Source organism: Thermobia domestica, chromosome 16, assembly GCF_964235325.1.
Source record: "Thermobia domestica chromosome 16, izTheDome1.hap1.1, whole genome shotgun sequence".
In the NCBI taxonomy this organism is placed as follows: domain Eukaryota; kingdom Metazoa; phylum Arthropoda; class Insecta; order Zygentoma; family Lepismatidae; genus Thermobia; species Thermobia domestica.
The window spans coordinates 115,904,634-115,976,722 of record NC_137469.1 but is presented as its reverse complement, the minus strand read 5'-3'; the positions used below and the strand labels follow the sequence as shown (position 1 = coordinate 115,976,722).

The window sequence follows — 72,089 nt, the reverse complement described above, 5'->3', positions numbered from 1 at the left end:
ATTTGAAATAGAGATTTATTCCGTAATTTTCATTTCCATAGAACAAATATATTCTGAGATAATCAGAAAAACGTAAATGCCTGAAAACAAAATGGCCGAACAACAGAAATGAGGGAAAGGTTGGAGTGTGAAGTATGTTGCTGCAAAACTACTAACATGACATCTAAAATTTTAATGTTGTAAAAAAATAGTTTTAAAATAAGTACCGGTAACTAAAATTACTGGAGTTTAAATTTGAGGAAGTTAAATATTAGGTATTCAAACCCTTGTGTTAGAAAAGTGAAAAATAATGTGTGTCAAATTTCTTTGAAGAAATATTGAGAATAGAAAAATACACATGTGCAAAATATATTCTTTTTACCGTTAATAATAGTCTACTCTTAAATAGTCACATTCTTGGCTGCAACATTGTGATAAGTGATTGACAAATATAAGATGAAAGTTGGAACATTTCGGGGTAGAATATAGGTATATTTTCAGTTTAACCACAAGTCTGGTTTCTCTTCGTAGACTATTGATAATGTGTAACTTCGGCAGACGTTTCTACATAATTAGTAAGTTGTATGACAAACCAGAATTGTTCACTTTTTTGTATTTTTATTTTAGTGTTACTCCTCATGCAAATACAGTATATACTTTGGCTTTCATATTAATTTTCACGGTAGAGTACAGTACATTTAAGATATCCATTGCAAAGTCTGAAACCAAATAGAAGATTCACATGACCATGCGGAGGCAATGTTGTCCTCAAATGAAGAGGGAGTTTGCTCTTCAAAGGGTTTTTTCAGTTTGGGAGGAGGTGAATTCCTTAACCAACGAAGCTACAACTGCATTTCTGCAAAGCTAAAACTGTATTTTTGTAAAATTATTAATAAAAGCAAAGAAAGGTGGTCATTTTGTTTTCAGGCGTTTATGTTTTCCTGAATATCTCGGCATATATTTGTTCTATCTAAATGAAAATTGCAGAATAAATCTCTATTTCGAATTTCTTTTAGAAATAAGAAGCTACTGAGTCAAGATGTTATAGGCACCACTTTTACTCTTCTCATAGAAATAAACCCCAGACCCCCAAGCGTTACAGGACCAAATATCATTTGGACGAAATGTGCTTTGAACCAAATGTCATTTGGACCAATTATCTTTTGGACGAAATGTTATTTGGACCAATTATCTTTTGGACGAAGTGTCGCTTGGACCAATTGTGTTTTGGACGAAATGTCCTTTGGACCAATTTTCTTTCGGACGAAATGTCCCTTGGACCAATTGTCTTTTGGACTAAATATCCTTTGGACCAATTGTATTTTGGACGAAATTTCCTTTGGACCAATTGTCTTTTGGACGAAATGTCCTTTGAACCAAATGTCATTTGGACCAATTATCTTTTGGACGAAATGTTATTTGGACCAATTATCTTTTGGACGAAGTGTCCCTTGGACCAATTGTGTTTTGGACGAAATGTCCTTTTGACCAATTTTCTTTCGGACGAAATGTCCTTTGGACCAATTGTCTTTTGAACCAAATGTCCTTTGGCCCAATTGTCTTTTGGATGAAATGTCCTTTGGACCAAATGTCATTTGGACCAATTATCTTTTGGACAAAATGTTATTTGGACCAATTATGTTTTGGACGAAATGTCCTTTGAACCAATTGTCATTTAGATGAAATGTCCTTTAGACGAATTGTAATTTGGACCAAATGTCCCTGGACCAAATGTATTTGGACTAAATGTCTCTGGACGGAATGTTCTTTGGACGAAATATCTTTGGACGAAACGACCCCCAACACTTTAAATAATCTACGCAAACCTGCAATAACTCTGTTATATGATATTTATTATAAAGACAATAATAGCAATTTTAACTAAAATTGTCTTGACTTCAATACAACTAACCCTGTTTTATTGTGACAAAGGGGCGCGATAAGAGGGTGGGGGCAGGCGGAGATCTCCAGTCCAGTCAGACACTGGGCACAATGATGTGTTCAAACAGGAAAATGACGGTTTCCGAAGAACTATTCATCTCGTATGAGTTGGTGAAAAGTACTTTAACTTCCGATTAAATGGACAAATGGCTTCCTTCTTACCGCGGAAACGCACCCTACCACACCTTACTTTAGATCTGCGATATTGCACCATGCGACTTCTGGTTCTTCCCAAAAATTAAAGCAGTGTTTAAAGGAAAACGTTTGAAACTAGTCCTGACATTGAGAGAGCCACGACAGAACAACTGACGGCCCTTCCGAAAGAAGCCTTTCAAAAATGCTTCCAGTCATGGATTCAACGTTGGAATGACAACATTGCTGGCCAAGGACAGTACTTTGAAGAAGATTAAATCAAATTCCATGTAAGCTTATTACATTGTTTCTAATAAAATTATTCACCGTATTTTATGATCACACCTTGCTTAAACTCTTCTGTATACTTGACTCCTGTGAAAGCAGAGCGTTGAATGCATGTCTCATTCCCGACATATTCGGGGTAGAAGTTTCAGATGCATATCTATGTATGCATATGCAGCACAACTTGACATGCCAGCATTTTATCCGCTTAGGTGTAATAAATTTCATTTGGTGATCGTTCAGGCCGAATCTCACTATCTTCAAAGGGTTCACAGTCATTTACATCCATGAGGCGCACGCTGTCTTGGATTAGAGATGATTATTTCGCAGTCGCGGTTCCATTTGGCACAATCTGACTATCTTCAAAGGAGATCGCTTTCAGTAACCTTGAGACTTACTTTATCTCAGATTAGAGATGGCCATTTCGCACTCAAAGCATTCTTGGATCCAGTCTTACTGTCTTCAAAAGGGCTTGTGCTCATACTATCTTCCACGAGGCTGACGCTATCTCAAAGTAGGTAGTTATTAAGGAAATTAGGGCTCTATTGAGCTCAATTTTACTGTCTTCAAAGGGGCTTGTGCTCAATGAGGTTCACGCCTTTTGAGCTTGAGATTCTGTTTTACAATTCATTTGAAGCTTTAGCGTTCATGTACGCTGGCAGACAGGTCCGCACCCAGAATTTTTTGTTGGGAGGAGTCTAAGCTTTATGTGAGTCCAATACTACAAACCATTACGTATATGTAGTATTGAACTCGTATTTCTGGACCGAAAAAACAATAAGTAATTGTAAAATACTTGCAATTATATTTTCAGAAAGAAAATGATAGCACTAGATTATATATATATATATATATATATATATATATATATATATATATATATATATATATATATATATATATATATATATAAGAAAGAGTCCAGGTTAAGTGTAAGATCAAATTTTCATGCTACATTAATCATTTCTCTTTCAAACAAGCATAGTTTTATTGAGAAAATGTACAAGTGTATGTTGAGTTAAGGAGTTTTAGGGGGTTCGGACCATCGGACCCGATAAATCCTCCTCCTCGAGGGTTTGCCACTGCTGACTGACAGTTATTAAAATCCAAGCAGATTGAACTGAAAAACCGAATTCACGAGTACGGACATCGATAAGTGAGTTACATTTATTCTTTCATATTGTAAGATCCATATACCCATACGTAATGCAAACCACATGTTTTCGCTACAAACACGTGTCTTTTGTAATTATAAACAAACCGTTGCAGACGACAGAAGGAGACTATATCTCCAAAAAGAAAAGAGGATTCGAAGAACTACAAACAAAGCCGACAACCCCCCTACAGGTCCTCAGTCCAAGAGGATGGCTATAAAAAAGGACGCCGAAATCAGGAAATTGTCAGTGCCAGTACTGATCGCTCACCTCACAGAAACTTATCCATGGGCTACGGGTATTTCCTTTAATACCTACTCCCAGGGCTGCTATCAGGTACCAGATCCCGTCTACGAAAGCTGTCAACTAAAAAGAAATCCTATATTCCTGAGGCCACATCGTGTGCTGAGGGACTTCGTACTTATTCTACACTGGAAACATTTCAAGACTTAAAAGGCTTATAGAACTTGGTAAAAGTGTTATAAGACATTTTTATAATAAAAAAAAAATATGAAGAGTTAAAATTCCTGTGTACGTTAGTTATATTCTACCTACAGAACATTTCAATATTATAGTTTAGCTTACTTATCATCAGACTGTATTTTAAGCAATGATGACTACATGTTGAGATTTAAAAATGTAATTAATCCTTAAAAAACTACTATTTCTACTGTTTTAATTTACGAAAGTTTATTTTCATTTTGTAGGTTCTCTGGATAATAAAAGGGTAAATATTAATAATGTTGAAAACTTTAACTATGTTGCTTTAGTTTCTAGTTAAGAATAGAAATTCTCTTTTAACCTCAAAAAAAAAAAAAAAAAAAAAAGTAATCATTTGATCAAGTTGTCAAATGTACATCTTTTTGACTGATATATGCTGATTGCTTTTTAAATTGATAGATTCAAAGAACAAACTTTGATATTGGAAAAGTGGAGTGGAAATAAAAAAACGTATTGATTTCCCAGAATCGGTATTCATAAAAGAAAATCAAACATCCGGAATATGATCATTTTATAATAATTTTTTAACCGACGAATAGAGATGCAAGGGCTTGAAAAAAAACGGCTTGTTTGGAAAAAAGAAAACTCAATTTTTTCTGCTTCGCTTTTTTGCTTGGGAAATTTTGGGCCTTTTTCAAAATTCTACTTTAAATTGATAAACCACACTTTATTTTGCTTCTCTATAACACAAAAAGTCATTTAATTAGTGGCTGATGCCGATAATAATATAAAACCTAGAAAATAAATCATGAATTTCGAAAAGATATTTCACACAGTTTTACTTCTCAACATTTTTACATTATGAATTCCAAAGGATTAACCAATGTATATAATAAGAGTTTTTTAACCTCCTACATACAAAAGTAAGCAGGGTTGGCAAGAACCATGGTTGTTTTTGAAAATGCCAAAAACCCGTTTTTTGGGGGGAGTTTAAACTAGTTTTTGTTTGGTTTAAACCAGGTTTTTTGGGTTTAGATATTTCGCTTTATGTATTTATATTGCATATTGACAGAAATAAGTTTGTTTCGCCTTGGTGTTATTATGCAACAACGGGGCTATGCTGGAAGAGGTCACATAAGCTTAAATAAATCCGGTCAGTAAATTTCTTAAATTGGGAAACTCCCGCCCTAGCCATCGGGAAAATCCCGTCATTACTCTAAATGTAAAACAATAAGGGAAAAATCCTGTTATTGCTTTGCATGTAAAATTTAAAGGTCAACGTATCATAATCAGTACACTAAAACTGAAGTTTTAAATTACAAATTTAGTACGTACATATCATTGAAAGTCCAATCCAAGCTAATGTTGGAAGCTACGTAGGCAATCGATAAATTTTGCCAATTTCTATCAATATATTTAAGCAACCTTGGCTTCTTTATAAAAAACAACAGGCATTCAGGCATGCAGAAATATTCAATTTGGTTACGTTTGATATGTTCATCCTTACGTAATACCGAGGTTATCAAGGAGAAGACTTTTGCTTAAAGTTACATCCGAACCACTACTTTTTTTACGCATGAAAAAAGGGTTTGTGGTTCGACCAAGAATTGAACATGGGACACCTTGATTAAAAGGTGAAAAGGAAATAAAACTAATGCAGATGGTTTGATGTTGGGAAACGTCAGCATGAAGTTCACACGATTCGCATTTTTCGTTCTTTTTATTTTTTTTTTTTTTTGGTTTAAACCAGTTGTTTATTTAAAAAAAGAAAAAAACAGCTGGTGTAAACCAGCCAAGCCTAAAAGTAAATACTTCTTCTAAAAAATACACAAATAACTAGAAAAATTCTATGTAGTATTTTTCAAAATATTCCATACCCTCTTTTTGGAACAAGATAAAATTAAAATAAAACATAAGAAAAATACTTAGATTTATATGATACACTTAAAGGCTGCACATCTAGAGCTCTTGGTTTTGTATATTCTTGAAATTTTACAGTTTTATATAACCAACATCACGGTTTACTCAGTCCTCAAGGTTTCTGAATTTTTAACAAGAGTGATTCAACATATGAAGGGTGTGAGACAAGAACATGGTAACCCGCAATTTTGTTATTTTAAGACATTAGAGATTTTCTGCTGCGCAATCCATTTTGAAAGTCGGAAAGCTGATTTTTCACATAAGACTATACATGAAGGATTAAACGAAGCGGAATGCGTTGTTGTCTAACTGGTGCTGCATAACTAAGCAATTGGAAATTTGTTAGTTACCATGTTCTTGGCTCATACCCTTCATATCATTATGGAACTCTCCCCATCCCATCACCACCACAAAAAAAAAAAAAAAAAAAAAAAAAAAACTACGGAATATATTTAATGCCGTGTCTAACGTTTTCAGCTGAGATCATCGATCCCTATATAATAACATGGTGAACTTCTTTCCAAAATATTATGAAAACTATTTGCCTTATGCAATTCAAAATTTCTCCAGATGTTAGCATACCCCAATACTACATGTTCACTTTTTTATTTTTAATCTAGCTCTTATAATTCATTAATATCACTTTTTACAAATAAATATGACAGCGTTGGAAAGCATATAAGCAGGATTTCTTTTCCTGTACGTGAAGGTGCAGATACCTGATTCATTCACACCATTGTTCCTCAGTGATCTTCAAAAAGTTGGTAGGGGAGGGAAACAAGTTACGAAATGAGATAAGATCATTTATCTAAAAATGCGAAGAGTGCATATCTTCGAAGTTACGTTCGTTGGCAACCTGATCATGTGGTCGGAAGAACAAAAGGTTGCGGGAGGCAAGACTGGCTGCTGTCTGGAATGAGACAATCTTATATATGTATATATCATTTTAGTTGTATTTTGTAACAAGACTTCTTGTCAAACAGCTTGCGCTTTCCCTATTTTCCTATTTCAACTATTTTTAATGCTAAATCTTGATTTTTGCGTGGTGAAGAAAGGAGACACGTCAGAGGAATCGCAAAACTAAAAGCATTATCATCAATATTTTGCTTTCCAAAATAAGGAATAAAACTTTAAAAAATAAAACTTTAAAAGAAATATCTGCGAATACGAAAGAACAAATCATTTCATTTCATGCGTGTGCATAACAGTAATAGGCATATACAAAATAAATAAATAAATAAATAAATAATAAATATTACAATATTTCTGAGGGTCTTTATCATTTGGATCCGATCGTGGTATTCCAAAGATACGCAAGTGAAACATTTTTCACTTGATTTTGACTGAAAACTTGATTTATAGAATTATATATATATATATATATATATATATATATATATATATATATATATATATATATATATACATATATATATATATATATATATATATATATATATATATATATATATATATATATATATATATATATGTGTGTGTGTGTGTGTGTGTGTGTGAGTGAGTGAGTGAGTGTGTTGTGTTATATAGTATATTTGGACTCTTTTTTCTGATCAAAGTTACGTTACATCTTATGAATATACAATTACGTCACTTTTGAACAAAGAGATGTTTATCATTGTTTCCTCCTATGTAGTTCATAACACTTCATAATTTTAGGGAAAAATATCTGGCAATGTGTATTATTTCTACTCTCTTGATTCACTTAAAGAACCAACTACCGGTTGGTCGCAAACTAGAATTATTATTTTCAGCTGAGGAATATCAAATTTTCAATCAAATTCGGGCGATACATGACCCTTGTCGCAAATTGGAATGATCACAAATCGCACTGAATCAATAAATGTATATCCATAGAAAGCTATATTAGTCCATATATACACATTCGTGCCTAGCCTATTTCAATTTTGTAGTTGACCAACCATCAGAACAGAGTTAGTACTTGATCTTATGATGATTTGCGGGTGAAACATCTAATAAAAATCTCGCGGCCTACAATTTCGCCTGGCGAATATCTGGATAACGTGTAACTTATGTAACTGAGATACAGCACTGAAAAGTTTGCTCCATTAGTAATATTATGAAGGATAATTTACATTTACGCTCTAATAATGATAACAAATATGTTTTGGTTAGTGGCGCTTTTAAGAGGCTATTGGGCTCAAGAGCTCCCCGAAATAATTTCATTATTATTTGTTTCACATTATACGTAAAACACAAATGCTTCTTACTGGTTCTCAAGCCTCCCCCTCCGAAACAAGATTCTAAATACGCCACTGGTTATGTTAACATTTGAATCGATATTATAAGTACATCTCTACAAGCGCTTTGGCAGTTTATACTGGTTAATATTTCACTATGGCGTAAGAAAAACAAAAACTGGATATTGGTCGATATTTGTAATGTATTTAAATTTTATCAATTGGAAACGTGTGTATTTTTTATTTCTATTCACATAATGATTGGATAAACTTCTAGTTTACGCGCATACCCACCGTTACTAACGCACCTGCTCCCTACAAACGCACCCCCACGCAAGTCCAAAAGCTCGTCCCGTTCTGAACGTTTGTTGGCCACGAGACCAGAAATTCATCGATTATAATCTTGAGAACCACACGAGAAGTATCTTTTTAAATTCGAGACGGCGCAAGAAATACAAGAATTATCGTCTCGCTTTCGAGACGAGAAATTTCTCAAGTCCCGTGGGCAGCACTGATTCACCGAAATTTTTATCTCAAACACTGTTTTAATATTACATGATTCATATGTAAAAACCTACAAATTTGTAAAATGATGATACAAAAGCAATCATATTTTATAATATTTTGGAAAGAAATATGCCATGTTACTATATAGGGAAATCCCAACGCATTCCGAGGGTTCAACACAGCCTTAAGTTAAGATAAATACAACTGAACAACAAACATGACTGAGTGTAGCTTTTGCGCTTCTATCAAGAAGTCCGGGACTCAACTCAGCATTTGATCATTCTGACAAAGTTTTTCTTCATTCCATCTGTGAAGTAGAAATAGTGCGTATACTGTGAGTTGGCCGACTTCCTTCCTTATTGTTTTTTAAATCGTTATTACTAATTACTAGCAGTGACGGTTTTGCGAAGGTTAGGGGGGCGGTCTTTCGGACTGAAGCCTGTTCTCCAAAATTACGGAATGTCTAAAACAAACGAAATATCTATTAGTCATGTCTTTACTCATAAACTTTAAGCTTCCGTCAAATAAAAATTACGAATGTTTAGAAAAGCTAAACATTAGTAAGAAAAAAACTTCCAAAATACTTCCAAAATACTTCCATGACATAAATCCGCCACTGATTCTCAGTATAAAATGATCTTCAAGGTTGTATCCGGAAGATTATTGATAATATATAAACGAAACGAAATATTAGTTACGCTTGTACTCATAAACTTAAGCTCCTCCCAAATAAAATTAGGACATTTTAGAAAACGAAACAATCACAGAAACCCCTCCCAAACTACTTTTCTAAATCCGCTACTGAATATTTGTATAAATTAGTATTCAAGGTTCTATCCGGAAAATTATTGCTAAATCGTTGCACAGCTGCAGTATAACAAAAATGTGGAAGTACGGTTTGACGGATGTATTGAAAAAACGTACGCTTTGACGGATATATAGAGAAACGTAAGTTTAACTTTTGCGTTAGAAGCTAGAGTACTAAGCTCTTAGAAATGAAACAGACGACAAACCGAAATGATCCCGAGAAGAAAAAAATGTCGATAACTCAAAAGTTAAAATAAAGTTAAATAGCCTCTAAAATTGCCCTCAAATACTACATTCTTCATGTTAGCTTTAATTCGTAAAACATGTGCTCCATCCATCTTGATGGTGAATTCCAGAGCGAAATATGGCATTTATGTCATGGAATTCTTATCTAACTATAGAATATACTGTAAGAAAGCTATTTAGATAGAAAAATCATGAAAATGAAAAAAGCCAAAATTTCCAAAATTATCGTTTTTTCCCTAAAAGGCCGGCTTTTTATGTAAAAAAAAAACATCGATTCAAAAAAGCCGGCTTTTTTGCATCTCTGCCGACGAATATTCATCGATGCTAAGTGAGACGGTGATGATGAGACGAAATGAAATGAAATCTTTTAAGTTTTACGTCCCACAATTATGACGAGTAGGCTAAAGGAGACGGTGATCATGAGAAATGAAGGAAATGGTGGAATGAAGAAAGTGAGGAAGGGGGAATAGGATAACCCTGAAAAAACCCACTCATACGGTGTTTTTATGATGAGACGGTGGAATGAAGTAAAGGAAAGAACAGAAGAAGCCCGAGAAAACGTATGCGTGCTGTATTTGTCCACCACAAAGTTTACTTGCTACTTTTTTTTCTCTCCCAAGAAAGTTCTTTATGCTTATTTGGCGATATAGTGCATGTTTTCTTATCAGTACATACTATTGTTAAATTTGAATAATTTGGTATTCGAATATTTAAATAATGCATTCTTTGAATAATTTTTAGTCGAATTGAATTCTTTCCTTGAATTGGGGAACAGTTGTTCAGTGGTAGAGCCCTTACCTCTTGTGATTGGGGTCCCTGATTCAATCCCCGGCCAAGAAAGTTTGTGGTGGAAATAGGATTAGAGTACTGAATATTCAAATAATTTTATAACACTATTGATGTTATAAAACAAAGTAGGAAGACTCAATGATTTTGAAGTAAACACCATACCTCTCTAAGTTCCTGCAGATTTCAATAGATGGCAGACCATTTCAACGACATTTACGCTGCCATCTATTGTCGTCGCGGTGAATTAAATGTAAGGCTTAATGCTTTATGAGAGCTACATAGCCTATTTCATTTATTCTTACATACTTCATACACATACACGATTCTTACAATTGAATTCAATAAATAAATGATTTTTGTTTCACAACGTGAAATTACGATAGACTTCCAAACTATGAGTATTCAATTCTAAAACAAACAGAAGTAGAGCTAAAACTTTTTTTTTCTTTTGCTTTATTGAGAAATGCTTATAAATGAGATCATTTCTTCCAACGCAGATTACATCTAGGTACATTTGAAATGTTCTACACACCTCTTAAAATAAATTATTACTACAAACCAGGAGTGCACTCAGAAATTTTTGTTGGAAGCGATACAAGCTTTGGGAGGGCACCCGAAAAGACAATATATAATTGTAAAATACATCCATCTATATTTTCAGGAAAAAAAAAAGATATAACTAGATTGTTTTTGTAAGAGAAAGAGTCTAGATAAAGTGTAAGGTCAAATCTTTATGCTACATCAATCATTTTCCATTTCTACAAGTATACTTTAATTGAGAAAGTGTACAAATGTGTATTGATTTAGGAAGTTTTCGCGGAAAGATCCGGACGCAGTGGACCCCCACGGTTACTCACACATGCTATGAAGCAATATTAAAGCCAGAAGTTGGGCAAATTTATATTATTTCTGGTTTGAATTGGAGACTGAGAGTTTAAATGCCTGAAAACGAATTCGGAGCGGAAGTGATTGCCTCTTGTTACCGTTTTAGCTGAAAGAGAACGGTCAATCCATCTGAAGTGGTCCAAAGATAGGGAAAATGGTTGCTCGACTATCTCCGAAAATTATAGTAATTGGAGTGTGATGAACCTTTTGTATGAGGAGATCAATAACATCATTCACGTTGTCGTATGTACAAGTGTTCCATAATGGAGGCCATTTTTGTTGTCGGTGGAGTACCATTTTTTTGAATTAGCAAGCGTTTAGGAATACTACAGTTGCTCAGGACGTACGTATCAGACGAACTCCAAAGAAAAACGAATGTTTTTAGGGGAAACTAAGGTACGCTAAGAACATATACTCTTGCTTTTAATAAATATTCAGGGTTGCTAACCAACATATGAAATCACTACAAAAAGTGCACAAAATTACACATTTAATGGGGCTGTATTTTGGAATGGCATAAATTTGGAGGTTCATAAATTCTGTGCTGAATACTATTGCATGCAAAGAGTCTGTAGCAATATCCACACCTATGATACTACTGGCATCGTAGATTTATGGGGGTCCGAAAGTTGAAGTTTGTGATTTTGATGCCATGTTTGGGGCATAATATCTCAGGAGGGCAAAGTGCTAAAAATTGCTGCTTAGGACACAAAGTAATTCTGTATGGGAATAAACTATTACAAAAAAAAAAAATCATGATTGATATCGCATGGAGAAAAAAGTGAGGACATGGTAAAAACGCTAAAAAAGCACGCTCGTGTCGATGATCATAACCTGGAAAAATTTAAATATTTTGATATGTTTCGTGCTAGATCTAAAGAACTACGCATGGTTCAGTAATTAGGCCCGCTTTTGTTTTTGTTCAGTTGTGTCAAAGCTTGCGAGTGGCGTTTGTTCCATCTTTCAAGCTCCAGGATCATTGCCACCTGAATTTGGTAAGGGGATTAGCTTCCCCTTGCAACCATAACACCCATTGTCGAACTGGACCGCAGTACTAAGGCACTTAATGTATCAGCAAAGAATCGTTGAAATCCAATTACAGTTATAGAGGTTAATGTGTTCACAAGGTTGCGTTACACCTGGTTGCGTTATCTTGTTGAAAATGGTGTATTTGCGGGAAATATTTAAAGTTATTGTTGTTTCCATTCTCTTCTATAGCATTACGGCAATAGCTTTTGTAGCTGTAATTACAACAAGTTCTTGCAATGACACGATTTAAACATTGTTTCAAACTTCAGCATTATTTATCATATTTCCAGAACGATTTGAGATATCGAATTGTTGTAAAAGGGCAAAATAATTTACACATCAATTACAAACCATACAAGTAACTAGATATGATACTTGTCTCAGCTTTGTTTTCGAAATAAACGCTTCTTTAAAAAAATTAAATTTTCAAGCCCTGGTAACTTCGTTCCAAACAAGTCATCGTTAGCAGTGCTAAAGTGTTTCGTCTCAAATGTCCACAAGAGATAGTTTACTCTTGGTAGTATTTTTTTTTTTTTTTTTTTTTTGTAATTTATTCAGAAACTCTATAGAACATTTTAAAATCATATTTCATAAATAAATACATAATCAACAACCATGTAATGTGATATAGGATGTTTCTGCTGAAAGGATCCAAAAAATTAGTTTATTTGTGGGATAAATTTTCTTTCTGGAGCTATTTTCTCAGAAACTACTCGGGCGATTTGCTCATATATTATAAATAAACACAATGGACTTTATGCAGAGTCGTTTTGATGTACTATTAGCGTCGTACTAAAGTCCTGACTACTGAAGGAAACATATGTTAGTCGAACTCTCTAGTATGGCAGTAATTACCCGACAGAACGACTCTGCATAAGGCGGAATAAACGAATGTATTATACGGCCAGATTTTTTCTAAGAGAAGCAAGAAAGCGGCAATTGCCAATAGCCTATACACATATCTTTATATAAACGTGCACACAATTCATTTACAACAATAAATTATTTACTCAGATTACATAATTTTACGGATAACATACAGATAACACACTATGGTACTACAATATTTGTTACACGTATATTCAATTCTATAGTGTTCGAGTAATCAAATCTAATACATTTTGACATATATTTCGAATAACAGAGACAATTTCGTAAATCCAGGAGGCAATTTCCCCTATCTTACCCCCTGCTGCTGTTGGCCGTGATTGTGATATACAGTATACCATTTGAAGTGTAAAATCAATAAGGAATATTTTATTGTTTGTGCCTAGTTTTCTTCCAAGTTTTCTGAGACAGCCTATTAGAATGTTGTTGAAACTGATATAAATAAATTTTAGTAAGAATTACAGCATGACTTCATTAAATTTAATGGGCCTTATGCAGAGTCGTTCTGACACGTGATTAGTGTCATACTAAAGAGTTGGATTAGCATATGTTTCCTGCAGTAGTCAGGCCTTTAGTATGATGCTAATCATATGTCAAAATGACTCTGCATAAGGCGGAATATATCTAGCGAGAAAGTTTAGTGCAGTGGAGCGAAGCGTTCGTTTGTCCGGATACTCCTCTGAGATACCTGAACCGTTCTTCACCAAATTTGACATGTGATTCTAGAGTGCTCGCAAGGGGTAGCATGTCCCGATTGGACATAAGGTAGGGGGCCCAAATTTCGTCCACGTGCCTAATTTCGTCCCCTTCAGTTTCACGTTGTTGATGGTAGGAGCGCTGTCGGTGCAGCAACATTTGTGCAGGGGAAGGCAAGCGGGGGCAGTTGTGAGAGTGTAGTGGTCAAGGACGCGTGTGCTGTTGTTTGACGAGGAAACGTGTGATTTTTGCGAAGGTGAGTTCTTGCAGTGTTGTTCATATTATTCTATTGTATTTGTTGGAAGTATTGGTTTGGTACTGTCCACATGTCAGTAGTGTAAGTAGATGACAATAGCAATGTTTGTATGTGTTTAAGTGTCACAAGATATTTTTGTTAGGAAGGTAGGAGGAGCCATGTGAGCGTGAAAGTTGTTCCTAATTTCGTCCCCCTGTATGTTCCGAATTTCGTCCCCTTATTCCCAGGGGACGAAATTAGGAACTCACACATGCATTCCATTTGTTTCAGATGGGTCCCCGGAAACAATGGAATAAAGATGCTATGAGGACTGCGATTGCTGCAGTGCGGAAGAAAGAGTTGGAATACAAACAACCAGTAAGATGTATAATGTTCCTAGGGCGACATTGAAAGACTAAGTGAAGAAAGGTGGACATTCAAGTGGAGAAGAGTTGGTAGCGAAGACAATTGGCAGGAAACCAGTGCTGACCCCCGACTTGGAGAGACAACTTGTTGAATACTGCATGGTCATGGAGAAGCACTTTTACGGTGTAACACTGAAAGATTTACAACGCATGGCCTATCAATTGGCTATTCGGAACAATATTCCACACCCGTTTTCAGTAAAAAATGAAACAGCTGGACGTAAGTGGATGTGTCTATTCTTCAAAAGACATCCCGAAATCTCAATTCGAAAACCTCAATCTCTGTCACTTGCTCGGATTCAAGGATTCACCCCTCAAAGTGTTGAACAGTTTTTGGCTCTGTTAAAGCCAGAACTGGAAAAAGTGCAACTTAACCCGGTCAAAGTGTTCAACGTTGATGAGACGGGCATTTCGATCGTGCAACACAAAGCTGCGCGAATTGTGGCCATGAAAGGACAACGCGAGGTGCATAAAGTGTCCTCTGCTGAGCGCGGTTCGTTAATCACTGTGGTGATGTGCATGTCTGCTGCTGGGCAATTTGTGCCCCCCATGATGATTTTCCCAAGGCAACTAATGAAAAGTGAACTGATGGATGGGGCACCACCAGGAAGTATCGGAGCGGTTCACCCGTCTGGATGGATAACGGCCGATCTGTTTGAGAAGTGGTTTCAACATTTCTTGTTGATCACAAAACCTTCAAAAGAAGACCCCGTTGTGTTAATTGTAGCGGACATTATTCGCACACGCGTAACATCAATGTAATAGATGCTGCTCACGAACATGGAGTGTCAATAGTTTGCTTGCCTCCTCATTCTACATCGAAACTGCAACCGCTTGATGTGGCTTTCATGTTTCCCTTTAAGACGTATTATGGTCAAGCCATTGAAAGTTAGTTGAGTAACCATCCTGGTCGCACAGTTGGCAACCTTCAGGTAGCTGGTTTGTTCCGTGAAGCATATGAGCGTGCTGCTGTCGTACAAACAGCTGACAACGGATTTCGCAAAACGGGCATTATTCCATACAATCCGAATATTTTTAGTGAAGCGGATTTTCTTGGCCATCCACAGTCTGACACCAAACATCAGGATGGAACTAATAATCCCGATGATATGATCTGTTCTTCTGACCAAGCATCCACCAGCAAGCAGTTTCAAAACCAGCAGCCAGCAGTTACTCCTCAAAACATTAGGAACGTTCCAGTGATCCAACCATCAACATCTACGAGACGAGGTACAGCAACTGTTATCACCAGCTCGCCCCATAAGAGAAAGATTGAAGAAGCTATGGCAAAAAATCGCTCGACACATTCGAAGACACGTGTTCAACCTACTAGTGCCAAACAAAAGTGCGGGAAACCATCCTTCCGCAAGGCCAAAGAAGACACGACAAACGACAGTGACTCCAGCTTTGACATTCCATATGCCGACTCGTCTGACAGCTTTAGTGAGGATGATGCTGATGCTCAATGTACAATTTGTGGTGGGAAATATTCTACAGATAGACATGGTGAAACGTGGATCCGCTGCTCGCAATGCCTTACATGGCTTCATGAAGCTTGTTGTGATGCTGAACGCCGTGCTACATTCATTTGCCGGGATTGTTTAAATGGTTAAATCCTCATCTTATCCTGATAACCAGTTTTTCTATAATTCTATTTGCACTTGTTTTACTTGTATTTTCCTTACTAGTTCATTTGTTCGTAGTTTGCTTCGTTACACGTAAAAGTTAAAAATACATCATCATAGTCAGCTACACATGTTCACTTTTCTGCCTATTTTTTTGTAACTCGTTAAATAAAACTGCTTATTACGAAAGAAACCTTAACGTTGTACTTTCTTTTGAAATTTTAATGGGGGACGGAATTAGGGCCACGTTTTTGTTTTTGGACAGATTGCAATACTTTTGAAATCATATTGTAAAAATAAAACTAAATGCTGATACACGCAACTCATCTTGGCTACCCAATAAAGGAATAGTCACTATAGATAATGTGCAAGTTTGGCTCTCCTAACCTATATCCTGCAGCCTCAAGGTACGAAAACATGACTAGGGGACGAAATTTGGGCCCCTCCCTTACCGTTGAGGAATAATCACCGAAAAACGGAATGTCCAAGACAACTTTTGAAAAGCATTTGGTGCGTGAATTCTCATTGTAAACAACGGAAAATAGTTTTTTTTCCCTTAGAAATAGGACGAAGCCCTTTTCGTTTTTGTACGGGAACATCATTTTTCAAATTCATTAAGCCTTTCGCTGATATCCAAGTTCAACTATTTGCAAGTCGTGTTCGTTCACGAAAACAATTACTGTTCTAAAGAAAATAAGAATAATAAATAAAGGTCCATCGCTTCGCTTCAAATTTGCAATTAATGCATACCTAGTTTATTTGTGTTTTCAATTTTAGTCATAAAGTTGTATGATAATAACGGCTGAAATAAAAATTTTTAAACAGGGTGCAATATTGTCAGAGCTACTTTTACAATCAATCTTCCAGTTGGATGTGAATCTTTGCTGATCTATTAACTAGTGTGTGTGTTGCATTGACATACGGGTTAGTGTATAGAACACACTTTGCTAGAGTATAGAACACATTAAATTGTTCCGAAATCTATCTTAATGAGATCAACAATTATTATAACTTCAGTGGTAAAGAATGTTGCGGAATTTAAACAACAAACGACTAAACTTTCAATACCATTCTTTGAAAAATTAATAATGTCCTTGTGCTCTTTTAGACTCTCGGACAAACGGGATATATCGGTATCTTCTTCTTAAAGAAAATACATACACAGAAAAATATTTTGAGGCTGATTATGCAGTTTTTATCTGCTATATTTTCCTTCATTCATTGTTGAATGTGTTTCAACAACTGAAATGGATCTTATAATGTTTAAAACTTCATTCAAGAAACGGTTGGTAAATCATTTGTGAAAGGTATGATGAATCAAGAAAACGTTTTCGAATTTCGTAACTGATGATCCGTTGTTGTAGTCATATGACAGTTCTTCTATAGGGAGCAACCAGTGTGGGGAATCTATGTGGTGGGTCATACGTATTTTAGGCTAGTTGCTATGTTACAGTTCAATGTGAACTTTGAATTACTTCCCATGACTTTAAATAATAAAACAAGAAACTAACCCTAACAATGATAAACTAGAAACCCTATTCTCTTCCTAATCAGGTAGCTGATTAGGCAGAAGGATTATACACATGGTTTCCCAGATAATAATAATATTGAATACGTTTCTTTAACTAAAATTCCCGTTAAAAATTCAGTTTTCTACAAACTGAAATGTTCAATCCCTACCAAAAAGAGAAAAAAGGCACACACCACTAGTAATGTTATTAAATTGATATTTTGAGGCTCTTTTATACGCAAAAATTATTTATGGCAATATTTCACTTAAGATTCATGTACATCTTACATAATTTACATCACGTTTCGTGGCGTTACAACAATATATGAAAGTTAGTTTATAATATAGCTTTGTCTCTATGAGTAGTTTCATTATTGATACTATAGTATTTAAGGCAATGAATTCGTGCAAGAAACTCTCCAAAATTGCATGGACGGTGAGATCTAACATGAAGTAATATTTTCTCTGGCTGCTCCGAGCGGAAAGCAAAATGAAAACTTTAAATGGAACCAAATATTTCCTTTTCGTATCTTAAGAAGACCTGATGTTCCAAGTGTCATCACTATTGAAATGGATCGTCTATCAAAATGTAAGATATACATATTACAATATTGCGTAGGTAAGATTGTTTGCAGTACAAAATTTAGTAGTAGATCTGTACAAAGTAATGCATACAGTATGTGTATAAGAGCGGGGGTTGGTACAATGAGGTCTATATTTGCGCAATAGCCTATTTGTTTAACGTCAAAGAGTGTTTCTGGCTTATTGGAGGGTTTCACTAGGAAGTTTAGATTCAACTTCTTTTTAAACTTAAACTAAAGGTAAGCCAGAGTTACGAGAGGTTTTACCCCGGTGGACAAATAAGGCTAATGGTTTTGTCGATCATGATGAATATACGATTTTTGGGTACGTGAAGACGATTTGGCTATTTGGAATCTCGAAATTTGGAATTTGGAATTTAGGACTTACGATTTTGAGAAACACTTTTCTACAAAACGGAACGAATGTGCCGTTTCAAGGAAATGCGTATCTTGAACCATTGATATATATAGAACTGAACGAAACATTCGTGTTTTAAATAATAATAATAATAATAATAATAATAATAATAATAATAATAATAATAATAATAATAATAATAATAATAATAATAATAATAATAATAATAATATTTTGGTAGATAAATGCTAGTAGTGGTGTTGATATTGTAATGCAATAGAAACTTGACATAAACAATCAGGTATGTAATCATTAAAATTAGTTTCAGTTTTATGATTCTTGTTTCCGGTGAAATTGGTCGATTCTTTCTAGCACTCGCTCTCTGCTGTGAAAGAAATGGGAAAGTTTATAACTTACGGAAAGAAATGAATAATTTCGTAAAAGAAAGAAAATATAAATTGTACTGGTATGAAGAAACTACACATCGGTGAGTCCTTTCTAAATGCCTCGAAAAGGAATTTATAATACCTGGTTAATCAAAATAGTCATCTCCTACAACCATACCTTTGTCATCACTTAGCCAACGATTGGATTCCGTGGCGAAAGAAGTCTGGAGATTACAATACAAAGAAGTCCTCGACCGCATGTAGAAAACATTCCCAGTTAGTTCTTAAACGCAAAGAACTGCACACCTCCAGAGCACAATTCTTATTGGCCAATGTCAACTCTTGTGATGCTCATGATCACAATATTTTCATCTTACTTATTGCAAGGAGCTGCCAAATATGAATTGTGTCAGTGTGCTGTATACTTAACTCGTCTGCATTGAAATGGATACTTTTCCGAGCTCTGCTTCCACTGTGTAAACTCATCAGAACATGATGGTTGATGCTCAAGAGGCCCATTTTGACATACTGTGTCACGGAAGGAAATTTAACAAACCAACTTCTAATGATGTCTTCATTCGTCATCGCTACGCCACACGCGCTTTTGATTCTTTCGGCTTGTTATGTAGTATGTATCTGTTTGAGGTCGTAAAGAAAACTCACTCATAATTTTGTGTTCTCCATGGTGTTTTATCATACGGTTTTGCTTCACAAAGTACTGTCTCTTGACTCTCTACATACCCCACCGTGCTTACTGGACGTGTACAAAGTTTGTGACGTTGGACGCGTGACCTTGGTACTCCCGTGCCTTATTTCGGTGTATAAAGTTTGTGATGTTAAATGCGTGACCCTACTCCACCGTGTCTGTTTTGGTGTACAAAGTTTGTGACGTTCAACGACCTGTGACCTTATTCCACTCATGTGTTCTTTTAATGTAAACCTTTGTGACGTTAGACGTATGACCTTTGTTCTCCCATGTGTTGTTTAAGTGTGCAAAGTTTGTGACGTTTGATACGTGGTTTTAATCCTCCCCTGTGCTGTTTTGGTGTACAAAAGGGACGTTAGAGAGGTGGCCTTAATCAGCGTACGTGTTGTTTGGTTCAGGTGAGTTTCTACCAGGGGCTAAAGCGAAAGTTTCAGTCACACAAACCTAATACAGTAGGGCGTCGAAAATCCGAACTAATTGGGACCACAGGTTGTTCGGATTTTCAAAAATGACCAGGGAAATGCCATTTAGGCTTAAATATACTGTACGGCAGAGACGTACACAGGGGGTGGATCCTGGGGGTTCAGAGTCCCCGAAATGTCGGCTTTTGTGTAAATTTATTATAATTTTAGGGGCAATTTTAAGAATTTTAATATAAAATTACCTCATATTGAGATTGGACCCCTCCCGAAATAAATTCCTGCGTACGCTACTGCTGTACGGTATACTTATGGATAAAGTGGTTATACAGTGCATACAGTAATTACAATACTAAGACTATTGTAAGACTATTTACATTTAATGTTTCTGAAAACCTGCTCGTACACAAAATTACACTGTTCTTGTAACTTACACTTAAAACAACTTTTATAGGCCTAAGAGAAAATAAAAACATGTATGACAAATAATTACATATGACTGAACTTTAGTAAAAACATTGACTTCACACAAAGAAAACTCAATTAGTGTACTGTCACTAGCTTCTAGGGATCGCGTTCGGATTTTTGACGTCCGGATTATCGACGTCCTACTCTATTTCATTAAATCGAGTTTAAAAGATCGTGTTGAATAATAATAATAAGTATTATTATAATCATAGACGAATAAAGTGATATTTACTACAACTGAAATGAAATGGGTCAGTGATCTTTCGTGGACTCCTATTTCTTCCAGTTTTAGTAGACAGATAACGTGGAAATGGTATATATTCTTGGGTCACTGAATCGATTGAATACTACTGCTTTATCGCTATATATATATATATATATATATATATATATATATATATATATATATATATATATATATATATATATATATATATATATATATATATATATATATATATATATATATATATATAATATATCACTATTATTTTTTATCTACAATAATCAACGCTGAAATTGCAAGTGGTTAATTTGAACCACTTTCCGTATGAATACAGAGTCAACGAAGGAGATGTAACCTATTTTTTGGAAGCTGAATCGATTGCTTGAAACTGTTTTTCTGTATTTCTTATCGTTTTTCCTCTGATATCTGTCGACAAACGCACACAGCCATTCTATAAGTCTTTTTATCTTATGCATACTTAAGCAAACCTTAATTTCGAAATCTAAAAGATTACTGATATTGTCTTCTTTTTATTTTTTTTGCTAAGGGTTTCTGAAGTTTAGACGTATAATTCTGCTTGTGATTACCCGTATAAGTAGTTTCTTCACCGGATTAAAGTATTATTAAGTACGTGGCATGAAAAGAAAACAATGGTCACTAGCTTAGCTTATAGAATTAGATTGTTTCAGTAGCGTAGATAGGGAACCAATGAGGCTCTAACTCCCATCTTTGAAATTTTCTCCCAACGTTTTTCATTCTAGTATTTCCTTTATTATCGATCACTTTCTTTTCCTCATTGCATTTTCCGTTACATACAAGAAACCCAAACTGTGAAACGTTAAACTTAGATTTGTATAAGGTTATTATTATTTATTATTTTCATGTTTTACCAGCGGCTTAAGGAAAGTGTTCATACAAGAAATAAGTCAGATATTTACGACGTAATTTGGTTTTTAATTTTAGCTTCATTAGTTACGAGCTGAAATGCTTGTTTTTCGCACCGGAAGAATATAATCTGGAACGTATTTAAGCTTCCTTAGGATACTATTTCCATGCAATGTAATGATAAAAAAGAATGCATAATATCAACACTTCCACCCACTCACTGATGAATGTGAACATAAAAGGATTCGAGAGTGTCATTATTTATCTGAACGACGGAGAAAACTGTTGATTGGATAGTATTTTCGATTCGCTTTACAAATTGCCTCCTTCCATCACCCGGGACAATAATGTAACAAAATCCTCAGTTAAACTGTGGTGCACTGATATACCAAAAACATTTCAAATTGACGATTTTCGGCTTCAACAAAAATGATAATATGTAGCGGCAAACTGTTTTCTACAATCGATTTAAGGTGTCAAGAGAAGATACCATTAGAAGCCAAAACACTCTACAGAAACCGGAAGTGGTTGAAATTTACTACTACTTTCGGTTCTAATACTGATTTCTGTAAATAAAAACGGCGAGGGATACCGTAGTTTGTGTGAAACGAAACTCACTGGTTTATTTTAATATTAGATTCATCAATATACTGTATGGTGACTGGTAATATTAGATTCATCAATCCAAAATAATTATTCTTTGGGGCAGTCCTTTTGTTTGTGGACGTACGTTGATCATGAACGTAGATAGTTTTCCCAATGAAGCCTAAGTTGCAGTGAAACAGGGAGGGAATGTTAGGCCCACTATCAACGGTCAAGGACGTAAGAAAACTCGTATTCCTGCTATGTGAAATGAAACGAAAAGAAAATATGCAAGAAGAATCAGGAAAAGAAAGTTATACATTCATCAAAGAAGCTTCTTCCAAAATGTGTCTATAAAGAGAGAAAAGACTTTCATTGTTCAGCTTTAACATTGCAAGTTGTCCGTAGGTTCCACCAAATGTTTTACCCAACTAATAGTTCCTATGAAACGCTTAAAATTGATCAGGAAACCTTATTTTGAAGTACACTAGTAGTGAATCATCGTAACGTCAAAGAGTTAGGGGCGAACGAAAGCAAAAAAAAAAAAAATATATATTGGAATAACTATTTCTTACATTTTGTCTGTATTACAATGTTTTTTTAAAAATGAAATTGGTATGTTTTCACAATTCTATAGTGTTCGAGGCAGGGACGGCGCCAGAAACGCTTGATGGGGTGGGCGGAAAGAGGCGGACCTAGCTGCTGGGTGGGCGGACAATGAAAATGAGAACTGGGCAATGTAGAGTTTTTTTTTTTTTAACAATAATTAAGTTTGTTTTTATACTCTTTAGTTAGCTAAGGCTCAGACCGAAATAGGGGAGGAACAAGGATGTGAAAAACACCTGTCTTGGCCTATAGAAGGTACAAATCCGGCATTCGTTTGATGGGACTGAAGAAATGCAGGACTTAGGATGGGCTGCGGGAGTTCGTGGCTCTATGCTCGACCTACTGAATTCCACGCGGCAGACACACTACCTATACTTCCAGATTTTTTTTTTAAACATTAATAACGGTGTGTACTGTGTAGTCGATGAAATTCTAGACAGCTTTGCCTTCTCTCCCTCCAAGAATGCACAAGAATGCATAGAAATAAAAGAAGGTTCAAACAACAGACTAACAGATGATACTCTACCTTTCGTTAAAGCATAAAATACACAATAAGTAGGTAAAGTAAAACAAGGATACAATAGGCTAGGCTACTGCAAACATTTTTATCTTTGAATTATTTATTACAAGAAAGCAAGAGACAAAAAATATAAGTCATATTTTCTCTCATATATTCTTAATTTGTGCACATTAGATTTTTTGACGTGATCTCTATATGCAACAGCAAAGACCTATGTTACTAAAAGAATAAGAAAATTCGACAGCATGATTGATTGATCATACCTTACACAGAAATCTTTAAAACTGAAACTCTAGTTAGAAAAAAAAACTAAAACAATTATAAATTGGATAAAGAAGTAAATAGCAATTAACAAAACTTCATCATGATCCACAGAAACAACAATATATTTTAAACTATGAAGGGCTTATCACATGGTACGAACAAGCTTACAATACATGCATTTTAATGAAGTGCAATCCGTCGATTTTTATGTCCAGCGTCGAATGCGTTTACCACATCCTCTACAGCAATATTCATTACAAGTTTTCTTTCTACTCAAAGGAAACAAAGATCGCTTAGGCGACCGTTTGCCATTCGATTTCTTAGATATATTTCAACCCGTCTACGACACGAGAAAGAACGCTCACATGGTGAACTAGATAAAGGAATGGTGACAGCAATTATGGCTAATTTGTGAATTTCATGAAAAGCAATTTTGAAACGATCCATCACTTCAGTAAACTGAGAAACGGAGGTAATTTTGCATTGCTTTTCCTCCTCATAACGTTTCAAAACTTTCGGGACAAGTTTCAGATCCATCTCTACACTGTCGACATTACATCCATAATGACGTGCAAGTGGTTCAATTTTCTCAAATGAGAGGAAGTGTTCACTTTTAGGATGAAGACTGCTTATCTCACATAAAATACCTGTATTTTCTGTAAAACGCCTATTCATTTCTGCAAATATTCTGTCAAGTACAGGAAGAAAATCCTAAGTCTGTAGTCTTCTTGGGATTGGATATCTTCTTACTCAACCAATATTTGCTGTCATAATATACTGACGTAAATGACGGGGCAGTGATCATGTTCTGGACATTGAACCCATTAGAGATAAATCGCAGCAAGAATCAAAGGCTCCTTCCAAATTTTTTTGAACTCCTTGACTGTTTCGAATATCAGTAAAATAATCCACTACACCCTTCGTAACTAAAACAACATCAGCCAGTGTGCTCTCCTTATTTTGTAGATAGTCTGACAATCTTTTCAACTTTCCAACAAAAAGCGTGAACCAGTTGAGTTTTAACACAAACTGAAAATTCACTTCGAAATGGAATCGAAAATTCACTTCAAATTGCGAATCCTGGTTGTCACATGTATTTGTATTTTTTGTCTTTTTCTCTATTGACGGAGGAATATCATCAACGTCAACGGATTGAAAATCACCCAAATCACCCTTCTTTGAGCACGAGGAAGACACTGAGCCTGAGGAGAAATCGCTAAGTTTTTTCGACATATTAGCTGAACAAGCACCTACAGCCGAGACTTCTGAACGCAACAGAGATCAACTCAACAATGCTATAATAAGGATGTTTACAAATCTGTTTAATGCCACAAGAGTAAGACATGTGGTACATTGCTGTAAACAATTGCAAGTTGCAACCCTTTTTTAAGACGTTATCGCGCCGACACAAAGCACTACTCCCCTTCTTCTCTTTCTGAAATGAGACAGTAGACAATACTGCCCAGTCATGTTCATTATTTAGTCGGCTTTTTAAAAAGCACTGCCTTTTTTTCTTCAGTACAGAACATACAAACACCGGGGTTTCAATAGCACGATTGTGTGTGTTAAACTTTAATTCATTAATCACGACTTTTGGCATCATTATATTACTACAAGTATCTGTCTTAAAATCATTGTTCACTGCAGAGTTAAAAGAGTTTTAGAACCTAAAACATTACAATCGAAAGTAATACCTATTGCTTTTGAAGTAACTTATATCACCTTCATTATTTTACTTCTGTTGGGGTGGGCGAGGCCATCCATCGGGTGGGCGGTCGCCCACCCCTGCCCACCCTTAATGCCGTCCCTGGTTCGAGGTTATCTCCTGATATATGTAAGGAAGTAATTTGTCTTTATCACAATGCTTTTCATATGCATTACAAAGTTTTTTGAAAATAAAATTGGTTTGTTTTCAGATACAAAAACAAACATGTCCTTATCCGTATTGTACAGAACCAAAATGTCCCTTGTTCTCTGCACAGTTCCAAAACGCTTCTTGTCCAAACATTTTTTCTCAATTTATGAATATTATACTGTTATTATGTACATGCGCTGCATGAATTAAATATTTATATATTACTTCAGCAAAACATACTAAAATATTGCAAGTTTTCCTGACAAAAAAATACAGTTTTTTTTTCAGTATCCCAAACTTTTCTCTTGGTGGACAAGGACCTCTTTGGAAATGGGCTACTCAAATATTGATTAGTGTTGTTTTAACAAATGACCATTCAACTAACCTGAGTATTAAGTTCTTTTATGTCAATAAATTTGTTTGTAGAACAGGGTGTTCTTCTTTGACTATTATTATTATCCTCTCCATGATATACGAGTATTATTGTCTGCGTTAGTAGATCGTTTAACTCTTCGCGGCGCAGAGAAATACCTCTTGTATACCCCTATGTTGCACGGGAAGTATTATTAATATTGTTATTATTTGTTAAAATTAATGGCATCAACTTCTGGACAGAAGCCCAAACAAATGCTTATGCGACGAATGACTGAAGATATATTGACGTGACATCTAGGAACAAGAACCTAAATTCCGTCGACTAAGTGATTCATCATCGTTTTAGAACTAGCAAAAGGTCTACCAGAATGATAAAAAAAATTTGCATCGCCATGCAGAATCATCCTATAAAATTGTGATGTAGAAAATGAAGTGAATGAAGAGTTAAACATTGTGCAAATGCGTATTTCCATAGTTGAAGTAAATGAATGCTGCAACTGGTATAGACCTATAAAGTTATTAAAAATTAAAGTAAAAATTAAATTTATTAATTAAATTAATTTGCATATTAAGTTACCAAAAATTTCATAATTATGCAAAAAATAGTGAAGAACGCGTAACTGTACTGTAATTAAAGTAATCAAATAAAATTTCATATCTAACATGAATATTGCTTTTACTATATTGGTTAAAATTTTCAGTTATTATTCTCAAAGGAGTAATAAGTACTTAATTTAATTTGTGCTTGCTGAAAGTACTGTTATAAAGTGGGTCCGAAAAGTCCATACCTAGTCAAAATTACTTTAAAAATGTTTTTTTTAATTTTTTTATCGCATTTTGTTTCTGTGAATGATGCTGTCTCAGGACGAACGTGTGAAAATAATAATACGTGGGTGTAAAGGTTTCGTAACACCCAGATATTAACAATTATTTCAATTGACGTTATACCGAATGCAATTAATATTCCACGCCTACGTATCACATGATATAGAGGTTTGAAATAATAAAATTGAAGATCGTATCTGAAACAATTGGATCATATTATATTCCCTATGTTTTAACGATTTGTGATTCCAGTCACAAACATTTGTGATTCCAGTCACTTGACTAAGAGCGTAGATTAAATTGTGTTGTGTTTATTATTGTGTTTTGCATATGGTAGGAAATTTTTCGGAACCTTTGCATATTGATTTACGTCTTGTTTATTGTTAATAAATTCAGTTACAACACGTTAGTGAGTTTTCTGATTTGCTACTTTGCTATTTTGTAATATTTTGATGGCAACTCACATGGATTGCTATGTTTACTTAGCTTTGTCTTCTGTTTCATCTCTTTCCTTGTGATTGATTCAGTATCTCTCTTTATAGAAGTTTCTTCTGAAACTATGTGAGTTAATGTTTTTGATTTAGTATAAGAAGAGAGATTACTGTACTAGAATTTAGTCTGAGATATAGCAAGCAGAAAGTGAATTAACTTAATTCTATCTGAGAGAAAACTCATTTAAAAGCTATCTTGGGAAAATTCATTTCGTGTAAAGAGACAAACTAAATATTTTAAGTAAAGATCCCTATGCAGTTGTTGTACACTCATGTCCAAAATGATTATCGCATATCTATAACTGTCTTCTCGCAAGAATATAATTTGGTAATGATTTTGCAGGGTACTTGTAATACTGATACTATGTGTATAATCAAGAAATGTATATTTGCGGTCAATTTCATAGGAAAAGAATTATAAATACGAAAATTAGAATGAGTAAAACAAAATGTTGCTAAATGGGCAAGAAAGTTTTATTTTAATTTTATTGTTCTTATTTACTAGTCTTTTCACATGAAATTTGCCACATACATGTCTTTGCCGATTATACTCATACTAACATTATAAAAATACCGGGCGAATTCGTTATCAAATTATATTCTTACAACAACACATTTATAGACATGTGACAATAATTTTAAAAAAGAGTGTATATATTGTTTTAGGGAATAATATTATGATTTATTTAGATCTTTTTTTAAATAATAGGACCTGTTTATTTGATTGTAGTGTGGAAAAAATACATTCTCAATTTGCTTTAAAATTGTGGCTAAAATTTACATTATATTGTATATATTTAAAAAAATGTTGTGAAATAGACTGGTTTAATCAGGTCTTTATGTCTTCATTTGTGGATAACTCTGAAAATGACGTTTCTTACAGCCAAGGTTCTTGTATAGCGATGTCCTCAAATTTTTGAATCCATTTGGAGAAAAAAAAGTGTTTAACAGTTGACCACTTTATGAAAGTTATTTATTTATTTATGGAAGGAAATTTGTTTCAATATCACTAACGATTTCTATGCAATGAGACAATTCTACTATTTTTGAATGGCTATTTCTATTCATTGGAGAAATCTCTTTAGGGGTATTATTCTGAAGGGATTAGAGAACAAAGGTAACTTCAAAATTGGGTCCAAAACTATCCCAAACCAAAAGTGTAATCGTTAATTAAATGTTTTATCATATTCTTATCTTTTTCATATTAATAATGGCATATTAAACTAGTGAATTAATATACGAAGCGTACCCTGAAAGCATATTTCCCACGAGTCCCATAGCTAGGAAATTGCATGTTGCACGAAGCGACTCAGTGCACGTGAAAGAGTAAGGTCCTATCATGGTGAATATCACAGCGAAACTTCCCTAGTGATCTCAGTAGCATCGTGGCAGTGATTGAAGTTGGACGTTCTTATTCCAGTTCTTGCCGCATGTAAAGTGCGAGGTGTGATATAGTTTAGGACAGCAGTGATTGAAATCTATGGTCAGCTGTGCCACGTCTATGGGCCTATCGTCATGAGCAAGCAGATAGTGCTTTGCTGGTGTAGACAATTTGAAGCAGGATGCAAAAAGGTACATGATGAGTAGCGCAGTGGGAGGCCAACTGTTATCACAGACGACCTTGTGGATCTTATTTGGGATGCGGAATCGTCGCTTCACAATAATGGAACTCAGAATCACCTTCCGTAGATTTCCAGGTCCTTATTACACACAAATGTCACGGAGCGCCGAGATATGCGGAGGAAGCTGAAATAGGAACGCCCATCTTCAACCACTGCCATTACATTACTGAGAACACTAGTGAAGCTCTGTTGGCGCGTGCGCCATGCTAGAACCTTACTTTCTTAGTTGCACACAGACTTTTCGCGCAACATACGCTTTCCCAGCTATGGGACGTATGGGAAATTTTCTTTCTTGATGCACCTCGTGTAATTGAAACATTGCTATGAAAATAAGATAAATTTGTGGAATAACTAAAACATTTTGCTCAATATATTTGTATATCTTGACTATCACATATAATCTATCATCAACGACTTATAACGTAGTAGAACATTGCTGTCTACTAGAATCTCCCAATATCCGGGGAATGCTACTAAAGGGAGAGAAAATATAGCAAAGTGCTTATCTGTATATATATCTTAAATATCAATGCTGAATTGGACTAAATTACTCTGGAATAAGATCCAATACTGAACCATGATTTGTCATAGCACTTATGCTATTTTCCGATTTTTGAAACTATATTGTTGACACTGATATGATGTACTTGATATTCGTCTAACATTTTCTTTCACTTTCTTCTATGATATAGGTATGTTGGTAGGCAGATGTTTGAAGTATACCTAAGCAAGATGGTTTTGGACTTAAATACCTGCTTCGGAGGTCATCCTCTCAAGCAAGGAACGATATATATTGGAATTATTTGGGCAGTAAGTAGGCTTACAAACGCAATTCGAGTGTTTTCGTAGTTTTCGTACAAGTTCATATTAATATAATAAGTCACAGTGTCACAGTGTACGTCATGCGAAGCAATTTTGGTTTCTCATAATGAAAACATGGTAATTGAAGTTCGATGTTTTGCATTTTCCAATCCCCACTCAAATATTTTAGTGATATGAGTGAATATTTGAAAATAGAAAGTATTAAAGAAATTGATTTGCCAAGTAGAAAGTCATGTTGCTTTCTAGCTTTGGATTTCAAGGAGAGATTAGTATTTTGCAACGTTAACATAAAACTAACTAGCTAATCTCAACAACACCGTGGCTACTCTATCGGGTAAGATAATGTTCATAATTATTCGAATAGGAATACGTAAGTAATCGATTTTTGATTGCCCATAGCTTGGGATCGAGTGGATGGATCTTATTCATCAATGAAGCCGATTCCTAATTTTTGACTCTCTACATCCTTCTTAAAATTGATAACTATCTATCAAGTTGTGTTTCTTTTCTAGAATCGTGTATCGTGGATGGACAAACGAAGTGAATATACGAGGTAGCAATTAATTATATACTGTATATGATGTTTGACTGACTGTAGTATTTGTAATCCTGGACAAAATGTTTCAATATGGCTGTACTGTGTAGCCTGAGAGTGTTGATAATTACCACTGGACTTACTCGAGAACCGTTAGTGTATGCCAGATAGAATGGCGGAACGGTTGTCTCTGGATCAGCGTGTTCGTTGTGTGTGTGTGCTTGTATCCTGCAACAAACAATTACGCTATGATGGGACGGAAGATGGCAATCCTGACTTTTGACACCGCCTAACTTTTCTTATGGAATGTTTTATTTATTTTTATTTAACAATCACCAGATACAGCTCAGAGGCCATTTTACACTGGATATCTAACAACAACAATAACAATGGAAAGGATTTGGGAAGGTATCGGCCAGGGCCTGCTTTAGTAGGTACCATCCCGGAATTTGCCTGATAGGACTGAGGAAAACCCTGGAAAACCCCAGTCGGGATAGTCGGCAGCGGGAATCGAACCCGAATGCGAAGCCAACGCTCTACCACTTGAGCTACTTCGCTCGGTGAAATTATTTTCGTTGGCTTGGAGTAGTTTTGAACTTGCTACTCTTGTATTACTAGTCCATCATCTTACCGAGGGCAAAGTGTATCGACATCGCATACGCAATTTGGCCAAACTACGGGAAGCTATCAGAAAAGAGTTCCACAGGATACCAGTGTGAGTCTGTCAAGCTGCTTGTAACAACGTTGCTTTTCGTTTCCAGGCATGTATAAATATGGATTGCGCATTGATGGACCATGTCATGAAGAACAGACGTTAACATTCTTTTAAGGAAACGTATTAGAGTAATGTGTTTATGATCAAGTTATGTTGCTAGCTCTTTACCGTAGTGTTTAAAACATCATTTACATATTTATGGGCTACTCTGTATTAAGAAGTTTTTTTTTTTTTTAATAGAAATGATTTTATCTTCTCTTTCCTAGTATTCCTTTATTCAGTATTAACAAATGCAAAACATTCTTGGTTTCTGAAGTGTATAAATTATTTGCAAATTTTGTTGTAATTTTATGACTTTAAAAAGGTGCTTAATAAGAGTATAAAACTTCTACACATGAAATCAATGTAATAGATATATGTAATCCCGTGAACCAATATATTTAAATTATTTGCTTAGTGTTAACGAGAAGTTCTTATCCGTTTCTATGACATTTTTCTCTCCTAATATTTTATGAGGTGGGATTAAAAGTGCGATAAACTAGTTATCAACTTTAAGGAAGCTAATTTTGAAGGAAACTTAGCTAATGCTTATTTAAAGAAAAAAAACGATTGTACATTTTTAGGTGAATTGTATGTACAATTCTCGGATGCATAAAAACGACTTCCACTGACATTAGTAAAATATATTTACGAACAACTTTGGTAAATCTCGTGTAAATCGGAAAGACACTTATTTTAATGAAATGGGTGATGTTACTCCTTGGGTGTGGGAGGAGGAAAGTTTCGGTCTTTAAATAAGAGCTCAGAAAACGACTCATGCAGAATATGTTTTCATATAGAGTAGTAGTTCTCAATCTTTTAGAGTCTAATTGATCCCCGTGGGTAAATCCAATTGTTCTAAACTCCATTTGTCATCCATATCCAATACGTCCATGCATAAGGCCGAACATAAGACTTAAAAGAAACAGTCTAAAAACCCCAAAAAGTCTTCAATTCTTAACATCGGAAACAAAAAACAAACAAAAAAAATACTAGTTTCGCTCGATAATAACAAAAACAGTTTAAGACATCATTAAATCTCAGACGCCCTTTAAATAATCTATCACCTTCCATCTCCCCTTTCTTTTCCAGTGCCTCCTTTGAAAACGAAAATAGACCGTAAGAGGCGTTAACACCCAAGTTGAGAACCACTGGTATAGAGTATTGTACTCTGTAGGGCAGAAACTTCAACACATAGAAAGACGGCAAATTAAGATTGAGGGCTTTCAAAATATCGATATGGACAGGAACGTATAATATTAATCAAGTAAAAAGTAAAATTATCAGGATCAAAGTCGAAGATTGAAATACAGGTGGATTCCAACTTCTTGCGGATTTAATAAACTAAAACCAAAAGGGAGCATACTGTTGTATTTCTAAATTTATACGAGAAAGAGTTTTTTTCTGTCAACCACAGTTTTTACTCTTTGGGGATTAATACTGAAAGTAGAAATTGTAATATGATGGTATCTTCAAATGTTTCCGGCCTGAGATTAAAATATCGCGCCACTGGTAGAAGCTGTTCATGGCATACACTGCCATCTTTGGAAGAAAACATGTATTTGTTTTAAATATCTAGCTACGTCCGTTTGTTGGATTCTCTCATTTAAATCAGTGGCTGTGCGTTGACCTCGTGCATCCTGCATAGAAATGCTCCAGTCTACATAGCTGTTGTTGCGAAGTGTCAATTCTGCAGTAAAAGACTGTGGATTTAAGAACATTTATCACCCACTCTAAAGCCTAAACTTTGCACTGCATACTTGGCCGTGCAGACTGGAACATAAGTATGTGGTATGTGAAGACAATGTATATCGTAGGGTTGCAATCTTTCCAAGGCAAAATGTCGATATGCTTCATTCACTTTGCTACGCTTGCAAAGCAAAACGTAGAGGGGAATTGCCAGCATTTCTTTTTCTGTAATAATGTGATAGAGGTATTTCTATAATGAAGAATGAATCATGTTATGTTTAACTGATAAAAACAAAGTGGCACAATGGTCAATTTGAATAGTATCTATCCTATGAATAGGCCTATATAATATATACCTAAATACCTAGGTAAAGGCAAAATAAGAAAGTAGATATAGTTATTATTGTTGTTATTGCTTCAACTGCTGCCACTCCCAGATCTACTGCTGCTGCTGTTCATATTTTTGTTTACTTGATGCTGCCTTAAGAAGTCGATCTTCATCAATAAAAATTACAAAACAACCTTATACTTTGTGTTGCCAAGCACATTGCTACTTGCTTGCCGCAGTTGTGTGATTTCCTCTTATTTTAAAGGCTTTGTATAATAATTTGAAAATTAAATTCCAATAATAAAAATATTAGTTACCAATTTAATTTATAAATAAATGAAACTCGTGATGTTTAAAAGTTCCAGAAATACTGTCGCTATGTGGAACATTTTGTTCAAAATCTGGAGTCTCGACAAAATCAGGATGGATGGCAACCCAAGTACATCGTCTGACTCAATTGGCGTTTCCAGCGCAGTGGCGCGATTGTTTAAGGTCAGGACGTAAACTTTTGGAAATACCCTCGTATTTAAAATCCTGTTTCTCGTTATGTATTGCCTTAATCTTGGGATGTTCAATCCACACCTAAAAATATTTTCTAGCTTCCTGTTGCCATTTTTGCACTGATACCTGCCGACAAATGGACGAACGGAAGTAGCTGTTCTTCGATGAGACTTTTGATACTTCGGTATAGCACAATTTGGAAAACTAAAACTAACACTGTTCCCTCCTCCTCCTCCTTCTCCTTCTTCTTCTTGTTCCCTCCTCCTCCTCCTTCTCCTCCTCCTCCTCCTTCTCCTCCGCCTCCTCCTTCTTCTTCTTCTTCTTCTTCTTCTTATTATTATTATTATTATTATTATTATGCTACAAAACACTATGGTTGTTTACTCTGCATAGTGCAGAAATTCGGAAATAAGACTGCAGGACACCAGAGGATGATCTATAATGTGAAAATTCAGGGGGCCAACCAAAATGCAGAGTATGGTAAGTATATCATGAGATTCTATAAGTCTCCAAAAATATATAAATAATAGCTAAAATTGTTTTTGTCACTAATAAGCTGGTTGGTCTAGGCCCCCAGTGTGTGGGATAGATTCGCCATTGGTTGACACATTTCATAACGGTTTTGTCAACGCAACATACAATTTGCGATTTAGTTTGCGATAATCGTCATAGCTAATATAATGACATCTTGATTTTTGTTTCGCTGCTATACTCAGAATGTTAAGTGTGCTAGTAGGAAATGACCCTCTGGGTCTGAAAGAATTTAATGACTAACAATTGGAATCAACTTATCACGATTAGTTCAAAGTAGTAACATCGTCTGTCCATTCACATCTCTGTACGATGCAGTCAGTAAGGAATTATTTCTGGAAGTACTGAAGTAATAACAGGATGACAGGTCTGGCGATTATGTGTGATGTGGTGACACATAAATTTATTCGGTTCAATATCTTATCAACAATGTGTGCTTCTCCATTAATGAATGGGACACAAAAAGAGCTGATAGCTTCTGCTTGATCAAATCTTCCGTTATTATTTGCGGAAAGGATATCTTATTCACCCATTTCTTGGTGATTCAAAATTATATCCCGTACTCCGTCAATTATGGCAGTTGCTCTGACAGACCTCCTTGGAAATTGACGTTCGTCTTCTACTTGACAGCGGTAAACCATTTTTGGTATTCAGTGACACGACAACAAGAAAGGCAATTACCGACATAAATCTTTCTCAACATCTGAAATTCTTCTATTAGAGTATTTCCTAAGTACGCAATGAATTTGATATACTTTTTGTGTGTGTGTTCCGTTGCTGAAATAGTGACGAACTATTATAACATCAGGGACACTTAGCTGCGTTATGTGTTACGCGTATGGCGAATGCAATAGTGTTTCCTATCCAAGGCGTAGAATGGAGTCCTGGGTAATCCTAGCCAGGTGGAGCTTAGCGTTGTTCTGTAACAGGAGGACCCATTTGCGATTCTGAAGTGCTGGCTCCAGGGTTTTGAGTTTTTCTTGAATACGGCTCAACTGCACACAGTATAATGTTACACCGATGCTCTGACCAGCTGAGAGCAGTTTTTGATGCACGATCCAGCAGTATACCAAATACACAGGAGAACCTTCTTCTGGTGCAGTGCTGGTTTAGGCTGTTCTGAAACCGGTTCATGTGATGCTAACCAATGATAACGGCGCCGTGGAGCTTGGTGTATGACCCACTTCTCATCACATGTCAACACCCTGTCCAGAAATGTCTTCTTCCTCAGACGAGACAGCAAAGAATCACAAGTGCCTGCTCGCGTTACCTTTTGGCCTGGATCAAAACCTGTTAAACCCACCGACCCAAATTGTAGCCTTTTCCAAGTTGATGGAGGTGCTGCTTTCTCGACTCACATTGAATTGTAGTCATAGTTCCTCACATGTATGGCCACTATTCGCCTCAATTGCTGCCTGAAGGTCTTCATTTTGTACATGTGTTGGTCTTTCTGCACGCGGTGTGTCTTCGAGTATTTCGTCACCTTCTTTAAACTTGTTAAACCACCCTTGCATTGTTCGTGTAGTCACAACACTCTCACCAAAGGCCTGGGATATCTTCCGCGTACACGCCCTTATGACACTTTGTGGTCCGATGTTCACTCTCCCCTTATGCAAGTTCACGGAGTAAGTGAACTGCCACAAAGAGTTAGTAAGTTGAATATATCCACACCAACAACTGACCTTCGCCTTATCTCTATTCCCATTCAACTCACAGCGTGAAAGTCAATGGAGAATAGACCTCTACTAAAATCCACAGAACTTCATTGTTTACCTTTATAGGTTTACGTCTTAAGTAGCTTCGCTGCTAAAGGAGACACTAAACTCCAACTCAACTAACAAAGCCATATTTTGTTACTACATTTTAAAATTTTATAGAGTGGTGAATTAGGCAACTTCTGTCCTCCTTATTTCCCTACTGGAACAATAATAATAAGCCTGTTACTTCCGGTTAGAATATTTGGCCATTATAGTTTGGAAGTCGTCCATAACTTTATTATGTGAAATGTAAATCATTGGTTATTATTATTATTATTATTATTATTATTATTATTATTATTATTATTATTATTATTATTATTATTATTATTATTATTATTATTATTAGAGAGCGGATTTTAAGATGCAGCACCTTTTCTAAAGATTTAGTTGCTTTAACGATCAAACCTCAAAGTATGTATTTCCGGGCAAAAAATGAACTGAAATGAACGCACTTTGTTGCACCTTTTTAGTGAATGTTGCACCTTTTTTGCTAGATTCATAAAACTTCCTTTCTTAACTTCTTTTATCTTTCAGCACCTTTGTTGTCCCTTTTTTCTCTCTTTTTTTTAATTTTGACAGAACGATATGTTTTATTTTCAATCTAGTTTGCACATAACATTCCATAAATTTAGACGCAATCTTAACGGATTTGCTAGGGATAAATTTGCACTAAATTTGCTTAACAATCCAGACATAAAAACCTTTGCAGCGTCAACTGAATTTCCTGTCCGTGGGCTTACAAGATATGTACCACTAGTTTCCGTTGATGTCGAGCGAAGTTTCTCCACATACAAGGATCTCCTGAGCCCCAAGCGACAGAAACTAATCGAAAAAATAGAAATGTTGTGCATAATCAAGTATAACCAGTTTCCGAAGACCCCGTAGTATATAACGGTTTCTCAAGCTAGAATATTGTTAAATTAAAGTTTTATTTTTTAAAATACCGAGTTGATTTTAACCACAATTTTATTACAAGAATGTTGAATATTGTACAAGTTTGTGGACTAAATGAAACAATTTTGCAATTTATGTCTAAGGTTTAAAGTCAAGATTTTAACAATATTTGCTGGTGTAAAGAATAAAGAATGTTCATGTAACTGTATACTATAGCACTTAGTAAAGCTAGCCTATTGGCATCCTTTTTTTTCACTTTTTTGAATGATTTTTCAGCTCCTTTTATTCCCTTTTTCCTACCACATTTTTGCACCTTAAAATCCGGTCTCTAATTCATAATAATAATAATAATAATAATAATAATAATAATAATAATAATAATAATAATAATAATAATAATAATAATAATAATAATAATAATAATAATAATATTGCTACAATATCAGTGAATCGAAATCAATCAAAGGTTTTCGTTTTTCGTTGCTTTTCTAAAAAGTTCAACTCCTCACAATACTCAAAGAGTTATTTCTTTCTCTTAAAATGTTGTTCCACTTTCCATAGTAGAGTGCATTAAAAATATTTAGAAATCTACTTTATTCATATGCATGAATTTAAACAGATGCGTTTATTTGTATTTCCAGTGTGCTGATCTTATTTCATGGTCGGAGTCAATAAATCGTCAAGGAGGAAGAACTGAATATGCAAGAAGAGAAGAAATAATTGCAAGAATTGCGGGTTTGTTTTTCCTTGTATTGTATTTACTTTCTTCGTCCTTTATGTGGATTAACATATACAGGGTGTTTAAAAACAACACCGACAACGTTTGTGAGGTGTTTTCTGACACCAAGATAAGACAAAAAGTATAGACCAACCTGGGAGCACAAATTCTCCCTTTCGGAGGTATAGGTTGCCGAAAGCATGAAAAAAATTAACCTTAAAGGTCCATACCTCCAAAACTATGAGACTCAGGTGCTGTCCCGAGTGAAATCGTTTCAAGACTTCACTAGAGATGAGCGCAAGTGTCTTGGTCTTGCTGTTTGTGCAAGAGTCTTGCATGCAAGACCAAGACCAAGACTAAGAATCACGATGGAAGACCAAAACCAAGACCAAGGGCTGCAAGACCAAGACCAAGACCATACCTGCAAAACCAAGACCCACGTTTCAAAAGCATCAAATTTTTGCCCACGTTTCGAAAGCCTCCAATTCTTTCATTGCGTAATGTCCATGTACCTACCCCATAGAGTACATGTTCGAATCAGTAAAACAAAATCTCAATATTTAATTGGAAGTTTATTCAATACAAAGATTAGCTAATCGTGGCTGAAACGAAAACGATAATGTGACGCCTTTAGAGTGTAAAAATAATTTTGCAATTCATGTTATTTCAGTAGTCTGTACAATCTTAATCTTCTTTCATTCGTCTCAAGGGGCAGCCTCCCAATTTTGGGAACCAGTGGAGTATTGGATCTGTTAAAAATATAAAAAGATTACAAAACGTTGTGATTTATCTTATACGTAGTGAAGCGTGGACACCCATTGAAAACAAAATAAATGCCATTGCCTATGTTGTACACTATCATCGTATTTATCCGAAAGTAAACTATATTACATTTAGAAACATACATTGTATTTTCTTTACTATTGGCGCATTGCAGAACTTATTATCCCTTATATCCAGAGTAAAATTTATCCATGAAAAACATAAGATTTCTTAAAAGCAAGACTTGAATGACTCTTGCATGCAAGACCAAGAACAAGACCAAGATCAAGCTTTCCAATGCAAGACCGAGACAAAGCTTTCCAATGCAAGACCAAGACCAAGCTTTCCAATGCAAGACCAAGACCAAGTCTGGATGTGCGAGACCAAGCAAGACCAAGACCACCCGGGTCTTGGTGTTGATCTTGCATTTGCTAATCACTAGACTTCACTTAGGAACTAATATGTGCGGTATCCAAATATATATGTTTCAGAATTCTGCAGTACTCATGCAACAATTTTTATAGAAAGAGTTACGCTACAGCCATATAATTTGAAGTACTCACCAACTACCTCTGTAAATATTATTGCGGAAGTCCCGCAAAATTCTGAAACTGGAATATTTGGATAGGACATATACTAGTTCCTAAGTGAATTCATGGACCGACAGCGGTAGGTCTCATACTTTTGCAGCTATGGACGTTTATAGTTTTCTTTTTCATGTTTCCGGCAGCTTATAACTCCAAAAGCAAGCATTTGTGCACCCAGGTTGGTCTATACTTTTTGTCTTACCATGGTGTCAGGAACCACCACCTATACGTTGTCGGTGTTGTTTTGAAACACGCTCTATATTAACCCTGCAAAAGTGAACTTTTCAGCTATTATATATATATATATATATATATATATATATATATATATATATATATATATATATAGGCCTATATGTTAGCTGAAATGCCCAATCTTTACCGGTTAAATACGTTTATAGAAAATATTTTGAATTCACTTCTCCTTTAAAATACACATTTCAAACTGTATTACAAAAACCTAGGCTTCTTTATTTTTATCGTATATTTTGAAATTTCCTACCTTCTTACGATACGCCCATTAGTCAATGTGACATAATAAACATCTATAACGTAAGTACTATTTGACAAAGAATCATTTGAAACAGGTAAGCCGTTTTCTATGATGCGGTCAAAAAGAACAGACAACGTGTCTTCGATGCGAAGAAAAAGAAATAGAAAATGCGCCCTCCCATTTGCCCTTTACAATAGGAATTTTCAGAAATGCTAGGATACCTGCTCGGATTTTTTCCTATTTTTTAATGAAGAGTTTATACGCCGAGTTTCATCTCTCTAACTTCAGGGAGTAGTGTGATAATTTTCTCTGGGCAAAAAATTTAAAATCTGTTTTGCCTTCCTTAGCACAGGTATTTCAAAAATATCTTTCCCCAATATATTGTTTTGAAATGATAGTATACTCTGAAATACGTATTCGGTTATTTGTAAGACTTGGTATACCGATTTCCATATCTCCAACTTAAGCAAATCTCCGAATTCGATACTTCGTGAATAAATAAGGGAAATCTCAAGATCATCAAAATGCCCCATCCCCTCTCCTTGGATGGTGAAGTTTTCAAAAAAAAAAAAAAAAAAAAAAAAACGCTGAAACGTATTTTCGTATTTTAAATTTAGAATGTATGTAAGGAATTTCACAACTTCAACTTAAGAGAATCCACACACTGAACAATTTGACAGTAAAGACAGGGAAATTTTGGATATTATAGAAATGATCTCCTTTTCCCCTTTAGGTTCTCAATTCTCTAAACCTAAAACACGTGTTCCATTATTTTTATTTGATCGTTGGCATATCGAATTTCACATCTCCAGCTTAAGCGAATCCCTGCATTTGACAAGTTGTGAATAAATAAAAGGAAAATTACGTATTATAAAATGCCCCATTTGCCCCCTTTAGCAGTGCAATTTTCGGAAACACTGAAGCCCATAGATACCTTCGTATTTTAAATTTAGAGTTTATAAGAACTACTACTATTTTTGCATTGGCCAGTTTCTCAATAAGAAAAGTTAAATTTGAACATTAGAGAAATGACACCCTTTTCCTCTTAGGAACTAATTTTTTTTAGAAGGATGAAAAACCTTTTCTATTATTTTTTTTATGTAAGAGCTCATAAACCACATTCCACAATTCCAACTTAACCAAACGTCTACATTCTTCACTTTCTTATTAAACAAAGGGGATTTAATTATTTTTGAATTTTCCCTTTTTCTCCACTTAGAAGTTTCCTTTTAAATTCTAAAATACGTTTTTATCTTATTTGCAATGAGAACTGTAAATACCCAATTTTACCTCTCTGACTTCAGGAATTCTTTAGAAACACTATTATTGGCACACAAAAATGTCAGCTCTTTACAATCCCCTCATTTTCAACAAATCTTCTTTATAGGTGGAATGTTTTACAAAAAAGGAGCTTTCTGATCTAGATCTGGAACCGTTTTCTTCGATTCCAGGTCTGGAACCGGTTCCACCGGAACCAGAACTTTCTGGCAATCCATAATCCACATTTCTTGTTTCCAGTCCTTTTTCTTTCCTTCTAGGCCAAATGTCCAATAAACCCCTAATGCTTGTCTAATTATTTTAAATGAGAAGTCCAAATTTCTAGCCATAAGCAATTCCGAGATAAGGGTTTGGGTACAAAACCTCGCGGCCAGAACTTCGCGGACCAAAACTTCGGCTCCCAAAACCTCGCGGCCCAAAATATCGCCGGACCGAAACCTCGCCTGGCCAAAACCTTCCCCGCCCAAAACCTCGCGGGACAAAATCTCGCCTGGTCAACACCTCGCCGCCCAAAACGTCGCGAGCCAAAATCTCGCTGGGCCAAAATATCGCCGGACCGAAACCTCGCCGGGCCAAAACCTCGTCTTGCTAAAACCTCGTCTTCCAAAACTTCGCGCCGCAAAATATCGCCAAACCCAAAATCTCGCCTGACCAAAACCGTTGTAATGATCTCGCGACACAGAATCTCGCCTGGTCTAAATGAAGCGAGACGTAGTGTCGCCTGGGAGGAAATGTCGTCAGGATAAAACCTCTTCACGACGATTTCTTCAATGTAGAATGTTCTGTATATTCCTATATGTATATATTTAGTAATAACACATAATTACATTAAAATAATGACAAGAAAAATTCTAATCCATGCTTTGGAAATCTATATATATAAAAATTAAATGACTATGCTTGTTACATTATACCTCTTGAGCCATCCTACCGATCTCAATCAAATTTTCAACATAGATGAGGTTCGAGCCTAGGATGTCTTTTATAATTTCACTTTGTCGGCACAACAAAAGAGAGGAGGAGTGCGAGCCGTATATATAAAGCCGTAGCTAGAGATTTCGGCGCCCCTACTCTCACCACACCAAGCTCTTCCTTCCTTTTTTCCTTTTTACTTATAAGAAAAGCAGCAGATATTGTTATACTACACTGAATTTTTATTAAGCTGCAGGCGAGATTTTGGCCCACGAGGTTTTGGCCCACGCTATGTTTTGGGTGGCGAGGTTTTGGGCGGGGAGGTTTTGGCCACACGAGGTTTTGGGCGGCGAGGTTTTGGCCCGGCGAGATTTTGTCCCGCGAGGCTTTGTGCAGCGAGGTTTTGGCCAGGCGAGGTTTCGGCTCGGCGAGATTTTGGGCCACCAGGTTTTGGGAGGCGAGGCTTTGGCCACGCGAGGTTTTGGCCGGCGAGATATTGGGCGGCGATGTTTCGGCCGTCCGAGATTTTGTCCGTATCCCCGAGATAAGACCTAATTACTGCATAAGGACTAATTGTAATCCCCCACCAATTTTCCTTCCCTCCAAGAAAAAGTACTTTCCGAATAAAATTTCCCCAGTAATAACTTATTGAAGGTGAATTAAAGTAACACTAGTATTAGAAGTTCGCAAATGAATTACAGTAATTCATGTCCAATTAGCATGTATTTCATATGTAATTAATAGTAGTGGTTACGGTAACTCTAATGTCACATCGTTTGTGTGTGTGTGTGACTACAATGTTTGAATAGAGTTGATTTTCAGTTTAACGTCCCTTTCAGCAGTGAACATATGAGATGGGACTGACTGATTAACGTGGAATCCGAACCACATGAACTTCCGCTAGGAATCGAACCCGAGTCTCCCATGCCAAAGGCGCGTTCTCTAACCACTTGGCCACGAAGGAGCTCCAACGTTGAATAGATTCAGCGCCTTTGTATTTGAAATTGGTGTCGTAAAGACATTTGTCGCACGGATGCATACTTAAGAAAGGCCAACCCGACAAGACTTAACGTTCTCCAAAATACTTTAAATATCATTTCATTTCTATGTTTGTGGTATAGCCACTTACATGTGTCTTGATGTTAATTTATTCTTAAATATCAATAGAATTCACACTATTTACAAAGTGCATTTCTAGGTTTGAAAGTTATTTACACACAGAGCCCGAAACGAATCAAAACGACTGAAAAATGCATGTCTTCAAATTTGGATATACTTTAATGTGTACAAATGAATTGCCTTCTAATGGTGGACACAAAGAAATATGTCGATTTTTTGACATTACGCCATGAACATAAAAATGTGAGCAGCTATAGCATGTCAAAATGATCTACTGCCTTGGTTTCATTAGTTTTGACGGATTAGTATGTTATGTTTTGATCATTGGGGCAATGTTTGAGATGTTATACTAGTACGTCAAACATTTATATACATGCGCGGAAACGTGAGGCGGTTGTAGTTTGTCTCTTGTTACCAGTGTTACCAATGTAGCACTGTGTTGCTTGAACTAGAAATTTTTAAGGATATTTTTATCAAAAACAATTGGTTCATTTATCATTGTTAGAATAGAAATTTTGCATCTTTTAAATGTTGTCTAGTGACTAAACTAGCATTATTTCCACTACAATTAATACTTCTAGCGTCTTCTTGCAGTGTGTTTAGCGACAGTACTATTCACCTTGTTGGCAGTGTGTTTAGTATCGTTACGACTTGTGTGTGTGCCCTATTACGGACAGGTTTGACATATATTTTTATGCCATATCAACATTCGGGCTCTCTGTGTATTTTCGGTAATATTAGAACTAGGGCTAGTAAATACGTCAGAGTTAAAAAAGAAACAATTCATACAATCAGCTACTAGTTTTCGTTTGTCGTATAGATCTGCAATTAATAAACAGATAAATAATATATTGCAGCAGAATAGAAGTTTTCATTTCTGTGAGATTGGCAATGAACAATGTATTGTTTAACGTCATAAGATTTTTTTTTTCTATTATTTCGAAAACTACACTTCACTATTTATTTATTTATTGACTCATGTGTGTAATGGCAAAGTTAAGGCACTTTGTCATGTTTTATGATTAACCACTTTAACACCATCGTATAATAGGAAATGTTAGTCATCATGAAGACAATACACAGAAGAACGTTATAACTAAAGAAAATGAAAATGAAATGAAATATTTCTCATAATGTTTAAAGTACCTCGATTATGCCCTTTAGGCTAAGGGAGACAGATGATTTAGGCAAGTGATTGATGGTGGAAAAATTGTTGGAATGAAAATAGTATGAGGCAGGGCTGGATTAACCCTTCTGGAGCCCCGGAGCTTGAAAAAGTATGTGGCCCCTGCTGACTTCACCTAGTACGTTTCTGTGAAGGAAAATGAAGGGAATATGTTTCATATTTTTGATCATATTTTATTTGATGATGATGATGATGATGATGATGATGATGATGATGGTGATGATGATGATTGTATCTTCATGATTCTTTTTAGATAGCCAGGTGAGATTTTGATCAGAGTAGAAGCCCTTGTCTACCTGGACGCCCGGAGCTATAGCCCCCTAAGCCCCCTCTTAATTCGGCCCTGGTAGGAGGAAACGGGAGTACTTTGGGAAAGCCCGTGAATACGATGTTGTCCACTAGAAACTTCCTTTGCCGGGGATCGAATTAGGGTCCCCACGAACCTGAGGTAAACTCTCTACCACTTAACCACCGTGCCTCCAACTACAAAGAAAAAGAAGAGAAAAGAAGAGAAATCTTAATAAAGGAGAAAAATACGTAGTGACGTAACTTTGACGGTATTGATTACAGGCAACCTACCTCAAGAAAATGTTTTAATTTCGTTTTAGATGCAGGAATAGTTGGTGAGATTTTAAGTGTATCAGGGATTGAATTCCATGCAAGTATAGCATAATAAAATACAAGAATAATGTCTACTGTAAAATATTTCTAGTAAAAAAGATGTTTTATGAGGTGGCATTTCTAAACACTCAATGAAGCGTGTGTGTATGGAGTGAGAAATTCCTAAGAATTAAAATTAATGAGAGAACTTTGAATAATGCAACTATGAAAAAAAAAACTTACGAGATTAAGCCACTGTTAATTGTCTCTTGTATCGAGTTATATGATCGTATGGCTTCAAGTCAGGCCCGTATCCACGGGGGGTCTAGGGAGGCCGGGCCTCCCTAAATTTTTACTGGCCCCGTAAAAGATTTACAGTAGGCTTGCAAAAGTACTATAATATGGTGATGAACTACCATATGGTTGGATCGGGCACCCCCTAACTTCAGCCGGGCCCCCCTAAGTTTTTGGGCTGGCTACGGGCCTGCTTCAAGTTAAATATATATCGTATACATCTGTTTTGTATTGTGAGGAACGCAAAAGAAAGTTCTTTTACATTTACCATAAAGCTTGTCATATTTAGTTCATGTAGACGTGAACTATCGTTTCATAGTATGCATATCTTACGTTTGTACACTATCGTAGTTAAAGAAAAAGGAAACCTTAAAAATTAATTATAATTTGGGCGAAATTCATTAATCATACTTCAGTATTATTGTCGTCTTGCTAGTGGAGGAGAAGGATTTGATATTTTTGAGCTTTCGGCATCTAAGGCCATTTAGCCATTCACGTTTTGAGGGATGATGTCCCTCGGCGAGCACACTACCTCGGGAAAGGGAAGGAAGGAAGCGGCGGAAGGGAAGGAAGTTAGGTACCATTCCGGCATTCGCCTGGTGTGAATGAGGAAAACCCAGGAAAACCTCATTCAGGATGGCTGGCCTGAAAAAGCTTTTTACACTTTTTCGATCGAGTGCCCCCACCGGGAATCGAAACTGCGACCGCTCGCACCGAAGGCGAGAGCGTTAGCGACTACGCTACGTGGGGCCAGATCATCTTGCTAGTGTCCAAATGAGAAGCTTAATTGGTGTATACGTAACTTTCAATTTCATCTTTATAGGTGGATTGATTATCGTACAGCATCAATTTCTAGCTTAAGTAGGCATTCTTCCCGAATTTTCGAAAACTACGCATCATGTTATTTTACTCACCCTTATAATTTTATTCAACTCTTTGGCGTATGTCTGATCTTTGGACAATTATTTTCTGCTATACGCCAATAACATTGTACATTTTCTAATGCTAGTACGACCCAACAAATATATGAAATTCCATCCGATTATCTTTCTTCTCTTTATATTTTACTTTTCAGATGTTATATATCGTTATTTGAATTTCCTGTCTGCCATCCTTCTTGCTATTGGTGCTGTTCTGGTAAGTAACAGTGCAACGAAGCACTTGTTAATCGCAACTTATATATTTAATTTGTCTTTTAGTTTGAAAACGTTCCAATCGTGGGTAGATCATGACATACCGAATATGTAATTCTCGTGTTTATGATGAGAAATTTATTTTAAAGGTTGACTGTGTTGTTGTAAATAGGTTGAAACTAGAATTTGCTTAAAATATATGCGACTTAGTGCCTGGAGGTGTAACACATTTATTTACAACTTTAGCACTATATCTCATAAAACAAGAAAATGGCATGTAGCCGGGACAGTTATTACTGGAACCGACACGATAAGTCGCTGTGAGCTAGAGACTGAGGTTAGCGAACCTGTATGTGTTCTAAATCTCTCGAAAGTCAGGAAACCACATACGAGGGTTATTATTTTTATAAGTATGGTCCGTTTGTGAATGCTATTTAGAATTGAGAATAAATGAATTCTCACTAGGGATGATTCCATACCGGAAACAAGTATCTGGGTAAGACCTATATATCGTCTGAAAGCTCTTGCCATAAGAAGTACGAAACCGTTTTCAAATCACGGGCAAACTCGCAACCTGACCCTATAAGAGGACAGTTTGTTGGTGTTTGTGACTATGTATGGTATATTCGACAGAAGTAAAATGAATGTTACGATGCATCACGCGTAAGCGCCTGATCCCATCATATTCTTTTTTGGCTCATTGCTAAAACGTGACTCGGGTAAGGGTTTGATAATATCACTTTGCACCCAGACGTACACATTTAGTCAGTGTTGCCGACGAATTGTAAATGCAATGTGGAAGATGGTTTCTGTACCACTGGATGTACATCCATGAAACGTGGTATAAACATCATTCGTCACTACAGAAAATATACTGTGGATATATTCTTCTCCCAGAACCCCAATTTGTCAGTGTTGGCATCCAATTGTAAAAATGAAAAGTTGTAAAACAGGTTCCGTACAATGAGACGTTTATACACCAAGCTTGGCAGAAACATAACACAACACTATAGCAAAATGACGTTGAGTGTGACCGTCTCTTAACTATTCTAGATTGTCAAAGTGTTGCGAACAAAGTGTAAACATCACAATGTTAGAAATAGCGTGATGAGCGAGCTCTAATGACAAATTGTGATTTCTCCATAATTGCTTTTTATATGTCACAATGCAGCTCCTATGACCACATGCATGAATATGATTCATCGAACCCTTTCTTTCTGTACAAGCTCCTAGCCTATGCCGTACGTTGTTGTGTGGTAAACAGTCATGTCCCACGATACATGTTCAGTCGCATATTCATATCATTAGACAATATAAAACTAACACCAAGCTAGTATACTGCTATTTGAAGAAATTCCATTTTGAAAAGAAAAAAACGTTAGCAATACTGACAGACCGGGGTGCTTAGGGAATGGTAGCAACCATAGTATGTTTGTTGTTGTTTCGAGTGATGTTTATGCCCAGTTTTGTCTCTTTGGATGCAATGGTCAGGCATGCTTTCGAGAAATGTATTTTAGAATGGTTGAAAAAAAAAACACACACACACTCACAACATACTACGGTACAAACCTAGTCACAGTCTAATTATGTCCGCCAATGTTGTAGACTTCATGAGAAGATCTTGAAAGTTTGCATTGGTTGACAATACTGCCAAACTGCGGTGTTTGGGAGACGGAGACACTCACACTATGTTTTCCATTGTCCAATGCTGCTTATGTCACACTTGTTATATATTCGTCCAATGGCACGCATGCCATTTGCCATTATGATGTTTACACTTGATTGGCAACACTGACAGCCTGAAATAGTTAGGAGATGGTCACACTGAACGTCATTTGTTGTAGTGTTGTATTATGTTTCCGCCAAGCTTGGTGTATAAACGTTTCATCGTACGGAACTTGTTTTACAATTTTTCATTTTTTAAATTGGTTGGCAACACTGACAAATTGGGGTCCTTGGGAGAGGAATATATCCACAGTATATTTTCTCTAGTGACGAATGATGTTTATACCACGTTTCATGGAAATACATCCAGTGGTACAGAAACCATCTTCCACATTGCATTTACAATTCGTTGGCAACACTGACCAAATGCTTATGTCTGAGTGCAAAGTGATATTATCAAACCCTTGCCCGAGTTACGTTTTAGCAATGAGCCAAAAAGGAATATGATGGGATCAGGTGCTCACGAGTGATGCATCGCAACATTCATTTTTACTGCTCTCGTATATGCCATACATAGGGTCACAAACGCGAACAAACTGTCCCCTTATAGGGTCAGGTTGCGAGTTTGTCCGTGATTTGAAAACGGTTTCGTACTTCTTATGGCTAGAGCTTTCAGAAGATATATAGGTTTTACACAGGAACTTGGAACCGGTATGGAATCATCCCTAGTCAGGCTTCCAACATTCTTTGCGTGGAATCTGGCGCCATTTAAATTCACAGTATCAGTCTATACACTTTATAGCGGTAGGTAAACATTTGCAGGAAAATAGAGCGACCATTAAAGTGGGTTGTTATCCGGTTGCTAGCAGCAAGAAACATGACACCGCATATATTCATATACAGATATACGGAGGCATATATTACGTGAATAGTAATAATGCATTGAATGACAGTAATGTGCGGGTGAGATTATTCAAAGAAAGTCAGGAAGCTCCCATGATGAATCGCACTCATTTCATCAATTCTTCTGGCTGAAAGGAGAATTCCTTCGACCTTCTGCCTATTACCAATTTTATCATGTGAAGAATTTCTGGACAGCAAGCATTTAGATAATTCTGAATGTCATGAAAATCGGGAGTAACTGCCTATCATTACAGGCAGCAGAAAGGAATCCAAAAACGATACTTGGATCTTACGATAAATGTTTAAACCGAAATGGAATCACATAGAAAAATATATGCCTAATTCCATATAAATTCAAAAAATAAATGTTTTTCAACTACGGTTACTTATTTCATTTTTATTACAAAACTAATCTTTCTTTTAAAGTATTCCTCGTATATCTTTTTTTTTTCTTTTAAGAGATTTGCGAGTTTGGCGGATGGATACAATTGAACTTTGTTTACATTCGGAACAGTTTTAGTTTCTAACAAACCTTTATGCCTCCATTTAGGATACAGTACTTACAATATTTTACTCTTGTAGCTTTGAAGTTCAGTGTCATCATCATCATATGTATTCTGCCTTTATTGGCAGGTCACTTGCCGCAGCTGAGAAGCTTCCATGCTCCACGGTCCTTCGCTAACCTTTTCGTCTTTGCATATGATCTTTCTGTTTTAATATCATCCATTAGTTGTAGTCTCCTTCGCCCCCTTCCTCTCTTTCCCGCCACCATACCCTTTAGGACGTCCCTCATGATACAATCTCTTCTTAAGCAATGTCCCAACCAGTTTCTCTTCCTCTTCCTAATAATATCTAAAAGTGTTCTTTTCTCACCCACCATATCTAACACTCTCTCATTCGTTTTCCGCTGTACCCAACTAATTCTTTCCATTCTTCTCCACACCCACATTTCGAAGGCTTCCAGTCGATTTTCGTCACCTTTACGTAATGTCCACGTTTCCGCCCCATACAGTACAACACTCCACACGAAGCATTTTATGAGTCTTTTTCTCAACTCTTTATTCAAGGTCCCACAAAACACTTTTCTTCCTCCTAAAGGCTTCTTTCGCCATTTCTATCCTTGCTTTTATTTCACGTTCGCACTTCATGTCATTACTAAGAATACTACCCAGGTATCGAAAACTATTCACTTGTTATATTTTCTCCCGTCCTACTTTTATATTTGACACAGACCCCTTCGTTCCAATCACCATGGCTTCTGTCTTTCTAACATTTATTTTCATCCCATATTCTTCAAAGCCCTTTCTCATATTTTCTCATTTGAAGTTCAGTGTAATTGCATAATAATAATAATAAGTAAACAGTATTAATTTATTTTAGGACCATTGCACGGAAGTTTTTCTAATAGTGAATTTTGTGTGTGCCCTTCGAAAGTTATGCAGAAATTTCCACCTTGGCAGGTTATCTGTGGCGCATGACGCTTCTAAGTATTGACTGGAGTTGCGATACCTTGTCACTATGTCAGCAATGAATCGGAGATTGAATATTAAGTTCTGTGCGCGCTTAGACAAAACTCCAAAGGTAACATCTGAGATGTTCGGATAGGTTTGCAGAGACACAATTCTTTCTCGTGTCTGGTTTATAATGACACTAGGATGCTCAGTGCAGACAGGGAGTCCGTTAATATTGAGGACACAGAGCTTTTATTTTTCTTTAAGTTTCAATTTATCATTTGGTAAGCAATCTCCTATTTAATCCCCAGCAAGGTCTGATATTGTCATGAGACTTGCATTTCGCTCATTCAAACTTATAACCTGAACTTTGTCAGTCCTTTAATTTATAATAACATACTTCCTCAAACCGGGCACTCATCATGTACCGTAGATTCCTTGTTGGCACTAAAGTTCTTATGTCATTCAATAAGGCGAAGAGAGAAAAAAGAAATTGTCCCCGTAAACTTGCTCTAACATGTGAAGTGATTCCGTTGGATCTTTCCCTAAGCGCCTATAGAACTCGATATTCACTCGTTGTCCCACTATTGAAATGGTGGTAAGGTATCACCACTCCAACACGTACTGGCGATCAGTGGAGCTGGATATCTTTGTATGTTTTCCAGTCATATTCAAGATTGACCACTTTGAAAAAGCTCCGTGTCAAAACTGACGTCACAGCAAAAATATCATAGTTGTTTCTTAACTTCATTAACTGCCTCTATAATTACATATCTCATAGACATCCAGTCCAGTTTTATTTTTCACAAAATACTAACATTCTAATTTCTAACTGGTACCATTCTATTTAAATGGTAGCATACTGTAATGTGTTATCTATTCTCTTCTTTTTGTAGGAGGAAAAATTTTTATTACTTCCGTGGATATTTCTGAGTTTACACAATTTTGCGATCAGAATTGCTATTCTTCCTGTAGTAATAGCGGTTAATTACGAAGATACGAATTGCTATATAAAAGTCTTGACATTGCTTTTCGAGGAAGGTAATTATTTAAAAAAGAAAAGAAACAAGCGATTTAGTAAATGTAGATAGCAATAATAGTTTTGTTTTCTTTAAATTTTACGTTTAGCATTTTATATAGTAAGTGTTTTATTTCAAATATTTATAAAAAAGTAATATATTCTAAAATAATCTTTTCAAGAAAGCACTAATACCAAAGTTATTGTTTGTTGAAGTTTAGTGGTCCTATTCAGATTATGTGAATCTGCATTCAAGATAGAATAGAAATAACTGTATTACCTTCAGAATTCAAAGTCATTCCGTTCTGAATCGACTCCATGAAACCACTAAACCAGAAGACAGGACAACGTGATAGATATTTAAGTAAACGTGTTGATGAAAGTTTATATATATGCAGTAGATGTAAATATCCGACTGCATTACATTGTTCCATAAGTTTTATTTTTATTCTAAAGTATATATCTATTTTGTTCATGAGTGCTGAAAAATGAAATAATATAGGTGAAAAGTGTGATAAAGGAGATAAAGAATAAATTAATCGAACATTTAAAATTGTTTGCATTTATAGACATATCATTTATGAAGCAACTTCCATGTATTTTTGAGATCTACTTTTCGATGAATATTAACGTTGTTTTTGCAACACATTCTAGATGACTAAAATGCATACTAGAAATTGACATTAGTGAGATTTTGGACATAAAATGATACGAAAATCTGTTTATTTTGAAGCTAAAGTTAAAGTATTGATTTATAAGTGTTTGACCTTCGCAACGCAGTAGTGAATAGTTTCTATTTTGCGTTGCTATGCTCATGTTTCGGATGTTTCAGAAATATTGGGTAAGAATGCGACAGCATGGTCCCATTTTTCGTAACCTCATAGCTGTATAATGACGCAAAATCATAATAAATGAGTTTCCTTCCACAGTCTAATTGCAAATTAAATACTGAAACCAGGAGTACTAGATGTGTACATGTTTGTGGGAAAATAAGGGAACCTGGACTACCCGGGTTACGATTTCTGGCAAGGCTCGTAGTATCGATGCTGAAACAAAATAAACTCCATTCCAAACAAGAAACTAATATACATTAGATAGATATGGTCAAAGATATAGCCTGCTCTTCAGACGATTATTCCTATTTCTCACATATGATCTTACGTTTCTCCTAGGAATTAACATTGAAACTACTGTATATTATTACTGTATAAAACTATATATTCATACTATGTATTACTCTTTCCGATTTCTGTAAAAGAAGAGGAGCTTAGAGGAAATGTAGTCTTGGGATTCTGCATTCATATGAAAAACATATTCCTCACTACTGATCTTAAGTCCTATATCTATGGGAATAAATACTAAAGATGGAAGTTGTAGTAAATTTCTACAAATAGAGAATTCATACCATAAAACTGCATTTCAGCTATCTGATACGTTTATTTTTGACATGGCGATCAGTATAGAAACCGTAAAATCGTAATTTTCTATCACTAGGTCGACATGACATAATAATTAGTAAACTCAGACAAAATAAGCTCTTTTAAATCCTAGATCTGTATTTTTTTTTAAATAAAGACTTCCATTGTTCCCCAGACGGACACGTTCATCCATTGATATATTTTTATACATTGTAATTTTCCTTAGTTACGATTGGAGCAAGTTTTAAATATTTCATAAAATAACTTTCCAGAATATATTGTTCACGAACTGTCATTATTCAAGGAACAACTCTAAAGTGCGATAACTCAGGTCATCATCTATTAACATTTTTGCACAGAGCGAGCCGTATATAAGTAGACACTTGAGGACCAGTAGCTGATTGACATAAACTCTGTGGTTCGTGACATATTGTTTCGTATGTACAAAAATGCTAACAGATGATGACCTGAATTATCGCACTTTAGAGTATATCTTTGTAGAAACTGAATTGTGAAAATGATATTAAGCGGAATGATAAAACAAAATTGTTATTTGTTAATTATTAACTATTAAACGTTGTTGCATGTATTAATTTGTATATTGTCTTGGTCTCCTTATTTTCCCCCTAACCTAATATGTTTTTAAAGCAATACTCTAGATATTATTATTATTATTTGTAATAAACAAACTAATAATACCTTATGTAATTTTTTCCTTACGATCTAATTGAATAGGTTTGATCTCGTATACTGTAGTACGTAAACGGATTTGTAAACTATTGAAATACATTCAAACATTATAGTTTCAATATTTCTGAAAATAAGTTATTAGGTTTCTCCAATAACATAGATCATTACTAGAATAATAACTAAAATGTAGTAGTATTCTGAAGCCCGTACACTCCACCAAAAAGTTAGAAAATATGTATTTAGAGATTTCAAGCCCGCATTTGGTTTATGGTCATTCTTCAACTTCATTTACAGAGACCAGGTTTGACCCATACAAAGATATGACGAATTCTTATTTTTATAGTTTATTGTTTCGCACTGGTGACGTGTTTCTAAAAATCTTTGTTATGTATTGTTTCCTTTTTACAGGATTACTTCTCTACAGTTGTAATGTTACGGGAAGCTATTATGTGAAGCTATCAAAGAAATGACGTCAATATTTTGAATGTAATGATTAGTGTGGCATGTCAGCAAAAGATTTATTATTCAAATGCATTGTAATTCTTTTGTGTGTATATATATATATATATTAAATGTTTTACATTCCAAATTACCGTTATTTTCTATCATGTTTATCAACTAACATAATTGGTCAAAATCCAGTTTTGTTCTGAAAGAGTCGGACATCGTAAACGAGATAGGCAAAGGTGGTTAAAAGTACCGATCCATATCTGCCGTATGCCTAACACTTATGTTATAATTTGAACTTACTTTGTGTACATTGTCACTACGTGGAAGTTCCGCATTCATACTTTTATCCCTGAAATTATTTATATTCTTCTGTAATTTACATAGGTCAAAGTCACGGTTCTCAAATTTACATTTTAGATTTCCACTCTCTTGGCTGTACAGTTTCAGTTTCGTTTCTAAGCTGATTCTGATCTTGGACTTCTACCTGGTCTCCAATGGTAGAACGAAAAAACACAAGACAAAGAACAAGGTGTGCTGCAATTGAGAAGGCCAGGAGGGAGGCCAGCCTACAGCATTCGTAGTCGTTTGGCACAATAATCTTGGATGATCGATAAACTATAACCAGTTTACATCAGAAAGTGTTGTTAATGTTTTCGATTATATCTACTGTACAAACAAAGTCATGATAAACATGTGTATAATCGAAAGCACAAGTTAGGTATCAATTACAATCATCGACTTTTCTACCTTTTGTTATTTTTCAGAAAAGTATTAGCCATATTCGCTTTATTTTATTTTATTACTACAGGTCTAGATTCTTCACTCAAAACTTCTTCCAACGGTCTAGTGAAAAGCGTGCACCTTTGATGCACGAGGTTTTAAGTTAGAATCAAAATAGGAGAACAATTAACGCATTACGGTAACTAAGAATGCATCTTAAGCTGTAGGTCATCATTTTATGTACTGTATGTTTGGTGCTGTGAAGGGACGCTAAATTTCAACGAAGAATCTAGCTCTTAAGCTCACATTTTTATCAAATATGATGCGAAATACTTGTTATACTTTCTGTATTGGTCAATCCCATTTTCTAAATTGTCTTAAGTAAGAAAGGGAAAATGTCGTCGTAATAGATCTTTAATTGTATTAAAATTAAGTTACTGGTAGTTTAAAGTTTTGTTTGATTTATTGTAATCTTGTATTCTTCTTTGCTTTGTTTGTTTTTACCGTTATTTATACTGGAGAATAAACCTTATGCGAAGCAGAATTCATAAACGGCGAAATTAATAGAGTAGTGGTGAAGAAGTTATTTCTCTTTTTGACACTTTTTTGTGTCCTAAAGAAATCCTGTCCCGAACACTTGGTCGTATACCTCCAATGTGAGTGAGAATCATTATATTTATTATCTATATCATGTTCAGTTATGCGCATTATTGTAAAATAGACTGAATAGAAATTATAAATTATTTTATGAGTCAATTTGTGTATGGTTCGATTTTTTTAAATGTACATTAATTGGTAGTAACGTTACTGGTGCGAATCTTCTTCTCTACTGTCATTACATAACGCACGCCAGAATAGTAATAAAAGAATGATAAATTTTGCAATGTATATTTGTAGTTTCCAATCTGTTTTTTCTTACTGAAAAATGTAAAACAAATCCTATTATATATTGTTACTTCTTAAGTCACATTCTTTCTACTCATCTTCCAATTTCCTCACATTTGTATTCTATAAGAAATGAAATGTAAGTTGGTTTCTTGAAAATATATTTACTTCTAACTAGAAAGTTACAGAAGTTAAAGCAGAAAACAACAGACTCAAGAGTATGGAACTCAAAAGTAGTAGACCCGAATTTCTATAGATATGTGCCCCTTGAATATCTTAAAAATATAATAACAGCATTTCTAAATAATAGATGCGTGTACAAGGCTACTATTTACACTAAAAGAAGGATTGGAAGTATCTAGTTTTTCTTTCTCTTTCCTTAACAGAAACGACTTTTCTTTTAGACTTTCGTGATATAGACTTCCCATAGTCAATCATGAATTTCACTATATCATTTAAATGAAATAATTCCAGTGATCAGGAAAACTCCACGATATCCAACTGTTAGTCCTCTATTCAGCCACAATGGTGTCACAACATTTCTGAGCCTTCATGAAAATACATAGAAGATATACAAGTAGTGACAATCAATTCTTCGATTGAAAATGGAATGGGCAAACACCGACTAGAGAATCAAGCTATCCGCAATTTCCGTATTCCTTCAAATAGGAAGTATATTAGTACTCCAATAACATTAATTTATTCTGAATGTTATACGACTAACGGGTCATTTGTTGAAGAATATCGAAGTGGTTTGATCTCCTAATCTTTAGCAAAAGCAGGCACAAAGCTTCGTCTCGTAAATAAATATAAATTATTTTTTCATATACTTACTTACGTTGATATAGTATTTGTTCTTGGATGTATGAAAAACAAACTTTTTGTTAAGAAGTTAAGTTCAAATATGAACCAGGCACGTCATTATTCTTTTGTTTCTTTGTCATTAATTGCAATCAATACAAGCCGTAACCATAAACCAGCTTAAACTAATGTTAGAATGAGATCCAACTTATTTTTGCCTTATGTAATTAAATTTAATATATAAAAGTGTATACCTGTTTAAAATTGATATTCTTTTACCTGTAAAATTTAAGTTGTTACTCCAATATATATATTCTCCAATTTCTAAACAGTACGGTGACTCCGTATAACGTGCTGGTTTTAACATTTGAAGTCTTGATCTTGGTAGGATGTATATAAAAACGTTCGAGTGAAGAATATTCGTAGCATGTGTGACCTACACTGGTGTAGAAAATGCAACAGATGATTAAGCTTTTCTTCTGTTGCATTCTCTGCACTAGCAACGTTCACGGATCTTCCTAGTTTTAGAATGCCTGGTGGTTGTAGTGGACCCTTAATATTCGATTTACAAACTGAGTAAATTTATTTATTATGTATTCCAGATAGAGTTCCAAGAGATACATATTAGCAGTAATTACATTATATACATTTTGAACAACTTTATTTATGACAATGTGGAAAGAAAAAAAATGAACAGGGTGATTCACGGGGAAGTGAAAATACTTTGGTTGCTGATAGTATGAGTGATTCTAACCAAAAAAAAGTTCTCATCAACATAGGTCTGATTCTCAAAGATTTGCGAGTCACAAGTTATTAACCGTATTGTACATCTGACAGAAATGTACTTCCTGCTGAATATTTAACTGCCGTTCTGGGAAGTGCTATAGCGTATTCCAAACATAATGGGGTGTCCTTAGAAATAATGTTTCGTATAGTACTCTAATGCACGTGATAAGGAAATTATAAAACAGAAATGCCAAAATTGTCTCGAAAAAGTTTTAGTTTTCGTTTGTAGGAATTGGATGGCAAAATTGTCGCTGAGACAGGCAAAAGTAGTAGCACAGTGTAAGTTTTGTATTCTTGAAACATGAAGAGTTTCAATTCGTTATCTTTCATTGAAATGAGGAAAACATATTAATATCAATAACTGGTAAGAAAAAGAATAGGCCAATAGAAATCCTGGAGACGAAATATAAGAATAAAGAGAAACACACGGAAGTGGACAATCATAATAAGCCAGAAAACAGAATGCATGTAATGTGCATGTAGTGCATGAAAAATGTAGGGTAATATAGCATAATATAGTGTAATATAATACGAAGTAATTAAAATTTGTAATCGAATACTAACACCAATAAAAACGACGATCAATATTTATGTTTACTGGGAACGAACAAAGTGCAATATACAAACGAAACAAATATATGTAGTTTACAGTAGGATTAAATTTTACCTGATTCAAATGGCAACAAATGGACTTTCAGATGCTAATGCTGACGTAAGGAAAGTATCAATTTTTTTAGATTAATTTTAAAATGTCTGTGTTCTTACCCGGTACGTGACGTTTGGGCGCCGCCGTTTGGGCGCGGACGTTTGGGCCCCGCCGTTTGGGCACTGGACGTTTGGGCGCGAAGGCATTTGGGCGCGAGTTAAATTAAAAAGTCATTATGTTAGGCGCTGAGTACTAAGTTCGAATCAAGATATCACAAGGTGTCTACTGCAGGGATTTATTTGTAGCCAGGGAATTTCCCCCCTTCTAAATTTTGATTCCCTGTCTCTAGGTTTAATTCAGCCTTCTCAGCCTGGGAAGATATTTTCCCCGTTTCTTAAGCTATAAACTCTTTTGAAGTGCAAGATTCAACATCATGTTTTAGTAGCGATTCTTTATTTTTTTCAGTATGTTTATTGTCGCGAGCTATGTTGGTCTTGTTTATAAAATTGCTTTCTGAAGAATTGTTCATAGAATTGCTTTCAGTTTCTTCTGCAGAGTGTAAGAGAGGCTTTTCCAACTTAAACTTACAGCATACTGACGCTAGAAACCATTTATCTGTAAAAACCCTGAAATCTCTTCTTTCCATAAACGTTAATGGGCCAGACATTACATCTTTCAATGCAGAAAAGTATGCCTTCAGCTGGATAAAAAATGGACACCATATTGCTACCGACAAACCAACTAAAAAAAGACGGTATCCGATGTAAACTAACCTCCTATTGCTTCACTATTCTAAAGTGGGATACGCTAAGAAAATATTGTTAATTTCTAAAGACAGTGTTAGATAACACGCCGTAAGTCATGCTCCAGCTTAACTCAAGGTGAAATCGGTAGTCAATCCTTTCCCGTTATTTTGTTGTAAAAACTGTAAATATGGTAGGCTACAATGGCTGTTTCAATTTCGAGAGTAAAAGTGAAAGAAAAGGTATTTTTTTCCTATGTAGCATTATATTGGTATTTATTTAATACATGCTCATGATTCTTCAGAGACCAGATTACAGTCTGTTCAATTCTGGATTCGTTTTAATACCAGTATGTTTTGTTGACCAGAAGTTTATTTTCAGCAGAACAATGCTAGGGTCACACACCCCTGAATCTAATTTTATTAAGTAGAAGGAGCAAGTGCAAAAACTCATTTATGATATGACGAATGACATTTAATACAGTGTTTCCCCTTCTATTTAATAAAATCAGGTTCAAGTGTATGTGCACCTATCACTGTTCTGCCCAAAGTAAACTATTACCTTTTATCATATTTATTGTTCGGGTGAGGAATTTGGTTTTCAAAGACCAAATTAGAACGGACTAAAGAATTATTTGTCATAACAAAACTGTTTTACGTAGGAGCGTGACACTTGTTACGACAAGTTCTGCAGATTGCAATGTAACTATAGGGCTTTTACTGGATGCTGCACACTTGTCTTCAGCAGTAGGACGAAAAGTAGCAAGGTAACACATGTAAACTAATTTACCTAACCAAATCTTATCTAACGCACCTATCCATATTTATCATAAAATTGTTTTTAAAAAGGTAAGAAAGGTAAAGAACTTGGGGACCGCCTATCAAACTAGTACCATAATTTTAAAGTAGACAGGTTTAAAAATAACGTTGTCCCAACCCGACTGTAAAGTTGTTCTGTTATACGGAACACAATCTTGCATAAACATTCCCCTCTTCTACAAAATCCACAAATAAATCACTGGTCTACTGTAGTGGAAGTCCTTGAATTATACTGGATTTTGTTTTACATACTAGAAATACTGAAATTTGAAAATTCTAAATACTGGATTAACAATTAAATTTTGTGAATTTAAGTTTCAACCAAAGTTAAGTATGCTTTTTATTTGACAACTTTTCAAGCAAAAGGTAAGTAGACCAGACTAGATATGATTGACTGCATTACGTACATAGTGAACCTATTCCATTAGAAAAATTAAAGCAGGACTGCTACTGTAGTTATGCAATAAGTGTGCATGTCAAACACATTTTTAGTGGCTAAATGACCAATATATGTACACTTAACTATTATGTTTCACTTTGAAATCGTTCTTTTTTTCCTTTCGCCACTTTCTTTAGTGCAGATTAAATGCTTACAATGGGACGAAAAAAAATGCGTGTTAAGTTTCGATTTTTATATTGGAATGTTAATAAAAAAAAGTGATACCAGAAATACAGCATACTACAGTTCCTAAACTCAATGTCTTAGACACCCTGTATTAGAAGCTTTCCCTCAACTCGTTTAGGATTTAGGATTTTTAGATTTCTGGGCTCTCGGCATGTAAGGCCATTTAGCCCATCACGTTTGAGGGGGCACACCATCCGGGGAAAGGAAAGGAAGAAAGGATTGGGGAAGGAAGGAAGCGGCCTGGACCTATAAATTAGGTACCACCCCGGCATTTGCCTGGTGTGAATGAGGAAAACCTCATTCAGGGTGGCCGGCCTGAAACAGCTTGTTACACTTTTTCGACCGAGTGCCCCTACCGAGATTCGAACCCGGGACCGCTCGCACCGAAGGCGAGAGCGTTAGCGACTACGCTACGCGGGGCCACTTCTCTCAACTCGAGTACGCGGAAATCTTTTATTGGTAGTTCTTTATTGGACTTAAGGAAGAGAAGAGTTTGGTAAACGCAATACGAAAGAAAGCAAATTTTAATATTCATAAGTATGTAATTATTAACTTTTATAAAAAATACAAAAATTAAATCAATATGTTTTAATTAACATTAAGAAAATTATTAACAGTTCGTCTGATTCCTTCATTTCCTAGCTTTCTTATACAAAAATTAGATCAACATTAGATCAGAAGTACGAGAATCGTGAACAAGCGTAAAATCAATCCATGACGAGGTTAGGCAACAAATGCCACAAACGCATTAAACTATTTAATTTAAATGAATAAATAAAATAGAAAATAGATAGATAAATGAGATGAGATAAAGATAAAAGTGTAGGAAATGTATATATCTTGATTCGCGCTTAGTTTTCAGTGCCTAACTTACTATATATTATGCAAATTGTGATTTTTACTATGTATCTCGCGCCCAAACGTCTGGCGCCTAAACGGCTTCGCGCCCAAACGGCAGCGCCGAAACGTCCGCGCCCAGATGGTGGCGCACAAACGTCCTGTCCCGGTTCTTACCATGGTGAGTGGTTGGGAACGCTTCCACTGGGAAATGCAAAGAATAGACAGAGTTTATAGATAGGTGACAGCACTACTATATCGTTCATGCAATAGTAGGTTTCGAAAGGTTCGGATAACGTTGACTCATACAGTATGTGGCGACAGAGGGCATATACTCATTCTCCTTTAACAGCTATATGCAGTGTGTTAGAGGTTTTCGTAGTGATTCCTATGTTGTGTGAAGAAAAGTGTGAGGAAAATGCCGCATACATTTACAAACGAAGATTTTGTGGACATATCCATATCGACAGCTGCATATCGAAGAACAGCAGCAGACTGGAAAATCTTTCCAAACATGTTTCCTGGTTTTTAAGAAAAGGGTTCATTTTACAGTGTGATGGTGTCATCAGATTGCGGTGTGATGCAATCAGTTGAAGTACAAGAGAATATTATCATTAGTGAAAAAAGTAGTTTGCGAGAGGTTTCGGGTTCGATTCCCGGTGGGGACACAGCGGGAAAACTGTAGCCATTCCGAATGATCCTTTTCCTGGTCTTCTCATTCCTACCAGGCAAATACCGTGATGGTATCTAATACACAACTCCCAGGCCACTTCCTTCCTTCCATTTTCTCTGTGTTATCCCTGATGAACACCATCTTTCGGGCTAACATAGTCATACATGCCGAAAACCGAGAAATGTAATCTTTAATCCCTGTAAAACATAGTCCAACAACCAGCACAAGACAGATTGTGCTATATCTTCATGTTCCACAAAGTAGTGTCTGATGAACATTAAGTCTGGACGTAATGAATCCATCCCACCGTCAATAAATCCAAAATCTTCAACCAGGCGATGAACCACAAAATCTTCAATTTTGGTATTAGTTATCCCATAACAAAGTGACGGTATCAATAATATGCTTAACACTCATCATTGGTCAGTGGACAACGTGTATTCTACTGTCGAAACCAATTTCCAATTATATTTTTCTGTTAACATGTGGTGTGGCTTGGTAAATGAAATATTGATTGATCCTGTCATTTTCACAGAATTATTACCTGTATAAATGGAAGATGTACCTTTACTACAAGAATACATGTGTACATATAGTATGATGGTGTATCAATCCTTAAAAGTAGGACTGTCACAGACCATCTTAATCGCGTCTACTCCAACAGGTAAATTGGCTGAGAGAGTCTTGTTTACTGGCCTCCACGTTCCCCTGATCTCATTGGGTTTTGTGTATGCAGGTGGCAAAAATGAGTGGGCACGAAACCAAAGCAATACAAGGGATAAACATATCGCTCGCACCAACAATCCCTGTGCCTGCTCCAAGCACACTCACGTTGCACTAAGACGTCCCACCGTAAGTAGCCTGAACAGATATTTGGTGGTGGCATGTTTGGGCATTTGCTGTAAGCTGTGTGATATTCAAGCGAACTGTATTTAGAAGAAACGAAAAGGTTCGAGATCATTTATCGTTCTTGTGAAATTGAACGGTGTGTATTTTGTAGTTACTACTTACTTGTTCAGATGAAATAAGCATTATTTTCAAACACTTTTGGTTTTATTCTTTTTTTATTGAAATTCTTGTGTGATACATTTTATTTGTTTTATGATTTATGATCTTTGTTTCATAAAGCTTGCCTTCTGCTTTCAATTTTATTATCATTATTCACTCCATATTTATTCCTTTTACTATCATTGGTGTCAAGGATTTCTAGTAAACATTTTTTTTTATTACCAGTCACCAAGCTTACAAGCTATATTTTTCTCGTTCACTATGCAACCTAATGACTTAAATCTTTTCATAACAGGTTATGCTGTGCTATTCTTTCTGTCTGTCTTGGCAACAATATTGCCGCCCCGCCAATTCCTCACAACTTGCTTGTAAAAGGAGAAACTTCCTGGAGACAATCTTCTACTTTTTCCGTTATAATTTCCCTTTCATGCGCATAAGAGTACCAGTTGACGGGCCACCCTATACATTTCCAATGCGCTACAACACTTCTCAGAATTTCAAATATAATTCAATTCAAATTATTTTTCTCTAGGGAGATGTCCAAAATTGTTAACAGCCTGTGTCTCGCAAACCTTTGGGAATCGGTTATGTAGGGAACACTTTCGCTAGAATTAATCACACTATCAGCATCCGAAGTATTTCCACTTCATTGTGAATCTCCCTGTATATCAAATACAATATCCTATTTAATTCTTATTATCTGGGTTGCCCAGTATTAGAGGGCCCTAATCTGATGCTTGCGGTCACTGGACCTATTTCATGCCAAAAATATAACTCTTAAAAATGATATTCTTTTACATATAGAATTTTGACTAATATTACAATAACCTTTTACTTCTAAGCTCTGCTAAAAATATCACCCACAGTACAACTATATTGTCCCACAATGTGGTACTATGTGGTTTTTGTAGTGGGCAAATACCGTGCTCATGGATTTCTCGGGACTTTTTTGTTACCTCCCTTTTGGTTCGTTGAATTTCGTTTGCTATCATCATTATAGTCTATATGAGCCTTAAAATATACTTTGCAACGTTAAAGTGAAACAAAATACTTATCAAGAATTAAATAAATAAAATACAGCATTGATAAATGATTTCAATAACTCTATTGGTATTAAAGATTCATACATTATGAATAAAATTAATTTGTGAAGTAAGTTTACAGGATACAAAAATATTAAACTTATTTTGTTTGTTAACAAGTAGTCCACTATTTCTTTTGTCAATAACCTGGACAAATAAACTGTTAACATAATCGAAAATAGTAACATTCCATTGCTAAAAACTCATCTTTGAGTACAAGCTAACATATTCATACGTAGGTCGCTGCTTGTAAAAAGAAATATTTAATTTATCGAAATTTCATATTTACATATGTATTTACTTTTGGTCCAGATTAGTTTTATCCAGATAAAATGAAAGTCTCATTGTATGTTCAAGAGTTTAACTCTAAATTCAGACTAGATTATTTAAATTAAGAATATTTTTAAAAAATTTCCAAATTTACATTTAAACGTTCCTGTAAAATGTCCATTAAATTTTCGTACACAACAAAAGCAGTTTTCTTTATCTATATGTTATATTAAATCCATAATTTAGTACATTATGACACATGCAAATCTTTAATATTTTGTGTTGTACGAACAGTACTCTCGTCTGAAAAAAGCCCTCAGATTTTAATACTGTCACGCAATCTCTGTGTTGGCGGAATGTTAAAGATGATGGGAAAGTTGTCAGTATTTTTTCGTCAATAACATTCGCTAATGAGATTCACAATCATAATCAGTAGAGCCCGAATTTCTAAGCAAAATACTTCTTTATTTCCACACTTCTACATTATGCACAAATTTATACTTCGTAGGTCACATCCTGACAAGCAATTTTAATAATGGTTTATAGTAGTAGTTATTCTAAAATGATATCGCTTACTTAAAGATTGTGAAATAACATTTCGTATTATAGTTTGAAATGTAGCATTAAAAGTGCATTTCAAAGTCCTATTCACTGTCATTATTATCTTTGATTCCATATTTTCCATTATATATATAATCTAAAATATCCGCGTATTTTTAAAAATCCTGGTTACAAAACTCTGTAAACTTTCTGGAAATCTTTCAGGCGAAGAAACAGGTATTGAAGAGGAATGCACCGAAGTACTGTTGCTTTTGATATATACTGTTAAGTAATACATAGCGGTAAAAACATTTTCACTGTAAAAATCATTTTCATGGACGCAAGAAAGTATCAGTATCAGTATGACATGTTAAAACACCCTAGAAGACTGTAGGATTTCACGAAAGCAAATGTTTCATTTGATTTTCACGAATTGTTTTTTCCGTATTTGATGCTTTTTTAGTTTATCGTGAGTACGCGTACTTATATGCTTATTATATTATTTGACTATGCTTATAAATCCGGACTCTAATAATCAAGAATTCTACTTACAGGGAGGTCATACAATATTACTTTTATTTGAAAAACTGCAAATGAACTTCAAATGCTTACATTATCAATCGTATATTCATGTTTAAAATTATCAGCTGTTGTAATTTATAATGGTATTAAGTAGAGTGCTTAAAACAAGACTGAAGCTTGGTATAATTCTCTTTCACTTATTAACGGAGTATTTGCAGATCAGGTAACATGAGTTGGCGTTCAATTGCTTATAGATGTACTTTTGCTTGGGTTCTACAGTAGCGGGATTGTGGTCTTTAAAAAATTATGGACAAAGTTAAACCAGCAAGTACGAAAAATAACTGAGGGTAGTGTGGGGTTGCATTTGGTAACGATGAGGTCCAGTTTAAATCAGAAGTATTGACTAATTTTAATTTGTCACTGACATCCAAAACGAAATCTTCTTTCTTGAATATATTGTCCAGTTTTATTTAGGTTGTTATTCTTTAGAGTAGAAGCATTGAAGATAAAAACAACCGAAATCGATGACCCGTGAACAGTGAAGGATTAGAAAAGCAACCTCATCTGCCCGCGGGATACTACTCTCAGCTGCCTCGAAACAAGTACCTGAACAGAGAATTACATTACTTTTAATGCATACAAGAAGATTTATTGATGCTTATATAAACATTCTGCATGCAGTCATTAGGTAATATAGTACACACAGAAAATAACCAAAAACCATATTGATTGTTTCGGGAAACACTATTGTTTATTTAAAAGAACTATTACAAATATTTAAGAATATATTTTAGTAGCAGCAGACCTACATATGTGATATACATAATGTGCTTCTGCATTAACTTCAGTATACTTCAGACAGTCCACACAGGCTTCTAAACTGTCTTGCCGCTCATCGAAAAAAGCATACAACTCTACGGCATCTTCTGAGTGTGTTCAAGAGAAGAACCGTTACTGTATAATTTACAACATATAATCAATTTGAAATTGGTCAATAAATCTAGAAAGCTGAGGTTGTGACTACCACTTGAACATTCATGTAGTATGATTTACTATCAATTATGCTTCAGAAGTCACGTGTGAGTTAACTTTTCTCTCTGGTATGGCACAAATTCAGATAGAAAATGTGAAGCAAATTCATTTAGTGAATGTAATACAGAGTGATACATATTATCATATATACTAAATTTTCTTCATTTGTCGACATCAGTTTAATGATACAGCACTGACTATTTGGCAATGGACTATGCAATTGTTATGATAATGTTTATATTTGTAACGTTCCATTATTATATTTCTAAAATACAAATGTAAGTTGTAACGTACTACTAACAATACCAGATTAATTAATCAATTCTAGCATTAGATGTTACTACATGTTTTTCTAGAGACCCTTTCGCTTCACCCCAGAAGATTTGTACGTATATATAATAAGAACAATATACCTGTATGTAAGTTCAGAAGTTAAGAGAATTATTGTATTATGATTTATATACTAACTATACAATTTTATTTATCATTTTTAAATGTTGGTTCCTAACAATTTGTACCCACAAATGTATCATATTTTACGTAAGCATAAATAAGAAAAGGGAATTATCACTAAGTTTATATAAGGACACGAGTAGGCACTATCTATAAAAACACGTAAGATTAGGGTAATTTGATTACTGGTTCAGCTTTCCATGCAAACGTAACTTCAATATTCGCATTAATTATTCTTTGATCTTTAGAACTTTGGTGCGAGCGGCCCCGGGTTCGATTCCCGGTGGGGCCACTCGGTCGAAAAAGTGTAAAACGCTTTCTCAAGCCAGCCACCCTGAATGAGGTTTTTTCTGTGTTTTCCTCATTCACACACGGCAAATGCCGGGCTGGTACCTAACTTGTAGATCCCAGGCCGCTTCCTTCCTTCCTTCTCCCCGGATTGTGTGCTCACGGAGGGACATCATCCCTCAAAAACATGAAGGGCTAAATGGTTTAGATGCCGAAAGCCCAGAAATCTAAAATCCTATCCTATCCTTGATCTTTAGAATGATAGGAATGAAAGACAATGATGACACGCATGAGAGAATAAAGAAAGCAGAAGAATTGCAAGGAAACTCAACATGCACTCTGTTCGCAACCAATCGCGTATGATACTACGTAGGATCGAATGAAAAAATGCGCACACTAAAATCGATTTCAAATACTTAGCCATAATGGTGTCCTACTTTATATTATAAGTTTGTGTATATTAAAATGTTCGCTTTTATGTAAGTTTCATTCTAAAATTGTTGCTGCTTGAAATGGTTTGCACCGATATTAGAACACGTTGTATTTCTTCTGTGCAGATTCTGATGAACTCACTGAAAGATGTCTGGCATTTCATGTATTTGTTCTACAACTGTCACAATTCTTTCTACTAGAATTTTCAAAGTCTCCACTTTGGTGTTATAAACGAGCTCCTTCATGGAACTCCGAAGGAAATACCCAGAGGCGACAAGTCTGGTCAGAGCGCAGGCCAACCCATTGGGCCGTAGCGACCAATCCATCTCTCTCCAAATATCTTATGGAAATTTGCACGAACTTCTGTAGTGAAGTGCGTAACTGTACCATCATGTAGAAACCATATTTCCTTACGTACTACCAATGGAACATGTTGTGGGAACCCTTCTGGGAACCATACGCTTTTGGGTAGTAGAATATAAATGACCTGTTTCGCCCTAATGGCTCTCAATCTTTGCAAATATGGCGCGTGCAGGTGGTCGACTTTTCAGTAAATGCTTCCGATACACTCTCCTTGCCTCTCTTCCATTTTTCCGAGCTTCTCCGTATATGAGAAGCATATAAGTGTACTAATTATTTGTATATAGATGCGGCATGCCTAACTTTTATTTGATTATTTCTGCAAACCGACTCGTCCGTTCAACACTCACTGACATGAAGCATCTGATTCTGAGTCACTGTTAAAAATAAGTGAACGGGTGTACCTTTCTTTGCACTACAAGGGAGAGAGTTCAAACTGCTAGATGGGATTTTGATGTAACTAAAACTCGAAGCAGTGGACTGGAGAGGGGACACTGACGTTGACAACGTCCGTTAAATGGACGAACTAATGCTACTTTTTTTTGAGTAGGTTTCATTCGCGTTTCTTCCCACTCTTCGTTTACTAAGTGGGTGTAGTTTGGATTCGAAAGCCTGAAAGTCTTCCAGATCGTATAGATTTTCTTTATACACACTGTGAACTAGAATTATTACTCTTTCTCGTCTCTTCTATATCTTATTTTTCTGCCTTTTAGGAGCCGCGGTGGGTCAGTGGTAGAGCGTTCACCTCTGGTGCACGGTTGATGGGGTGTGGTGGGATTCATGATTGGATCCCAGCTCGCGCCAGGTGAACTTCGTAGAGGACAAATACCATGTGCATCGGTTTCCTCAGGGTTCTCCCGCTTCCTCTCACTTTCTTTATTCCACCATTTTATTCATTTCTCATCATCACCATCTCCTTTAGCCGAACCGGCATAACCGTGAGACGTAAAACTCGAAGATTTCATTTCATTTTTCTGCCTGTTATTATTATTATTATTATCATTACCATTATTATTATTATTATTATTATTATTATTATTATTATTATTATTATTATTATTATTATTATTATTATTATTATTATTAGTTTTATTATTTTTTACTTAAAATAAGTAGTATAAACATGGTGATGGACAGCGATTTGTTTTTATAAGTTTATTTAGTAAATCCGCTCTATTTCCCTTTATATTTCTTCGCTGGCATTATATTCTTATTTCAATTTTTTATCACTAATTCCGAAAAGATTTGCCTAAGATATTGAACTTAGACGGACTTCTTTGTTTTTTTTTTTAAATATAGTGCTAAACTGTGGTCTCCAGTTCCTGTTCTGTGTTCTGGTAACATTGAATGTGTTTGTCGTTGTCGAAAATGGAGTGCTAGGTGTAGAAGTGTGTGATAAAATAGATTTTTTTACGTCATTAGATGTTCGTTGCTAATTGGTATATTTTTCAATAAAAAGAAATGTAAAGTTTTATTATTATTGTAATAATTATTCAGATCAAACACCTCTGAGTGTTACCTCTTAATTGCTAGCAATAATTGAAGACCAATCGTAATATTCGCAATTCTAGATAGAAAACCACGAGCAGAACTACAATGCTTGTTGCTGTTATCTGGCATTCTTCAAAAATGACATCTCATCCACAAATAAACGTACAAGACATTCGATTGCAAACGCACATCTGAATTTTTTCCTTGCTATTCAAACGGTTTATTGCTCCTTTGAAGTATTTTGGTGATGCTTTTATGAAACCCAACATGTAATGTTGAAATCGATCAGCACGGCATGTTTCGAATCATATGATAAAATGCAAAGCAACTAAGTGGCCTTTAATCTTGATAATTAGCAACGCAAAAATATTGTCCTGTTCCGTAGTACAAAAGGATCTATATTTTGTTCAGTAGTACCAAAAGACATTAAACCTCCAAAAACCTGATTGAGTGGTGATTTTCTTTTACAACATAATGCTATACATGGTCTACAGCTTTATCATCTCCGTGTCATTGACGTTTCATGTATTCGTTGCACTAATACACATCACCTTGTTGCGATATATATATATATATATATATATATATATATATATATATATATATATATATATATATATATATATATATATATATATATATATATATATATATATATATATATATATATATATATATAGTGGTGGATCTAAGAGGTAAAAAATGTAGGGGACAGACAAAACCCAAACTATAATAGGTATATCATGGTGTTAAAGAGAAAAACTTACAGCACCACAATTATTATGCAGTGTTACAAATTAAGGATGCTACAATATCTTAAATATTGAAATGCTTTACGCTTCTACAGCAGTAATAACACAAGTGAGGGGGACAGGGCAAAGTACATCGAAAGATTTCTTAATGTCAAACACTATGGAAATAATGTGAGGTATTTCGAATGAATATTTAGTAAAAATGAAAAGAAATTTAAAATTTGGCCTTTTCCGCAATATTTTGTGTCGAAACATTTCTGAGATAAGTATCAAATTAAACAAGTAGATGGTTTTATAGAAACACGTAAAATTTGAGCCACACCCTTTTCCGGACGATTGACATTTAACAATTTTACCATCACTTTTTATAGATCAACTTTACAAATATTTTATTTAATTTCATTGCTTTCTTTCACAATATTCCATACTTTTTATTACCTTTTGGTTTACTATATTATATTTTATTTACTTTTCCGTTCGTTTGGGAGAAACATGGGTTCTTTCAAAATTTTACTTCTTACTGCATACTTAGATTCTAATATAGGGAATTGTTCTTCAACAAATCATTCAATTGTTCTTGCTTTCCGACAAAAAAAAGCAAGATGATTTTCCATCGTTTTGTGAATATGGTCCACATCCGTAACTTTTAAAATTATTTTCGCCTTTAAACAATTGAATCTAGTAAAGGAGGATAATATTTTTTACATCATCTCGATGAAAATTCTCAAACACTCTTGTAGAAGGCACTTCAGTTAGTTTAACCCCTTCTAATTCCTTGAAAGTTAAATCGATATGCAAGATTGTGATCTTATCTTTCAAATTCCCGTCATGTTTTGGTTACACATGGAGAAAGCTTTGACTGTTAATGGAGCCAGTTACTGAAACTTTCATATAATTTTGAATTAAAATTTCTTTTATGGACACATCTAACTCAAGAACGGTGCAAATTGGTTATAAATCAAAATGATATACGCTGTTAGTTTAATTGCGCACCTAATTCTAACGATATAGTTGATGATTATAAAATTCCTTTCTTTCCGACTAGATTAAGGTCAGATCTTGCCTCTAGTCATGCTTGAAATCTTTCCAATTGTCAATGAGTTTAAAAGATAAATATGTTTGATCTTTTGGACTGAAAGTACATATAAATTAATAAAAATTAATTTCAAACAATTTCTAGATTTGTTGCTTTTATTCCAAAATAATCCAAGGAGAGATGAAGAATAAGAGACATGCCCGTTGTATCCGACCTTCTGAATCTCGGTATTGAATATCTAGTTATTAGGAATAGTCGGCCATTGTTTGAGAAAATTGTCCGTTGAAACTGTATTTACTAACACGATTTTGGACTAAAATGAGCTACTACCAAATTTTAGATGCTTACCATATAATACTGTTTCCAGAAATTCGTTACTTGTGGAGAATTGGTTTTTCGTGTTTTCCTTGATTTTCTGTGCTGCACGTTCCACGAAAGGAGAAGTTAAATATTTTTGGCAATGTAATTTATGAATTGTGGCAGTGAGTTTCTCGTGATTTATCGCAACGAAACAGACAACATTTACTCTATTATTAAGTGACTAGCCCTTTCGCACCCTACTCCAGAGCCTCAGATCCCCACGTTCAGAGTGTTTTTCTTTCATTTTCTGCTTCTAAGAGCATTTTTGAAGTTGGATATTTTTATTTTAAAGAGATTTTATTTTCTGGTTTGTGGTGCTTTTTTCAACTCAAATAATTTTCTTTATTTTTTTAAAAAAGAAAGTGCAATTTTTTGTTTTCTACGATAGTTAGATACCTAAACTAAAAGTAAAACACTAACACTCGCTATTAAATTGATATTCCTATCACACATGTGTGAAGAAATCCTTTCCTCCATTAGGGACCTAATAATTATCAAAATTATTAAAATATTTTTTGAAGTTTAATTTTAGTGAAGAACATTATTTGGAAATAGCTCATTACGTTAGTGAAAACTGCCTCAAAATATCACATGGTTTAAAAAGTAGTTAAAAGCCTCTGACAATGACTGTTAACTTGGCACGTCCTCAGCAAAAGAAAAAGAACATGAGATTTGGAACATGGAATATTAGAAGTCTTTGTAGGCCATGCGCGTTAAAATCCGTAACGAGTGAGTTAGAAAAAAAAAAAAAACAGGATGGACCTAGTAGGAGTTCAGAAAGTTAGATGGTAAGGAAATGGATCTGTGAATTCCGCAAATTTTACGTTCTTTTACGGGGAAGGAAATAAATATCAACAATTAGTAACAGGTTTTTTCGTACACAAACGAATATTGCCAGCAATTAAACAGGTTGACTTTGTTACTGACAGACTTTCTTTTATTACTCTTAAGGGACGGTGGTGTGATATTATTGTTTTAAATGTATATGCCCCAACTGAAGATAAAGATGATGGTATAAAAACTGTTTTTACAAAGAAGTGGAACGGATATTTGACCAACTCCCGCGATACCATATGAAAATTCTGTTAGGGGAATTCAATGAGAAGGTAGGACGAGAGGATATTTTCAAACCGATTATAGGGAACGAGAGTCTGCATAAGGAAAGTAATGAGAACGGTGTTAGACTCGTGAACTTTGCAACATCCAAAAACCTAATCGTGAAGAGTACAAAATTCCCACATCGCGACGTTCATAAATACACTTGGACATCACCAGATGGAAAAACACACAATCAAATTGATCACGTTTTAGTATATAGAAGAAGGCAATCTAGCATAATTTATGTCCGGTTGTTTAGAGAGGCTGAGTGTGACACTGACCACTACCTGGTAGCAGCGATAACACGAGAGAGAGAGAGAGAGATTATCGTTGAATAAAGGTAATATTCATTGTCCGAAAACGGAGAGATTCAATTTAAAGAAATTAGAAGAGATCCAGGTAAGAGAGGAATACCCGATTGAAGTTTCGAATAGATTGTCGGCTTTAGAAGATTCGGA

At 35.2% G+C, this 72,089-nt stretch overlaps 2 protein-coding genes across 3 annotated transcripts; both read left to right on the top strand.

Annotated features, from left to right (window-relative positions):
- Nucleotides 1–14,683: 14,683 nt before the first annotated feature.
- On the top strand, nucleotides 14,684–15,340 carry LOC145672585 (uncharacterized). The gene has a single exon (XM_081741745.1). The coding sequence runs from the start codon at nucleotides 14,684–14,686 to the stop codon at nucleotides 15,338–15,340; it is 657 nt and encodes a 218-aa protein (XP_081597871.1).
- Nucleotides 15,341–17,890: 2,550 nt separating this feature from the next.
- Nucleotides 17,891–53,466, top strand: LOC145672800 (uncharacterized). Of its 2 annotated transcripts, XM_081741957.1 has the most exons (6): nucleotides 17,891–18,302; nucleotides 29,575–29,692; nucleotides 37,338–37,431; nucleotides 45,721–45,782; nucleotides 50,694–50,838; nucleotides 53,332–53,466. In XM_081741957.1, coding segments are annotated over exons 1-6 (483 nt in total). In that variant the 5' UTR covers nucleotides 17,891–18,300; the 3' UTR covers nucleotides 53,394–53,466. The 2 variants fall into 2 exon arrangements, with proteins under 2 accessions (XP_081598083.1, XP_081598084.1); XM_081741958.1 differs by lacking the exon at nucleotides 50,694–50,838 and having other exon boundaries at nucleotides 53,332–53,457.
- The last annotated feature ends 18,623 nt before the right edge of the window (nucleotides 53,467–72,089 follow it).

Coding starts and splice junctions, on each gene's coding strand:
- LOC145672800 (XM_081741957.1), top strand. Junction 37,432..45,720: donor AATAATTGCAAGAATTGCGG/GTTTGTTTTTCC, acceptor TTTACTTTTCAG/ATGTTATATATCGTTATTTG. Junction 45,783..50,693: donor TTGCTATTGGTGCTGTTCTG/GTAAGTAACAGT, acceptor TTCTTTTTGTAG/GAGGAAAAATTTTTATTACT.
- LOC145672585 (XM_081741745.1), top strand. CDS start 14,684: ATGGAGAAGCACTTTTACGGTGTAACACTGAAAGATTTACAACGCATG.